The 72089-nt window shown below is 37.2% G+C and overlaps 2 protein-coding genes and 1 long non-coding RNA gene across 7 annotated transcripts; all 3 read right to left on the bottom strand.

The window, feature by feature from the left end:
• Positions 1–31663: 31663 nt before the first annotated feature.
• Positions 31664–43624, bottom strand: LOC104901283 (uncharacterized). 5 transcript variants are annotated; one of them, XR_008967261.1, is made up of 10 exons: positions 43347–43624; positions 43161–43252; positions 42953–43061; positions 33215–33302; positions 32990–33117; positions 32800–32881; positions 32590–32720; positions 32349–32506; positions 32141–32253; positions 31664–32029 (listed from the first exon to the last, which is right to left on the bottom strand). It is a non-coding gene; the product is annotated as an uncharacterized LOC104901283 (long non-coding RNA). The 5 variants fall into 5 exon arrangements; XR_008967260.1 differs by having other exon boundaries at positions 32141–32506; XR_008967262.1 differs by having other exon boundaries at positions 32141–32506; positions 43161–43244.
• A 2781-nt stretch (positions 43625–46405) lies between these two features.
• LOC104899247 (uncharacterized) lies at positions 46406–47438 on the bottom strand. The gene is made up of 4 exons (XM_057391513.1): positions 46988–47438; positions 46819–46911; positions 46606–46722; positions 46406–46528 (listed from the first exon to the last, which is right to left on the bottom strand). Exons 1-4 carry the CDS (start codon positions 47180–47182, stop codon positions 46406–46408), a joined length of 528 nt encoding a protein of 175 aa, XP_057247496.1. The 5' UTR covers positions 47183–47438.
• Positions 47439–53940: 6502 nt separating this feature from the next.
• LOC125492816 (uncharacterized) lies at positions 53941–55371 on the bottom strand. Its single transcript, XM_057391512.1, has one exon. It carries the CDS (start codon positions 55369–55371, stop codon positions 53941–53943), a length of 1431 nt encoding a protein of 476 aa, XP_057247495.1.
• Between the last annotated feature and the right edge of the window lie 16718 nt (positions 55372–72089).

Below are 72089 nucleotides of genomic sequence, written 5' to 3'. Positions count from 1 at the left end.
AAAGAAACTTTCCTAAAATACGAATGCATGAAGTAAATCTTAGAGGACTGGTTCAGATCTGTTCCCAGATTGTTCCAATCAACCAAGTTTTACTTGTAGTTGTGTATGACAAGTATCCGATGTTTTTTGTCATCCACAACTACCTCATCTCTCTAGTTTCAAACCTTTATAGTGCATTAAAACCTTTATACCACTTACATTGCATCTAAGACCTAAAAGCTACAACTTGATCTTAGTCTTCATGCAATTCTTCAAGACTTGGCTTCACTAGCTTCGTCTTTCTATCCATTGAACTCGTACTTTGGCACCTACACATGTAAACAGAAACATGCATGCAATATAATAGTTCAACGTCGTTTGTCATCATTCAAAACTCAAAATAGGGAACATAACACTTACTCCTAGCTCGGACATCATAATTGAGCAATTCCAAAGCCTAACATGTTTTCTTTACCTTTTCTATGGGGTTCGTGAGCTCAGAAGCTGAATTCCTTGCAGCCCAATTTTTCGCATCTGTGTCCATCTCATCTTTGCTTAAAATTGTAATTTGGGACTAACTACTAGCTCAGACCTCAAAATTGAGCGATTCAAACGCTTGAAATGTATTTTTTTTACCATTTCTAAGGGTTCGTGAGCTGAGAAGCTAAATTCGTTGAAGTCTGATTTTTCGCATCCTTTTCTTGCTCATCCTGGCCCAAAATTGAATTTGGGCCTAGCTCTTAGCTCAGACATCGGAATTGAGCGATTCCAAAGAGTGACATGTTTTTTTAACCATTTCTAAGGGGTTCGTGAGCTCAGAAGCTGAATTCGTTAAAGTCCGATTTTTCGCGTCTGTTTCATGCTCATCTTGGCCCAATATCGTAATTTGGCCCAATATCGTAATTTGGCCCTAACTCCTAGCTCGGACATCATAATTGAGCGAATCTAAAGCCTGATATGTTTTTTTAACAATTTCCAAGGGGTTCGTGAGCTCAGAAGCTGAATTCCTTGCAGTCAGATTTTTTGTGTCTGTTTACTACTCATCTGTGCCCAAAATCGTAATTTGGGCCTAACTCTTAGCTCGGATATTAGAATTGAAGGATTTCAAAAACTAACATGATTTTTTATCAATTCTAAGGCTTCGTAAGCTCATAATTTGAATTTGTTGATGTCCGATGTTTTGTGCCTGTTTCATGCTCATCTTAACCCAACATCGTAATTTTGACCTAACTTTTATTTCGGACATCAGAATTGAGCGATTCCAAAGCCTGACATGTTTTTTTACCATTTCTAAGGGGCTCGTGAGCTCAGAAGCTGAATTCCTTGCAGCCCAATTTTTCGCGTCTGTGTACTTCTCATCTTGGCTCAAAATTGTAATTTGCGAGTAACTCCTAGCTCGGACCTCAAAATTAAGCGATTCAAAAGCCTGAAATGTTTTTTTACCATATCTAAGGGGTTCGTGACCTGAGAAGCTAAATTCGTTGAAGTCCGATTTTTCGCGTCTGTTTCTTGCTCATCTTGGCCCAAAATCGTAATTTTGGCCTAACTCCTAGCTTGGATATTAGAATTGAGCAATTCAAAAGTCTGAATTGTTATTTTACCATTTCTAAGTGGTTCGTGAGCTCAGAAGCTGCATTCGTTGAAGTACGGTTTTCCGTGTCTGTTTCCTGCTCATCTTGGCCAAACATCGTAATTTGGGCCTAACTCCTTGCTCAAACATCATAATTGAGCGATTCTAAAGCCTGATATGTTTTTTTAACCATTTCAAAGGGGTTCGGGAGCCCAGAAGCTGAACTCCTTGCAGCCCAATTTTTCGCGTATGTGTCCTTCTCATCTTGATGCAAAATTGTAATATGGGACTTACTCCTAGCTCGGACATCAGAATTGAACGATTCCAAAGACTGACATGATTTTATATCAGTTTTAAGGGGTTAGTTAGCTCGGAAGTTGAATTCGTTGAAGTCCGATTTTTCGTGTCTGTTTCATGCTCATCTTGGCACAACATCGTAATTTCGACCTAACTCCTATCTCGGACATCATAATTGAGCGATTCAAAAGCCTGACATGTTTTTTTTTACCATTTCTCAGGGGTTCGGCTCAGAAGCTGAATTCCATGCAGCCCAATTTTTCTCGTCTGTGTCCATCTCATCTTGGCTTAAAATTGTAATTTGGGACTAACTACTAGCTCGGACCTCAAAATTGAGTAAAAGCTTGAAATGTTTTTTTTTTTACCATTTGTAAGGGTTCATGAGCTGAGAAGCTAAGTTCGTTGAAGTCCAATTTTTCGCGTCCTTTTCTTGCTCATCCTGGCCCAAACTCGTAATTTGGGCCTAACTCCTAGCTCAGACATCAGAATTGAGCGATTCCAAAGCCAAACATGTTTTTTTACCATTTCTATGGGGTTCGTGAGCTCAAAAGCTGAATTCGTTGAAGTCCGATTTTTCGTGTCTGTTTCCTGCTCATCTTGGCCCAACATCGTAATTTGGGCCTAACTCCTAGCTCGGACATCAGAATTGAGTGATTCAAAAGCCTGAATTAGTTTTTTTTACCAATTCTAAGGGGTTGGTGAGCTCAGAAGCTGAATTCGTTGACCGATTTTTCGTGTCTGTTTCTTGCTCATCTTGGCCCAACATCGTAATTTCAACCTAACTCCTATCTCGGACATCAGAATTGAGAGATTCCAAAGCCTGACATGTTTTTTTACCATTTCTAAGGGGTTCGTGAGCTCAAAAGTTGAATTCCTTGCAGCCCAATTTTTCGCGTCTGTGTCCTTCTCATCTTTGCGCAAAATTGTAATATGGGATTAACTCCTAGCTTGGACCTCAAAATTGAGCGATTCAAAAGCCTGAAATTTTTTTTTTTACCATTTCTAAGGGTTCGTGAGCTAAGAAACTAAATTCGTTGAAGTCCGATTTTTCGCGTCCGTTTCTGGCTCATCTTGGCCCAAAATCGTAATTTAGGCCTAACTCCTAGCTCAGACATTAGAATTGAGGTATTCAAAAGCCTGAATTGTTTTTTTTACCCATTTCTAAGTGGTTCGTGAGCTCAGAAGCTGCATTTGTTGAAGTATGGTTTTTCGTATCTGTTTCCTGCTCAGCTTTGCCCAACATCGTATTTTGGGCCTAACTCCTTGCTCGGACATCATAATTGAGCGATTCCAAAGCCTGGCATGTTCTATTTTACCATTTCTAAGGGGTTCGTGAGCTCAGAAGCTGCCTTCCTCGCAGTCAGATTTTTTGTGTCTGTTTACTACTCATCTATGCCAAAAATCATAATTTGGGCCTAACTCCTAGCTCAAACATCAGAATTGAGCGATTCAAAAGCCTGAATTGGTTTTTTACCAATTCTAAGGGGTTCGTGAGCTCGGAAGCTGAATTCGTTGAAGTCCGATTTTTCTTGTCTGTTTCATGCTCAGGCCCAACATCGTAATTTCGACCTAACTCCTATCTCGGACATCAGAAGTGAGCGATTCCAAAGCCTGAAATGTTTTTTTTACCATTTCTAAGGGGTTCGTGAGCTCAGAAGCTGAATTCCTTGCAGCCCAATTTTTCGCGTCTGTGCCCTTCTCATCTTCGCTCAAAATTGTAATTTAGGACTAACTCTCAACTCGAACCTCAAAATTGAAAAGCCTGAAAATGATTTTTTTTACCATTTCTAAGGGTTCGTGAGCTGAGAAGCTAAAATAATGAAGTCCAATTTTTCGTGTCCGTTTCTTGCTCATCTTGGCCGGAAATCGTAATTTGGGCTTAACTCCTAGCTCGGACATCAGAATTAAGCGATTCCAAAGCTTGAATTGTTTTTTTACCATTTCTAAAGGGTTCGTGAGCTCAGAAGCTGAATTCGTTGAAGTCTGATTTTGAGTGTCTGTTTCCTGCTCATCTTGGCGCAACATCGTAATTTAGGCGTAAATCCTATCTCGGACATCAGAGTTGAGGATTGCGAAACCTGACATGTTTTTTCCCATTTCTAAGGGGTTCGTGAGCTCAGAAGCTCAGACATTAGAATTGAGCGCTTCAAAAGCCTGAATTGTTTTTTTTACCATTTATAAGTGGTTCGCCGCTCGTGAGCTCAGAAGCTGAATTGTTTGCAGTTAGATTTTTTGTGTCTGTTTACTACTCATCTATGCCCAAAATCGTCATTTGGGCCTAACTCCTAGCTCGGACATCAGAATTGAGCGATTCAAATGCCTGAATAGGTTTTTTTTACCAATTCTAAGGATTTCGTGAGCTCATAAGTTGAATTTGCTGAAGTTCAATTTTTCGTGTGTTTCATGCTCGTCTTGGCCCAACATCGTAATTTCGACCTAACTCCTATCTCGAACATCAGAATTGAGCGATTCCAAAGCTTGACATGTTTTTTTTTACGGTTTTTTCACCATATACCCCTGACAAATTTTTTTTTGCACCATATACCCTTTCAACTTTCCAAATTCACCATATACCCCTCACGTTTGAAAAAATACATCCACTTACCCTTAATGAGTAACGGCGTTAACGTCCTTAAACCCTAACCCCCTCTAACCTAATTAACCCTAAACCCTAACCTAATCCTCCTTTAACAATCAACCCTAAACCCTAACAGTCACACTCCCCCACCCCACCCCCGCCCCCACCATGCCCCTTCCCCCACCACAGCCGCAGCCGCACCCCCGCAGCCCCCCCTCCCCGCCGACAGTTACACTCCCCGCAGCCCCCTCCCCGGCAGTCCCACCCTCCGCAGCCCCTCCCCCCTTCAGTCCGCAACCCCCCTCCCCCTCCCTTTACCCCCGCAACATTCCGTCGCACTAAACCCCTTCCCCGTCTCTTTAGTTTGCCGACATCGTAATTCTCCTTGTTGTGGGCTGACCTGCTGTGGGCTGCGAAAATCGGCGAGATAATCGACTGGGGTGGGGGGTGGTCTCGGGGGAAGGGGTTGCGTGGTCTCGGGGTTTGCGTGGGAGTGGGGAGGCTGGATTCGGGGGTGGTGGAGAGGCGGAGGGGGTTCAGCGAGGGAAGGGAGAGGGGTCAGCGGGGGAAGGGGAGGGGGTTCAGCAGGAGAAGGGGAGGGGTGGTGGTGAGGAGGGCGGTCAAGGGGGGAAGGGGAGGGGGGTCAGCTGGAGAAGGGGAGGGGTGGTGATGGTGGTGTGGGGTGATGTGGCAGTGGGGGTAAGGGGTGGGGTGATGTGGCAGTGGGGTAAGGGGTGGGGGTGATGTGGCAGTGGGTTAGAGCCCAAAGTTTATTAGATTAGGGTTAGGGTTAGGGTTTAATTTAGGTTAATTAAGTAGGATTTGAGGGGTTATTAATGACAATAACGGAAGTCTAACACCGTTAGTCAAAAGGGTAATTTGATGTATTTTTCAAAATGTGAGGGGTATATGATGAATTTGGAAAGTTGAAAGGGTATACGGTGCAAAAAAAAAAAAATAGTCAGGGGTACCGTTTTTTTTTTACCATTTCTAAGGGGTTCGTGAGCTCATAAGCTGAATTCCTTGCAGCCCAATTTTTCGCGTTTCTGTCCGTATCATCTTGGCTGAAAATTGTAATTTGGGACTAACTCGTGGCTCGGACCTTAACATGGAGCGATTCAAAAGCCTGTAATGATTATTTTACCATTTCTAAGGGTTTGTGAGCTGAGATGCTAAATTAGTTGAAGTCCGATTTTTCGCGTCCGTTTCTGGATCATCTTGGCCCAAAATCGTAATTTGGGCCTAACTCCTAGCTTAGACATCAGAATTGAGTTATTCAAAAGCCTGAATTGTTTTTTTACCCATTTCTAAGTGGTTCGTGAGCTCTGAAGCTGCATTTGTTGAAGTATGATTTTTCGTATCTGTTTCCTGCTCAGCTTGGCCCAACATCGTAATTTGGGCCTAACTCCTTGCTCGGAACATCATAATTGAGCGATTCCAAAGCCTGACCTGTTCTATTTTACCATTTCTAAGGGGTTCGTGAGCTCAGAAGCTGAATTCCTTGCAGTCAGATTTTTTGTGTCTGTTTACTACTCATCTATGCCAAAAATCGTAATTTGGGCCAAACTCCTAGCTCGAACATCATAATTGAGCGATTCAAAAGCCTGAATTGGTTTTTTTACCAATGTAATGGGTTCGTGAGCTCAGAAGCTCAATTCGTTGAAGTCCGATTTTTTGTGTCTGTTTCATGCTAATCTTGGCCCAACATCGTAATTTCGACCTAACTCCTATCTCGAACATCAGAAGTGAGCGATTCCAAAGCCTGACATGTTTTTTTTCCGTTTCTAAGGGGTTAGTGAGTTCAGAAGCTGAATTCCTTGCAGCCCAATTTTTCGCGTCTGTGCCCTTCTCATCTTCGCTCAAAATTGTAATTTAGGACTAACTCTCAGCTCGGACCTCAAAATTGAAAAGCCTGAAACGATTTTTTTTACCATTTCTAAGGGTTCGTGAGCTGAGAAGCTAAATTGGTTGAAGTCCGATTTTTCGTGTCCGTTTCTTGCTCATCTTGGTCAGAAATCGTAATTTGGGCTTAACTCCTAGCTCGGACATCATAATTAAGCGATTCCATAGCTTGAATTGTTTTTTTACCATTTCTAAGGGCTTCGTGAGCTCAGAAGCTGAATTCGCTGAAGTCCGATTTTTGGTGTCTGTTTCCTGCTCATCTTGGCGCAACATCGTAATTAAGGCCTAACTCCTATCTCGGACATCAGAGTTGAGGATTGCGAAACCTGCCATGTTTTTTCCCATTTCTAAGGGGTTCTTTAGCTCAGAAGCTATATTCCTTGCAGTCAGATTTTTTGTGACCGTTTACAGCTCATCTGTGCCCAAAATCGTAATTTGGGGCTAACTCCTTGCTCGGACATCCGAATTGAACGATTTAAAAAACTGACATGATTTTTTATTAATTCTAAGGGTTTCGTAAGCTCAGAAGTTGAATTCGTTGATGTCTGATTTTTCGTGTCTGTTTCATGCTCATCTTGACCTAACATCGTAATTTCGACCTAACTTTTTCCTCGGACATCATAATGGAGCGATTCCAAAACCTGGCATGTTTTTTTACCAATTCTAAGGGGGTCGTGAGCTCAGAAGTTGAATTCCTTGCAGCCCAATTTTTCGCGTCTGTGTCCTTCTCATCTTGGCTCAAAATTGTAATTTAGGAGTAACTCCTAACTCGGAGCTCAAAATTAAGCGATTCAAAAGCCTAGAATGTTTTTTTAAACCATATCTAAGGGGTTCGTGACCTGAGAAGGTAAATTCGTTGAAGTCCGATTTTTCGCGTCTATTTCTTGGTCATCTTGGCCCAAGATCGTAATTTTGGCCTAACTCCTAGCTCAGACATAAGAATTGAGCGCTTCAAAAGCATGAATTGTTTTTTTTACCATTTATAAGTGATTCGTGAGCTCAAAAGCTGAATTGCTTGCAGTCAGATTTTTTGTGTCTGTTTACTACTCATCTATGCCCAAAATCGTAATTTGGGCCTAACTCCTAGCTCGGACATTAGAATTGAGCGATTCAAAAGCCTGAATTGTTTTTTTTACCATTTATAAGTGGTTCGCCGCTCGTGAGCTCATAAGCTGAATTGTTTGCAGTTATATTTTTTGTGTCTGTTTACTACTCATCTATGCCCAAAATCGTAATTTGGGCCTAACTCCTAGCTCGGACATCAGAATTGAGCGATTCAAATGCCTGAATAGGTTTTTTTTACCAATTCTAAGGATTTCGTGAGCTCATAAGTTGAATTTGCTGAAGTTCAATTTTTCGTGTGTTTCATGCTCGTCTTGGCCCAACATCGTAATTTCGACCTAATCCTATCTCGAACATCAGAATTGAGCGATTCCAAAGCTTGACATGTTTTTTTTACGGTTTTTTCACCATATACCCTGACAAATTTTTTTTTGCACCATATACCCTTTCAACTTTCCAAATTCACCATATACCCCTCACGTTTGAAAAAATACATCCACTTACCCTTAATGAGTAACGGCGTTAACGTCCGTTAGTCATTAACCCCCTAATTCCCCCTTAACTCTAATTAACTACCTTAAACCCTAACCCCCTCTAACCTAATTAACCCTAAACCCTAACCTAATCCTCCTTTAACAATCAACCCTAAACCCTAACAGTCACACTCCCCCACCCCACCCCCGCCCCCACCATGCCCTTTCCCCCACCACAGCCGCAGCCGCACCCCGCAGCCCCCCTCCCCGCCGACAGTTACACTCCCGCAGCCCCCCTCCCGGCAGTCCTACCCTCGCAGCCCCTCCCCCTTCAGTCCGCAACCCCCCTCCCCCTCCCTTTCCCCGCAACATTCCGTCGCACTAAACCCTTCCCCGTCTCTTTAGTTTGCCGACATCGTAATTCTCCTTGTTGTGGGCTGACCTGCTGTGGGCTGCGAAAATCGGCGAGATAATCGACTGGGGTGGGGGGTGGTCTCGGGGAAGGGGTTGCGTGGTCTCGGGGTTTGCGTGGGAGTGGGGAGGCTGGATTCGGGGGTGGTGGAGAGGCGGAGGGGGTTCAGCGAGGGAAGGGGAGGGGGGGTCAGCAGGGGAAGGGGAGGGGGTTCAGCCGGAGAAGGGGAGGGGTGGTGATGGTGGTGTGGGGTGATGTGGCAGTGGGGGTAAGGGGTGGGGTGATGTGGCAGTGGGGTAAGGGGTGGGGGTGATGTGGCAGTGGGTTAGAGCCCAAAGTGTATTAGATTAGGGTTAGGGTTAGGGTTTAATTTAGGTTAATTAAGTAGGATTTGAGGGGATTAGGGGTTAATGACAAACGGAAGTCTAACACCGTTAGTCAAAAGGGTAATTTGATGTATTTTTCAAAATGTGAGGGGTATATGATGAATTTGGAAAGTTGAAAGGGTATACGGGCAAAAAAAAATAGTCAGGGGTACCGTTTTTTTTTTACATTTCTAAGGGGTTCGTGAGCTCATAACTGAATTCCTTGCAGCCCAATTTTCGCGTTTCTGTCCGTATCATCTTGGCTGAAAATTGTAATTTGGGACTAACTCCTGGCTCGGACCTTAACATGGAGGATTCAAAAGCCTGTATGATTATTTTACCATTTCTAAGGGTTTGTGAGCTGAGATGCTAAATTAGTTGAAGTCCGATTTTTCGCATCCGTTTCTGGATCATCTTGGCCCAAAATCGTAATTTGGGCCTAACTCCTAGCTTAGGCATCAGAATTGAGTTATTCAAAAGCCTGAAATGTTTTTTTACCCATTTCTAAGTGGTTCGTGAGCTCAGAAGCTGCATTTGTTGAAGTATGATTTTTCGTATCTGTTTCCTGCTCAGCTTGGCCCAACATCGTAATTTGGGCCTAACTCCTTGCTCGGACATCATAATTGACGATTCCAAAGCCTGACCTGTTCTATTTACCTTTCTAAGGGTTCGTGAGCTCAGAAGCTGAATTTCTTGCAGTCAGATTTTTTGTGTCTGTTTACTACATCTTGCCAAAAATCGTAATTTGGGCCAAACTCCTAGCTCGAACATCATAATTGAGCGATTCAAAAGCCTGAATTGGTTTTTTTACCAATTTAAGGGGTTCGTGAGCTCAGAAGCTCAATTCGTTGAAGTCCGATTTTTCGTGTCTGTTTCATGCTAATCTTGGCCCAACATCGTAATTTCGACCTAACTCCTATCTCGAACATCAGAAGTGAGCGATTCCAAAGCCTGACATGTTTTTTTTCCGTTTCTAAGGGGTTAGTGAGTTCAGAAGCTGAATTCCTTGCAACCCAATTTTTCGCGTCTGTGCCCTTCTCATCTTCGCTCAAAATTGTAATTTAGGACTAACTCTCAGCTCGGACCTCAAAATTGAAAAGCCTGAAACGATTTTTTTTACCATTTCTAAGGGTTCGTGAGCTGAGAAGCTAAATTGGTTGAAGTCCGATTTTTCGTGTCCGTTTCTTGCTCATCTTGGTCGGAAATCGTAATTTGGGCTTAACTCCTAGCTCGGACATCATAATTAAGCGATTCCATAGCTTGAATTTTTTTTTTACCATTTCTAAGGGCTTCGTGAGCTCAGAAGCTGAATTCTCTGAAGTCCGATTTTTGGTGTCTGTTTCCTGCTCATCTTGGCGCAACATCGTAATTAAGGCCTAACTCCTATCTCGGACATCAGAGTTGAGGATTGCGAAACCTGACATGTTTTTTCCATTTCTAAGGGTTCTTTAGCTCAGAAGCTAAATTCCTTGCAGTCAGATTTTTGTGACCGTTTACAGCTCATCTGTGCCCAAAATCGTAATTTGGGGCTAACTCCTTGCTCGGACATCAGAATTGAACGATTTAAAAAACTGACATGATTTTCTATTAATTCTAAGGATTTCGTAAGCTCAGAAGTTGAATTCGTTGATGTCTGATTTTTCGTGTCTGTTTCATGCTCATCTTGACCTAACATCGTAATTTCGACCTAACTTTTTCCTCGGACTCATAATTGAGCGATTCCAAAGCTTGGCATGTTTTTTACCAATTCTAATGGGGTCGTGAGCTCAGGAGCTGAATTCCTTGCAGCCCAATTTTTCGCGTCTGTGTCCTTCTCATCTTGGCTCAAAAATTGTAATTTAGGAGTAACTCCTAGCTCGGAGCTCAAAATTATGCGATTCAAAAGCCTAGAATGTTTTTTTAAACCATATCTAAGGGGTTCGTGACCTGAGAAGGTAAATTCGTTGAAGTCCGATTTTTCGCGTCTATTTCTTGGTCATCTTGGCCCAAAATCGTAATTTTGGCCTAACTCCTAGCTCAGACATAAGAATTGAGCGCTTCAAAAGCCTGAATTGTTTTTTTTACCATTTATAAGGGGTTCGTGAGCTCAGAAGCTGAATTGCTTGCAGTCAGATTTTTTGTGTCTGTTTACTACTCATCTATGCCCAAAATCGTAATTTGGGCCTAACTCCTAGCTCGGACATCAGAATTGAGCGATTCAAAAGCCTGAATTGGTTTTTTTTACCAATTCTAAGGATTTCGTGAGCTCAGAAGTTGAATTTGTTGAAGTTCAATTTTTCGTGTGTTTCATGCTCATCTTGGCCCAACATCGTAATTTCGACCTAACTCCTATCTCGAACATCAGAATTGAGCGATTCCAAAGCTTGACATGTTTTTTTTACGGTTTTTTCACCATATACCCCTGACAAATTTTTTTTTTGCACCATATGCCCTTTCAACTTTACAAATTCACCATATACCCCTCACGTTTGAAAAAATACATCCACTTACCCTTAATGAGTAACGGTGTTAATGTTCGTTAGTCATTAACCCCCTAATTCCCCCTTAACTCTAATTAACTACCTTAAACCCTAACCCCCTCTAACCTAATTAATCCTAAACCCTAACCTAATCCTCCTTTAACCCTAATCAACCCTAAACCCTAACAGTCACACTCCCTCACCCCACCCCCGCCCCCACCATGCCCCTTCTCCCCACCACAGCCGCAGCCCCACCCCCGCAGCCCCCCCTCCCCACCGACAGTCACACTCCCCGCAGCCCCCCTCCCGGCAGTCCCACCCTCCGCAGCCCTCCCCCCTCAGTTCGCAACCCCCTCCCCCTCCCTTTCCCCGCAACATTTCGTCGCACCAAACCCTTCCCCATCTCTTTAGTTTGCCGACATCGTAATTCTCCTTGTGTGGGCTACCTGCTGTGGGCTGCGAAAATCGGCGAGGAAATCGACTAGGGTGGGGGTGGTCTCGGGGGAAGGGGTTGCGTGATCTCCGGGGTTGCGTGATCTCCGGGGTTCACTGGAGAAGGGGAGGGGTGGTGCTGAGGAGGGCGGTAAAGGGGGAAGGGGAGGGGGTCAGCTGGAGAAGGGGAGGTGGTGGGGTGGTGTGGGGTGATGTGGCAGTGGGGGTAAGGGGTGGGGGTGATGTGGCAGTGGGATAAGGGGTGGGGGTGATGTGACAATGGGGGGGTAAGGGGTGGGGTGATGTGGCAGTGGGTTAGAGCCCAAAGTGTATTAGATTAGGGTTAGGGTTAGGGTTTAATTTAGGTTAATTAAGTAGGATTTGAGGGGATTAGGGGTTAACTCCTTGCTCGGACATCAGAATTGAACGATTTAAAAAACTGACATGATTTTCTATTAATTCTAAGGATTTCGTAAGCTCAGAAGTTGAATTCGTTGATGTCTGATTTTTCGTGTCTGTTTCATGCTCATCTTGACCTAACATCGTAATTTCGACCTAACTTTTTCCTCGGACATCATAATTGAGCGATTCCAAAGCTTGGCATGTTTTTTTACCAATTCTAATGGGGTCGTGAGCTCAGGAGCTGAATTCCTTGCAGCCCAATTTTTCGCGTCTGTGTCCTTCTCATCTTCGCTCAAAATTGTAATTTAGGAGTAACTCCTAGCTCGGAGCTCAAAATTATGCGATTCAAAAGCCTAGAATGTTTTTTTAAACCATATCTAAGGGGTTCGTGACCTGAGAAGGTAAATTCGTTGAAGTCCGATTTTTCGCGTCTGTTTCTTGGTCATCTTGGCCCAAAATCGTAATTTTGGCCTAACTCCTGGCTCAGACCTAAGAATTGAGCGCTTCAAAAGCCTGAATTATTTTTTTTACCATTTATAAGTGGTTCTTGAGCTCAAAAGCTGAATTGCTTGCAGTCAGATTTTTTGTGCCTGTTTACTACTCATCTATGCCCAAAATCGTAATTTGGCCTAACTCCGAGCTCGGACATCAGAATTGAGCGATTCAAATGCCTGAATAGGTGTTTTTTACCAATTCTAAGGATTTCGTGAGCTCAGAAGTTGAATTTGTTGAAGTTCAATTTTTCGTGTGTTTCATGCTCATCTTGGCCCAACATCGTAATTTCGAGCTAACTCCTATCTCGAACATCAGAATTAAGCGATTCCAAAGTTTGACATGTTTTTTTTTACCATTTCTAAGGGGTTCGTGAGCTCATAAGTTGAATTCCTTGCAGCCCAATTTTTCGCGCTTGTGTCCTTATCATCTTGGCTGACAATTTTAATTTGGGACTAACTCCTAGCTCGGACCTCAACATGGAGCGATTCAAAAGCCTGTAATGATTTTTTTACCATTTCTAAGGGTTTGTGAGCTGAGAAGCTAAATTAGTTGAAATCCAATTTTTCGTGTCCGTTTCTTGCTCATCTTGGCCCCAAATCGTAATTTGGGCTTAACTCCTAGCTCGGACATCAGAATTGAGCAATTCCAAAGCTTGAATTGTTTTTTTTTACCATTTCTAAGGGGTTCGTGAGCTTAGAAGCTGAATTCGTTGAAGTCCGACTTTTCGTGTCTGTTTCCTGCTCATCTAGGCCAACATCGTAATTTGGGCCTAACTCCTAGCTCGGACATCATAATTGAGCGATTCCAAAGCCTGCCATTTTTTTTTACCATTTCTAAGGGGCTCGTGAGCTCAGAAGCTGAAATCCTGGCAGCCCAATTTTTCGCGTTTGTGTCCTTCTCATCTTGGCTCAAAATTGTAATTTGGAATAACTCCTAGCTAGAACCTAAAAATTGAGCGATTCAAAAGCCTGAAATGTGTTTTTTTACCATTTCTAAGGGGTTCGTGAGCGGAGAAGCTAAATTCGTTGAAGTCGGATTTTTCGCGTCCGTTCCTTGCTTATCATGGCCTAAAATCGTAATTTGGGCCTAACTCCTAGCTTGGACATTAGAATTGAACGATTAAAAAGCTTGCATTGTTTTTTTCAGCATTTCTAAGGGGGTTCGTGATCTTAGAAGCTGAATTTGTTGAACTATGATTTTTCGTGTCTGTTTCATGCTCATATTGGCCCAGTAATTTCGACCTAACTCATATCTCGGACATCAGAATTGAGCGATTTCAAAGCCTGACATGTTTTTTTACCATTTCTAAGGGGTTCGTGAGCTCAGAAGCTGAATTCCTTGCAGCCCAATTTTTCGCGTCTGTGTCCTTTTCATCTTGGCTCTAAATTGTAATTTGGGAATAACTCCTAGCTCGGACATCGAAATTAAGCGATTCAAAAGCCTTGAAATGTTTTTTTTTACCATATCTAAGGGGTTCGTGAGCTAAGAAGCTAAATTCGTTGAAGTCCGATTTTTCGCGTCCGTTTCTTGCTTACTTCGCCCAAAATCGTAATTTGGGCCTAACTCCTAACTCGGACTTTAGAATTGAGCAATTCAAAAGCCTGAATTGTTTTTTTTATTATTTCTAAGTGGTTCGTGAGCTTAGAAGCTGCATTCGTTGAAGTACGATTTTTCGTGTCTGTTTCCTCCTCATTTAGGCCAAACATTGTAATTTGGGCCTAACTCCTAGCTCGGACATCAGAATTGAACGATTCCAAAGACTGACATGATTTTTTATCAATTCTAAGGGGTTCGTAAGCTCAACAATTGAATTCGTTGAAGTCCAATTTTCGTGTCTGTTTCATGCTCATCTTGGCCCAACATCGTAATTTCGACCTAATTCCTATCTCAGACATCAGAATTGAGCGATTCCAAAGCCTGACATGTTTTTTTACCATTTCTAAGGGGTTCGTGAGCTCATAAGCTAAATTCCTTGCAGTCAGATTTTTTGTGTCTGTTACTACTCATCTCTGCCCAAAATCGTAATTTGGGCCTAACTCCTAGCTCGGACATCAAAATTGGGCGATTAAAAAGCCTGAATTGGTTTTTAACAATTTCTAAGGGGTTCGTGAGCTCAGAAGCTGAATTCGTTTAAGTCCGATTTTTCGTGACTGTTTCATGCTCATCTTGGCCCAACATCGTAATTTCGACCTAACTCCTATCTCGGACATCAGAATTGACCGATTCCAAAGCATGACATGTTTTCTTACCATTTCTAAGGGGTTCGTGAGCCCAGAAGCTGAATTCCTTGCAGTCATATTTTTCGCGTCTGTGTCCTTCTCATCTTGGCTCAAAATCGTAATTTGGGCCTAACTCCGAGCTCGGACCTCAAAATTGAGCGATTCAAAAGCCTTAATTGTTTTTTTTTACCATTTCTAAGGGGTTCATGAGCTCAGAAGATGATTTCGTTGAAGTACGATTTTTCGTGTCTGTTTCCTGATCATCTTGGCCTAACATCGAATTTGGGCCTAACTCCTATCTCGGACATCAGAATTGAGCGATTCAAAAGCTTGAAGTGGGTTTTTACCATTTCTAAGGGATTCGTGAGCTCAAAAGTTGAATTCGTAAATGTTTCATGTGCAAAGAACCCACTTATTCTCGATCTAGAGGTTTTGCGAGGCCTCACTATTCCATGCTTGTGGTTGCATTAGTGCGCTAGCGATTTATCTGAGGATCGTGCAATATAGGTTGCTTTGAGGACGCAACAATTCCACTACATTGAGGAGTTATCTACCTTCATTTTTGAGGTGGATACCAAAGAATTCTTATGTGGGAAAGCGTTATGTGTTTCCATGATACAAACTTTCATGAGGTAATACATAATCACTATATGTTTAGTTAGTTTTCAATTTAACTTCCATAATAAGTAAGTTCACTAGTAATGAATATCATTGCTCAGGTTATTATACAATGAATTGATTGGATCAAGTGGCCCGATAATTTTTGGTTGGTTATGTCCAAACATATTACCAGATGAAAATTGCTTGAAAAACAAAGTCGAAGTGAAAGATTACATTGACAATAAGTTTCAAAGCCTCATCTCGTTTAGGAGTTCATCAGATCATCCTTGTCCCGTATTTTGAAAGATATGTTTGTTAAACCCGCTTTACTTCTATTTATTTGATAATTAAGTTCGAATTGTTCTATGATTAATACTATATTTCCTTGTCGTTGTAGCGCTCATTGGGACACTGGTTGCGATATGTTTGTCAACTAACCAAGTCTACCACTTCGATTATATTCTTTGCGTCGACAACCACCACGGTCCTTACTACTTAAATCATTGTTAAATAGGTAGCTTAACTGAAACTAAATATGTACGTACTTATTAATATTACATGATCTTATAATGATGTATTAATGTAGTGTGATGAAGAAAACTATTAAAATAAGACTTGCAATAGCAAAAGCTCCTGTTTGGATATCAGTCGAGGTAATATGAGTAATTTGCTAGTTCATATATATAGAAACATCATTTTTCGCTACATACTTATACACATCTAATACGAATGTATTTGGATGCATGTTTCAGTGAACTTTAAAGTGTCCACAACAAGATGATGGACTTGCATGTGGCTATTACGTGATGAGGTTCATATTCGATATCGTCAACCACTGCACTAACATTGATGATCTTCAAACAGTATGTAACTTATTAGTACATTATGTTAGTTTATATTAGATTGATTGGTAATGGTTAATTGCTTTAGAAACCAAAGTAGCACATATTTGCAACAGAGGTTATTTAAGGCCTATTTTGGCCTTTTCGTGTCGAATTATTAGATTTTGAGTCATTTAACCCCAAATTATTTTTAAACATGATAATATAAGGTATAGCATAACTAGTGTGTAGATTTTTAGGCTTGCATTTGTTGCTGATCGAATTTGGGAAACGTAAACATGATTTTAGGCCTATTTTGGCCGATTCGCATCTAATCTGTACTTATCGAGTCATTTAACACCAAATTCTTTTTGAACATGATAATATGAGGTATAATATAAATATTATGTATATTTTTAGGCTTGTATTAGTTGTTGGTCAAATTTTGGGACCGTAAATGTGATTGTAGGCATATTTTGGCTTTTTCGCGTCCAAGTATTAGATTTTGAGTCATTTAACTCCAATTTTTTTTTATGAATATGACTATATAAGGTATAATATAACTAGTGTGTAAATTTTAACCATCAATTTATTGTTGGTTGAATTTCGGGAAGGTATATATAATTTTTAGAACTATTAACTACGATAAATGATAATATGTTTTTATTCCTTGGTTGTTTTGCAAGATTCGTATAATAGAAGTTTGAAGCGCTTCACCATGGAGGAATTAAATGAAGTTCAGGATAAGTTGGTGACTTACCTTTGTGACGATTATTTATGAACATTTTGGGAAGATTTTGCGGTATTATTTTCCTAATATAGGTACACTTTATACACTATTTTAATATATTTTAAAGTTATTTGCAATTTGTTTTTTTATTGCATTTTGTTTTTTTTTTTTGGAAGGGAGGTGTTCGGCGAGGGGAAGGGGCTGCCACGGTGGGTGCTGGGCTGATCTAGGAGGTGGGCAATGGGTGGGGAAGTGGGTGTGTAGGGGTTCTGGGAGGTGGATAGAGGGGTGTGCGAGGTGGCAGAGGGTTGTGAAAGTTGGACAAGTGGTTTATGGTGGGCTGGTGGGTGAGGAGGTTGGCAGGTGGGTGGGCAGGGGTGGGGTGGTGGTTGTGGGGGTGTGGGGATGTGGGAGGGTGGGTGTGGGTTGGGGGTGCTGGGGGCGGCAGGGTGTGGGTATTGTTTTTTTTTAAAAAAATATTAAAAGCAAAACCGCAGCCCTTCTACATTTGAAGGGCTGCGGTTTATGAACAAACGCAACCCTTTTGATAATGAAGGGCTGCGGGTTTTTATTATTAAATCGCATCCCTTCTAAAAGGGAAGGGTTGTGATTTTTCTCCCCAAATCGCAACTCTTCACGTACTGAAGGGCTGCAGTTTGTTTATAAATCGCATCCCTGCTTTTTTTTTCTGAAGGGCTGCTATAACAAGGGTTGATGGCCAAAAACGCAGCCCTTAGGGCTGTTTTGACCGCAACCCTTGCATATTTTTCCATTAGTGATATAGAGGTAGGCAAAAGCTCCACTAATTCCTAGGATGGAGTGCTCTTGAGGACAAAGAGACAATTATAATCTCTATTCCTTGCAATCCTCTTAAAAAGATCAATCTGCTCCATCAGTCCCAACGAATGTCCTCCACAGTTTGGACATCCCCATAGGAATTCCCTTGATCATAGGCAGCATCGTCCTCGTCTTCTCAAGGAACGGGAGGGGGAATCTGTTGGCCTACAATGGTCCAATATATTATGCCATATCTAGAGTCTACTTTCGTTCCATCAGGGACTTTAAACTTCTTCTTGCCAACTCTTGCTAAAAAGCAACAAAAGGTTAAGGAAGATTAAGTAATATTAATTTCTCTTAAAAGTTATAAATAACTAAGGAAAGAAATCACTTACAGCCCAAAAAGAGTTGATCCTTTAAGTGTTCCAAAGCATCAACACATTGTTGATCATCCAGGAACACATGATCACACCATATTGGGAAACCTCGAACAGTTTTAGTGACCCATTTCCAAGGAGTAATGGACATAAGGGAAAGACTGAGAGTGTTGCTTTGAAGGGCTTTACCTTCCTCAAAACGACCCCTTGACATCCAAGGATCAGTGTGGTTCTAAAAATAAGGCATAACTAACATTTGGATCAATCCAAGTTGTGTGTCACAGGCTTCAAAGCCAAAGTACTCAGGTTCAGCTGCTATCAAATCCCTGAACCTAAGGACACTACTCCAAAATTTTCCACTCCCTAGGGAACTAGTGTGAATGTGTAACAGTCAGCTCTTCTGAGCTCCTAGCGAAATACATTTAACAACCATAAACTAGAATTAACTCTTAATTAAATTAACTTGCAGCGGAAAAACAACCTTAAATACACAAATAACTCGACTAATTTCCCAAATATTATATATAATGAAAATATCATAATTTATTCTTGAATCAACTATCTAAAATACAAACTTAATCCTTAATCCACAAGACATCTTTATCTTGCTCCACTTCCGATTCCGAGCTCTGAATATCAAACCTGCCAATTGAGGGAAGACATACAAAACAAATAAAATTCCAAAATGAGTGGAAAACTCGTAACCTTTACTTCAGCATGTTATAAACAATTTGTTTATCAAATCATTTCTTTTAATTTCAAAGCTGGCATAACTCATTCTCTTAAACAAATCAGTGGCAAATACAGGATTTGGACAAATGCTGCCTCTAAAGTTCGTTATGGGGCCCAGCAATACTACCCCCAAGGTTCGTTATGGAGCGTAGCCGACCATATCAGGTGAAAAGAGTAACTATCCTCCACCCATACCTTGCCCACTTTCTATTTTTAGTTCATAAACTAAGCCATCAAAACAGTTGCGTATTCATATTATCGAACAACGTTTCCACAATAAACACATTCATAACTATGGCCACAGTACGAACTTACATATCAAAAACAAAGATCCACACAGAAGGGCTTGAGCAAATTATTTTACTGAACATAAAAGTTACCCGAACGCATTCCATGTCCTTAATCTCCGAAAGATACTCCACTCCATGATCATCCTCCAACAATCATCTCCCAACGACAACAATAATCAATAACCAATATTAACTATTCAAAACTAGAAAATGAAACCACAACCGATTCCTAATTTAGACATCCTTTACGACAATAATCTTAATTCCTCAATTCTCAAACAACCATAAATTCAACAACTATTCTCAAACTAATAAAACTAGGACACAGAACCGTAACACATTCTCAAATTAAACCCAATAATAATCCTAGCAGATAGCAACCCACCCACAATAAGCCAGGAGAAATCCATTCATTATTTTTCTCCTTAAAGAAACTAATCAACTGTTGACCCTTGAGTTTTGAAGATGACCTAACCACAAAAGACATAGTATATTTTATTTATGTTGTTGCAAGGTAATTCATGCTCGAGCTAAGAGAATACTTGATTGAAGATTAAAGCGGAGAATTAATCAAGATCGAAGTAAAGATGTTCGAGAAATGAAGAATCAAGCATGGAATGAAGATTAGAATACATTAGGGTATTTATTAATTTTCTTGTTAAGGTTGAGTAATAGCTTTATTAAGTTCGTGGTGAATTCTCAAAGGAACTTGGTTCTGTTCCCATGAAAGGAACAGACCTGGCACTATAGGAACAAGGCTTAGGAACAAGACTTAATAATTAGGGAACAAGACTTTAAAACTAATTTAGGAACTTACTAAGTGACTAATATTGTGCGCCTAAGGTAATTGTGTGCCCAATATAGTTGTTAGAGTTTTTAGGGATATTTGACTAAGATCCATAATTTTAGGAAGTTAGTTTAAGTTTGTTAGGAAAAGATTTTAAATAGATTTTCTGATTTTAAAATAACTGATTTTCAAATCTTATCTTTTTAAAATATATATTTTATCTTTTATATTTTATTTAAAAGATTTAGTTTTCGAAAATATATTATTTCCGGTTTTTAAAATGTTTCGGATTTTTCGAAATACAAAACTTTTTTCCGGTTTTTATAAAAGATTTTGAAAAAGATATTTTCCTAAAAACTAGCTAAAGGATTTTTATTTATTTATTTCCTAAATTCTAGTTACACGCCAAATGATTTACTGCTACATGTTTATGGAGTTAGTGGATTTAGTGGCCTAAGTTAATTATCCTCCAAGTATTTAATTAAATTAAATAAGATTAATTATTCTCCAAGTTTGCAAAACCACTACTTTGTTACTGCTTCTATGAAGTGAAGAATGGATTAGTGGATGATGTACATGACTTGGAATAAATAATTTAATTTAATTAATTAATTAGAAATCATGGAGAACATGTGATAATGGTCTAAGTTAGTGGAAATCATGTCTTGTCTTAATGTCTATAAATAGGCGCCTAATTCATTGAGAAAATTGTGTCTGACTTAGTTAATTTGTCTTAAGTTATCTAAAGTGTCAGTGCCTTTCCTTAAGAGAATTCATACTTACATTAATCGAGTTTTATTACTCTTCCATTGTTTTACAAAGTGTATTTTTGAGAAAAAGGGTTTGAGTGAACTCTTGTAAGTGTGAGAAAGCTTTGAGTGAAGCAAGAGAAAGAGAAAGAGAAAGAGAAAGGAACTTCGAGTGAAGTTTGAGAGAAAACGTCAGTTTTTGGGAACTGTCGTTGGGAACTTGAGTTGAGTGACTTAAGTTGAGAATCGAGAGAAAAGTAATAGGTTGTAATCAGAGTTGTTTTGGCCTATTATAGTGGAAAGTTGTTTAAAATCCCTTGTGGTCGAGGTTGTTTCTTCCTACTAGGCCTAGGAAGTTTTTCCTCGTAAAATCTCTCGTGTTCCCATTGTTTGTTCCCAAGTTTACTTTTAATTCCGCAAAAAGTAGTGCTTATTCTCTCACTATAATTCACCCCCCCTCTTATAGTGCTCATATTATACAACAATCTCTAATATTCAGGAAACCCTGTTGAGTTCAAGATCTTGAAAAATATGAATACTAGAGAGAAACTGGAAGAAGGGTACTCTACGCAGAGGCCACCAATGTTCAATGGTAAGTTTTACACTTACTGGAAGAACAGAATGGAGATCTTTATCAAAGCCGACAATTACCAGGTATGGAGAGTCATAGAGGTAGGTGATTTTGAAGTCACTACCACTAATGACAAAAATGAGGTAATTCCTAAATCTATATCTGATTTTGATAAAGCTGATTTCGAAAAGATGGAAATTAATGCTCTTGCTATAAAATTGCTTCATTGTGGTCTTGGTCCTCATGAACACAATCGTGTCATGGGATGTAAAACCGCAAAACAAATTTGGGATCTTCTTGAAGTCACTCATGAAGGTACGAGTGAAGTTAAGAGATCAAAAATAGATCTTTTGATGAACCAATATGAACTTTTTCAAATGAAATCAAAAGAGTCTATCCAAGACATGTTTACACGCTTTACTAATATAATTAATGAGCTAACATCTCTTGGTAAAGTGATTACATCTGAGGAACAGGTACGAAAGGTCCTAAGGAGCCTTCCTAGGGATCGTTGGATGGCTAAGGTAACTGCCTTGCAGGAAACTAAGGACTTTACTAAGTTCAATTTGGAACAACTTGCTGGTTCCCTCATGACTCATGAGTTGCAATTGGACAATGAGAATGGAGATATGTCCAAGCAAAAGTCGATTGCCTTAAAAGCTGATGAAAGTGAAGGCTCAGAAACAGATGAAGAAGAATCTGCTCTCATGGTCCGAAAATTCAAAAGAATGTTTAGGAACATGAAGAAAGGTGATTACAAAGGTAAGAATAAGAAATATTCTAACAAACTTGTTTGTCATAAGTGTGGCAGTTCTGAGCACTTCATCAAGGATTGTCCCCAATGGGAACAAGAAAAAGGCAAAGGAAGGGAACAGAGCAGAGATAGGAACAAAGAATACAAAAACTCCTATACTCGATCTGACATGAAGAAAGCTATGGTTGCTGCATGGGGAGACTCTGACTCTGAGGAAGAAGATGATCCTCAACCAAATGAGGAGACTGCAAACTTCTGTCTTATGGCTCTTGACAATTCCGAATCTGATGAAGAGATTGAATCTCTTGAGGCAAGTCTAGACACCATCAAAACTCGTCTTAATTCTTTAAGTAAAGAAAAATTATTTGAGTTTATTGTTGACGCTGTAAATGATTGCAAAGATGAAACCATTAAACTAAAACAATGTCAAAATGCTTTAAGTGTAGCAAAGGAACATACCTCTTGGCTTAAAAGTTTCGTGTTGATATTGAGAAAAGATTTTTCGAATTGTTTGACAAAAATCTTAAATTAAAAGAGGATTTCGAAAATCTTAAAAATGAGAACTACTTGTTGAGCCTTGAGTTGTCACAACTAAAAGAGTTTGTTCCTGAAGTAAGTTCATTTGACATTAAGTCAGTTCCCTTGCAAAGTTTCAAATCTGAAATAAACGAATTGAAAAATCATGTTTCATTTTTGGAAATTGAAAATAAGGAACTTGTAGGGGAACTGCACCAAATGAGAAATGAAAAGAAAATGCTACCTATTCCAAACTGGATTAAGAACCCTCAAACAAAACGAACTGAAGGTCTTGGTTTTAATCACAAAAAGAAATTTGAAAAACCTAAAAAGAGAGTTGATTTACCAAGTGATAAAGTTTGTATGTTTTGTGGGAACACTGGTCATTTTAGGAACTCTTGTCCTAAAAGACTTGGTCGCATCAATGAGAACTTGGAAACAAGTAAAGTAATTTGGAAAAAGAAATCTATTGTTCCTGAAGGAAAGGAACCCAAGAAAGATTGGGTTCCTAACTCTAACAATTAGTTTTCTTGCAGGTTGGAGTGAGGGGGAACAACACATGGTACCTAGACAGTGGTTGTTCTAAGCATATGACTGGAGATAAATCAAGATTTCTCTCACTCTCAGCCTACAATGGTGGAAGTGTGACTTTTGGTGACAACAAGAAAGGTAACATAGTTGCCATGGGCAAAGTTGGTAAGTCATCGTCACATTCCATAGAAAATGTGTTTCTAGTTGATGGATTAAAGCATAACTTGTTAAGTATATCCCAATTCTGTGATAGAGGGAACTGTGTGAAGTTTAATAGTGAAAAATGTTTGATAGTCAACAATAGCACAAAGGATATCATTTTGGAAGGAACAAGGAAAGGGAACACATATGTTGTGGATCTCAACCTTGTTCCCAAAAACAAATTCACATGCCTTAGTGTTATTGATGATGATTCATTCTTATGGCACAAGCGTCTAGGTCATGCTAGCTTTTCCTTGCTTGACAAACTGCGTTCTAAAGAACTAGTTTTAGGTTTACCCTCTACTAAGTTTCATTTAGATCATGTGTGTGATGCATGCGCAAAAGGCAAGCATGTTAGGTCCTCTTTCAAGTCCAAAATGTGGTGAGTACCACAAGACCTTTAGAGTTACTACATATTGATTTATGTGGACCTATGAGGATACAAAGGGAGTGGAAAGAAATATGTGTTAGTAATTGTAGATGACTTCTCTAGATTTACTTGGGTTATTTTTCTTTCTAGCAAGGACGAGACTTATGATGAGTTCCTTGTCTTTGCAAAGAAAGTACAAAATTTGAGTGGTCATAAGTTACTTCACCTTAGATCCGACCATGGTAAAGAGTTTGAAAATTATAAGTTCGATGACTTTAGCAGAGACAATGGATTAGATCACAATTTCTCAGCCCCTAGAACACCTCAACAAAATGGTGTTGTTGAAAGGAAGAATAGAACACTAGAAGAGATGGCTAGGACTATGTTGATAGCTAGTGGACTTCCTAAAAACTTTTGGGCAGAAGCTGTGAATACTGCTTGTCACATTATAAATCGAGCCATGGTAAGACCTTTATTAAATAAAACGCCCTATGAGTGTATTTTGGTAAAAAGCCCAATATTACATATTTCAGAACATTTGGATGTAAATGTTTTGTTCATAATAATGGGAAACAAAATATTGGAAAATTTGATGCTAGAAGTGAAGAAGCTGTATTCTTAGGATATTCTTCTAGTAGCAAGGCTTATAGAGTGTATAATAAAAGGTCTATGTGTGTAGAAGAAAGTGTGCATGTTATTTTTGATGAAACAGATAAATTTGATGCAAGCACACAGGTTGAAGATGACTTCGAAATAGGATTGACAAAAGACCTAAGTCTTATTGATGAGACTTTGGAAGACGAAGTCATGGGAACAAAGCCAAGGGAACAACATCCTGTTCCTGTTCCCAATGAGGAAGAAGAGGAACTAAGTGATGATGCACTAGTGAATGAATCCACTATTGTTGAACCTGGTTCCCAAGTACAGGAAATGAAGATGATCAAGGAAACCAAGTTTCCATCCAGGATTTCCAACCAAAGCCTTGGAAAACTCATCGTTCCCATCCTGTGGAACTAATAATCAGTGACATAAATAAGGGAACTCAAACGAGATCTCAATTGAAAAACTTTTGTGCTTTTCATGCTTTTCTTTCTATGTTGGAACCTAGGAATCATGAAGAAGCTCTCACTGATGCTGATTGGATCGTAGCAATGCAGGATGAACTTCATCAATTTGAAAGAAACAAAGTTTGGCACCTTGAACCTAAGCCTAAACATAACAAGGTTATTGGTTTAAAGTGGGTGTTTCGAAACAAATTAGATGAGTTCGGAACTATCATAAGAAACAAGGCCAGGTTAGTTGTGAAAGGATACAATCAACAGGAAGGCATTGATTATGAAGAAACTTTTGCTCCAGTTGCAAGATTGGAAGCAATTAGAATCTTCATAGCTTTTGCTGCCTTCATGGGTTTCAAATTGTATCAAATGGATGTAAAATGTGCTTTTCTAAATGGTTATCTTAATGAGGAGGTATTTGTAGAACAACCTCCAGGTTTTGAAAATAAAGAATTTCCTAATCATGTCTTTAAGCTTGACAAAGCTCTTTATGGGTTAAAGCAAGCTCCAAGAGCATGGTATGAAAGACTTTCTAAGTTCCTTCTTGAAAATGAGTTTAAAAGAGGAAAATTGGATCGAACCTTGTTTTTAAAATCAAAAGGAAAACATTTATTAGTTGTTCAAATATATGTTGATGATATTATATTTGGTGCTACTAATGAATCTTTGTGCAAGGACTTTGCTAATCTCATGAGTAAAGAATTTGAAATGAGTATGATGGGTGAGCTCAACTTCTTCTTGGGGTTGCAAATCAAGCAAACAGAAGAAGGAATCTACATCCATCAACAAAAGTACATAAAGGAACTATTGAAAAAGTATGGTTTGGAAGCATCCAAAGTTAATCATACACCTATGGGAATCTCAACCAGATTGGATGAAGATTCTATAGGAACAAGTGTGGATCAAACCAAATATCGAGGTATGATTGGCTCATTACTATATCTAACTGCAAGTCGTCCTGATATTGCTTTCAGTGTAGGATTATGTGCAAGGTTTCAAGCCAATCCAAAGGAATCTCATCTCACAGCTGTGAAGAGAATCCTAAGATACCTCAAGGGAACAGATGATTTAAGCCTATTCTATTCGAGGAGTGATACCTTTGAATTGAAAGGATTTGCGGATGCTGACTATGCAGGAGATCTGGTCAATAGAAAGAGTACATCAGGTATGGTTCAGTTCCTTAGTCATAGTTTAGTTTCTTGGAGCACCAAGAAGCAAAACACAGTTGCTTTATCTACAGCAGAGGCTGAATATGTTGCAGCAGCAGCATGTTGTTCCCAAATGCTATGGATAAAACAACAACTACGTGACTATGGAATCTACTTTGAATGTGTTCCCATCTATTGTGATAATACTAGTGCTATTAGTATTTCTAAAGATCCCGTACACCATTCAAGAGTCAAACACATCCATATTAGGCATCACTTTCTGAAAGATAATGTTGAAAAGGGTCTTATTAAAATGGAATTCTGTGAGACTGAACGTCAAATTGCAGATATCTTGACAAAACCCTTAAATAGAGATAGGTTTGAGAAATTGAGACTTGAACTTGGCTTAATAAATTGAAATGATTGCTACATTATTCCCCTTTGTGTTAATTCTTTGGCATTATGTCTGATGTGCATTTTTGATGTTTTTATTTGCTTAAATACATCACAATTCTTATATGATTATTTCATATGTATAAGTAAAAATGTCTGAAAACTGCTCACCAATGTCCAATAATATTCCCCTTATTGTTCATAGGACAATTCTATGCCTTAAGTGATAACAAAGGATTAAAAGAATTAATGGAGTTCCAAAGTAGCAAAATTTCATTGTTCCCATTCACTGTTCCCAAACGCTGTTCCCAATTCCCAGCGTATTAGAGTTAGATTTTTTTCTTTTCAAAATTCGAAAAACCAAAAATATTTTGTTCAGATTTTATTTCCTAAAAAATCTGATTTTTCCTTATATCTCTCAAGTTAGTTGAAGATATTTTTTTTAGAGATTTTTTTCTTAAACACGTGTAAATACACGGTTTTATGTTATTCTTTCCTTAAATCAAAACAAATTTTTTTCCTTCCTTCTCATAAAACCAAAATTACTCCACAAAACATGACTACCAAAAACACTCATCACTCTCTCTCCTCCCACAAAGCCGAAAAACCCTCTCCTTCATCCTCTAAAATTGAATCACCAACACCCATGGATATTTCTCCAAATTCTTCATCAAGAATTCTAAGGAAAAGGAAGAAACAAGAAGAATCGGTTGAAATGGAGGTTGAAGAAGCTCATGCAACTAGTGAGGGGGAATCAGATGTTCCCGAGAGAGGAACAACTCGGGTTGTTCGAAAAAATTCCACGGCAACTAGGTATGTGCATGGACTTTTTATTGATGTTTCTTGGTGCAAAAGAGTAAACTTTCGTCAATTACTTAATATGATTAAGTTTCAAGGTTGGGAAAATCTTTTTGTGAAATGTTATGGAAATAGTTTGATTCCTAAATTGATGGACGAATTTTGTGAAAACTTTTCCATGGATGAAGAAGGAAATTGTTCCACCTTGGTGAAAGGAACTCAAATTGATTTTAATGCAAAATTTGGGTAAACTGCTTGGTGTTCCCGTGAGAGGAACAGATGTTTATTTCAAGAAACAACGTGGCTCATATCCATTTTCGGACATTTCCTTTGATCAATTGATTGTTAAGTATGGAGGTCAAAAGGGAAAAACATTTCTTGATCATAATCTTCTTTCCCCTTATCACAAAATTTTGTTTCACATCCTCAAGAAAGCTTTATTGCCTCGTCTTTCCAAACGTGCTCAAGTTAGCATGTTGGATTTAATTTACATTCATTGTCTAGCTTCTCACAAACACATAAACTTTCCTTCGTTAATGATTCAACATTTGAGTCATTGCATTGAAAATGGATTTGTTGTTGGCTATGGAGCCTTAGTAACCGAAATTCTACTTAAGTTTAAAGTGAAAATTTCGGGAACTCAGTCCATAAGTGTGTCCACGGGAAATATGTTGAATGTGCGTGCCTTGAATAACTTAAATGTTTGTGTTGTGAATGGAGAAGTTATTAAGGGCCGTGCTAATCTTGATGATGATGAGGATGATGATGATGTGGATGATGAAGTGGAAGAAGAAGAAGAAGAAAAAGAAGTTGAAGAGAAGAAAATCGAAAAAGAAAAGAAAAATCAAAAAGAAAAGAAAATTGAAAAAGAAAAAGAAGAAACTAAGAAGAAAGGGAAGAAGGTGGTTGATGAGGTGGTGAAACCGGTTTGAAGAGCACTAGAGCTAGTCAAAGGGTTCAAAATATGAAAGTGCTTAATTTTCCTATACTTGATGCCGAAGAAAGTTGTGAGGAAGATGAAGTAAAGGTGATTGATAGGGAAGATTATGAATCTAACCTACCTCCTTCTAGGGAACCGACTCCTGTTCCCATGGAAACCAATCCTCCTTTTCCTCCATCTCCACAAAAATCTGCCTCACCCTCTACCCTAGCACCACAAGATGATACTATCCCTCCCTCTACCTCAAAACCCTCCTGTTCTGTTCCTAAAGCTAAGGAAACAGTTGGTGTTCCCATTCTAGAGGAACAACCTGCTGTTCCCAAACCTAAGGAACAAACCGCAAACCCAAGCCTTCTCAAGCTCCCTCGTTCTTCAATCTACCATTGGTTCTAATATAATGCAGTTGGATTCTTTGTTTTCCTTGGTTATGGGTCATTCGGAAGCAATGATGGAGTTTGCTACGGAAGCTAAGGATTTAAATGGGTTGGTAAAAGGGGTTATGAGCAAAGTTGACAAAGCCTTGGATGGACAACAAGAGATAATGGCTCGGCTTGGTGAACTTTCTTCCTCCATTCAAGCTATGAACTCGAGATTGTTGAAGTTGGAAGACATTGTGCTCAAGGGAAATGATACATTGGCCGAAAATCATCAAGAAGTGATGGCAAAGCTTCATGATGTGGTGGAAGAAGTAGAACAACCTCCCTCTCCTAAATCATAAACTTTTCTCATTTAGCTTGTTTTATTTTGTGGGGAACATGAACTTTGTTTAATTTTGTCTTTTCTATCCTTCTCCTTTAATCATGCTACAATGGAACTTTTGGTTTGCTTAATTCTAAGTTTGATCTTTTTGCATGTGTGCGTCTAAATGAATGGCTAATATTCTTGGATTGCGGTTTTTGAGAGTTGAATGCTTTATTTGCTTATACTAACCAACTTATTTCTTACAAGTTTGGTGGTGTGATGTGTTTAGTGAATAATATTCATCTTTTGAAATCGTGGACTATGTTTTTGAAGATGCCAAAGGGGGAAAGATAAGGCAAATCAGAGTAAATTTTTTTTGTCATGAATTATGTTCTCATATTTCGACTTTACAAAATAAAATAACGAGTCTATAATACTTAATTTAACTTGGTTACATACTTTGTTAAAATTATTTTTATATGACTTATTGTATTTATTTTAGTATATGCCTTTTGTTGCCATCTTCAAAAAGGGGGAAATTGTTGACCCTTGAGTTTTGAAGATGACCTAACCACAAAAGACATAGTATATTTTATTTATGTTGTTGCAAGGTAATTCATGCTCGAGCTAAGAGAATACTTGATTGAAGATTAAAGCGGAGAATTAATCAAGATCGAAGTAAAGATGTTCGAGAAATGAAGAATCAAGCATGGAATGAAGATTAGAATACATTAGGGTATTTATTAATCTTCTTGTTAAGGTTGAGTAATAGCTTTATTAAGTTCGTGGTGAATTCTCAAAGGAACTTGGTTCTGTTCCCATGAAAGGAACAGACCTGGCACTATAGGAACAAGGCTTAGGAACAAGACTTAATAATTAGGGAACAAGACTTTAAAACTAATTTAGGAACTTCTAAGTGACTAATATTGTGCGCCTAAGTAATTGTGTGCCCAATATAGTTGTTAGAGTTTTTAGGGATAATTTGACTAAGATCCATAATTTTAGGAAGTTAGTTTAAGTTTGTTAGGAAAAGATTTTAAATAGATTTTCTGATTTTAAAATAACTGATTTTCAAATCTTATCTTTTTAAAATATATATTTTATCTTTTATATTTTATTTAAAAGATTTAGTTTTCGAAAATATATTATTTCCGGTTTTTAAAATGTTTCGGATTTTTTCGAAATAAAAACTGTTTTCCGGTTTTTATAAAAGATTTTGAAAAAGATATTTTTTCCTAAAAACTAGCTAAAGGATTTTTATTTATTTATTTCCTAAATTCTAGTTACACGCCTAAATGATTTACTGCTTCATGTTTATGGAGTTAGTGGATTTAGTGGCTAAGTTAATTATCCTCCAAGTATTTAATTAAATTAAATAAGATTAATTATTCTCCAAGTTTGCAAAACCACGTACTTTGTTACTGCTTCTATGAATGAAGAATGGATTAGTGGATGATGTACATGACTTGAATAATTAATTTAATTTAATTAATTAATTAGAAATCATGGAGAACATGTGATAATGGTCTAAGTTAGTGGAAATCATGTCTTGTCTTAATGGTCTATAAATAGGCGCCTAATTCATTTGAGAAAAATTGTGTCTGACTTAGTTAATTTGTCTTAAGTTATCTAAAGTGTCAGTGCCTTTCCTTAAGAGAATTCATACTTACATTAATCGAGTTTTTATTACTCTTCCATTGTTTTACAAAGTGTATTTTTGAGAAAAAGGGTTTGAGTGAACTCTTGTAAGTGTGAGAAAGCTTTGAGTGAAGCAAGAGAAAGAGAAAAGGAACTTCGAGTGAAGTTTGAGAGAAAACGTCAGTTGTTGGGAACTGTCGTTGGGAACTTGAGTTGAGTGACTTAAGTTGAGAATCGAGAGAAAAGTAATAGGTTGTAATCAGAGTTGTTTTGGCCTATTATAGTGGAAAGTTGTTTAAAATCCCTTGTGGTCGAGGTTGTTTCTTCCTACTAGGCCTAGGAAGTTTTTCCTCGTAAAATCTCTCGTGTTCCCATTGTTTGTTCCCAAGTTTACTTTTAATTCCGCAAAAAGTAGTGCTTATTCTCTCACTATAATTCACCCCCCCTCTTATAGTGCTCATATTATACAACATCAACTAATTCAACAACATCTCTTATTCAATGAACCAACACAACAATTAAAAAATAACATAACTTTTCTCACCTAAATTCATAATCAATTTACTACACAAATTGCTAACAAGTAATATGAAACAAAAAAAAATCGAAACAAGTTATACCTCATTAATCCAAAATTAGGTTTTGAATCAATAATAGAAGAAGAAGGAAATGCAACAACATAATAACACAAAGCAACGGCGAAACCCACCAACATCCAACAAGATAGATGCTAGCTCCACGTCACGACAACAAACCACCGCATCCACATCAGGACGAACGAAGTGAGCGAGAAATAAGATACAAGCAGGGGAGAAACATAGGAGTCAGGGGGAGTTCGACGAGGTTAAGTGCACAACGGCGATCACTGATGACAGCAGCGCATCGATGAGCAGCAGCAGGTCCGACAAACTAGGCACACCGTCGAGAACAAGGAGAGAGAAAAACAGGGGCCATAACAACAACACAGCAGCAACTACGACACAACAACAACAAAACCGAGCTTAGGAGGGAGAAATAGGGTGACCCAGACGGAGGAGCTTCGGTGGCTTCAGACCCGTGCAACAACAATAACGTCGGTGACGATTGTAAAGCTGCAAGGAGATTGGATGGGTTGGGGTTTCTCAGGGAAGTAGAGGACTTTGAAGAGAGCGGGGAAATAAGGGTTTGGGTTTCACGGGGTGGGATTGTCGGTTTAGGGTTTTGGGAGTGCCACCACATATAGATGGGTTTAGCCTTAAGGGAATTAATGGTTTGATGACCAAACCGGTATAAGGGAAAAATGATTTGGGTTTGGGGTTTCTCTTTTGGGCAAATACTCCGGAATAAATTACACTTAGAATCCATGATATACATTAATAATAATAATAACTACATAAGATTAATATAACAAATATCTTACAAATACGACAAATAAAATTCATACTCCACAACTCAAATAATATAAGAACTAGCCTTATATGCACGCTATGCGTGCGAATCCGTTTATTTAATTAAATTATTGCATACTTACATCTAACTCTATTTATATAATTAAAGATTAAAACTATGAAATTGTTAGATAATTAGTCGTTTATGTATATGCGACTGAAATCGTTATTTGAATCAAATTAGTTGTGTAATTACATATAATACTAATTCATAGAAAAATTATTTACAAAATTTACCGAGGAAAAAAATATTCACAATGTAACAATATAATAACAAAGATAGTAAATGAAATCTCTGGTGTTTCAACTATGGAAAATGCCTTCATAGAACTTGGTTAACCCCATGCACTCTTCATCCCATTCAACCTACAGCATATAGCTAACTGTATAAGAATGATCCGGATCCAATTCTTGCATTGGTGGAGGTAAGATCCAAGCGAAGGTTTTGTATCCAAGTTTTGAGAATAATATCTCCATGACTCGTTTGCGTCCATTTGGCTGTAGTAACGCAAACAAAATGTTAATTTATTGTCATGGGTGAGATATGGGCTTCTAAATCATGCAATGTATTCAAATGCAATGCGAGCTAGTTTGTAGTAGAGGGAGAACCTGTTGAAGTATTAATTTTATGTCCGTAGTTGGGCTTCCCAAAATGAGTTGTGCAAGATCATGAAGCATTGTTATTTTGAAAGTACCGCTTCTATCACATATTGTTAGTCCAACTAACAAACAGTTAATAGAATAAGATAAAAGTTTATCAGGTTAAATAAATAATGGTTGCTTGATGATCGTGATCATATGAGATCGAAAATTATACCTTGGAGTGGTTACAACATTTGTAATATCGCAAGACTCACATGTGGGATCTCCTTGGAAAATGTTAACCTTTTTGAGGCAACGATGACATGCTTCATATATGATATTGTCAACATGGTCAAGATGACACGCATTGGCAATAAATCGACAATAGTGTACCTGTAAGATAAGTGAAAGTTATTTATTCATTTATATGTTTATTTTTGTTTCAAAAAATAAGGAGTAAGGGTCTCATTACTTACTTTTCTCACTGCATGGAAGGTAGGTAATCGAATCCGAGGAGCATTTGAAATATCAATGGATGATTGTAAGGAGAAAGGACTTGAATCGAAAACATGCAACCCTTTTTTTCGCTAATTTATCAGATTCATACCTATAAATTTAGAAAATAAAATTATCAAATAAAAAATAGTAATTTAGGATACACATTAATATAATTATCTTGTGCATACCATGTTGATAAGGAAGTAGTTAAGTCATCTACTTTGTTAACATAAATCCTGGAGTAAAATCCTGTTGTAAGATATTTTCGGCCTATATTTCAGATTGAGATAAAAATATTATCACATATTAATATGACACTTAGAAATATGTAAATGAAGTGCAAAATGCTGATAATTCATATATAGTTCAATAGTGTACCACAAAAGCTCTTTACATGCAGACCACACGCAAAAAGAATTGGACAAAAATCAGCTTCGGTGTTAAGATTTCAATCTTCAAGTATGTGCACAAATTCATTCCAAATGGTTAACTTTATAATCGTCCAACTGCGAGTATGAAATTCGATAGTGTTAGGGACATTTTTTGGTAAATGAATATAGATATAGTATGCAAATTAAAATTATTTAATTAGAATAGACTTACGTTTTATCCATTATCGCCAAATCTCTTTTAAACGAATTTCCTCCAACTAATTCCATTGGTGAAACATATATAACTAAGCCCATTGCATCTTAACACAACCAAAACAGTATAATTAAAGTTAGCTTTCTTTCAACTAAGCATAATATATTAATTTAATCTAGATAGAGGGATAGTAAAAGTACCGAACACCATATTTGTACGATTGGCATGAACATGGAACCGATTGAAAGCAACTAAATTGTATAAGAATGTGGGAATTGCAACGTCATCATGCTCTTCGCGTATCACAACTGTTTTTAATGCTATTATCATTTGTTTCCAGTTTGGTACGATATTTTTATTCTCATCAACGTGTACTACTTGTACCCCACATAGTACATGAATAAATCCCTCATGAAACCTTCACTGGAAATTGCTTTCTAACCAACTCAAATGGCAATTTTATGTCTTCAGCACTCTTCAACGGAATTCTGGGAAGGAAAACTCTATTTCCCCTAGAATGCCTGTCAAAATCTCAGCATCTATAAAATGGTCCTTTAGTCCACGACAAAGCAATTGTGTTCCATTGCAATTCACATTCTTAGGATCGATGTTTCTCAAAAGCATTAAGGGTACCCCAAGTGTCAAAGTGAGAGCATGAGGAGGCAATCCCGAAGCTGAAATTAAATTCAGAAACTCTTGCTGATATAAATTTCTCCTATCTTCGGGAACATAATCAATCGAATAATATGTTTTTCCTTGTTCGAGAAATTTCTCAACAACCTTATCATGTATCTTGTCAGCATCTTCGTTGAGGGGTGTGATGATTGCCCTTTCAACCATGTAATTTTCCTCTCCCACATGTTGACGTAAATTTGGAAAAACCTGGTCAATCAACATTCAATCGAGACATCATCAATTGATGATATTACCATATGGTTTGGTAGTTTTATCATGTGATCTGACACGGTAGGTTCATCTCCGTTACCAATTGAGAGCAATCGAGTAACAAATGCACTATCAGCTATTGATCTCATGTTTTCTCTTAAATGCAAAATATTGACGTGTCTGCAAATAAGGGAATTGACAAATTACGCATCGATCATTTGAGCTCTTGTTCTGTTTCGAACCACTGGAAACACTTGTCTGAAATCACCACCAAACACAATAATTTTTCCTCCAAATGATAAGTCATTTTCCATTAAGTATTTCGATCAACGATTTTAAAATGATATATGTAAGTCATCGGAGCCTCATCCCCTACAATTATGGTATAGTGTTGTAGTAAAGTGGCAGTTTTAGAACGCTTGGTGAATGAGCAAAATGAGTTGCTATTAGGTTGCAGTGGGAGCTGAAAATTTGAGTGTGATGTTCTTCCCTGATGCAACAACGTCGCTGCAATTCCGGATGTTGTCGTGGGAACAACAATTTCACCTCTTCCTTTTACGGTTGATAAGAGTGCTCTGTATAAGAATGCTTTGCCAGTACCTCCTGGACCATCAAAGAAAAAAGCTCCACCAGTTTTTGAAATGACAACATCCATAATTGTGGTGTACGCATGTCACTGATCCCTATTAAGAGTGTCAACGCATGCTAAGTCCTCTTCTGGAACTCGCACAGAAAAGTACTCCGCCATGATTGTGGGGAGATCATCGATGTCCTCAGTACTTTCAGGTAAACTTGGCAACTCTGTAAAGCCAGAAATTCTTTTTCTTAACGGCCGTAATAAACGATCTAATTCTTGTAGAAGCTTGTGAGTGATAACACCATTGTTAGTTGTCATGCCTGAAGATGGATAATCCTCAACCATGTACGTGAAGAACTCGTCCCCAAGGGGCACGTAATCCAGTGGGTTGGCAGTATACCAAGATGGTTGCAAATAATCTTCGTAATGATGATGCCATTCTTACAAAAGACGCTTCCAAAAGACACTGGTGGATGCTTTCATCACTCTCAATTAGACCAACGGATCCCGCAGCAGCTCTAAATGTCGGTTGTATGACACCATTGAACGTTCTCATATGTTTAAATGATTGGGGACCTCGCACGTGGTTGAGCAATAATCTCATGTCAAATCTCTCTCCTTCAAGTGGAGAAGCTACATACAATCAACCAGTAACTCGTTGATTACTTCTCCTTATCTGCCACTCACACTTAGAGTTAAGCCACCTGTAATGCTCTGGAAATTCTCTAGAAAGATATCTTCTTGCACCCAGATTCGTTTCATTCACCTTAAAGAACTGAGTCAGCATCGTTCTGGAGTTTCTTAGGTCTTCTAATATGTTTGAAATTAGGCAGTTCTCTTGAAATCTCACTTAATGCATATTTGGCAAATGCACTTGCAAACGATCTACAGATGGACACATTCGAGTTAAAGGGAATTTGTAGATTTTCCAAAAAGTTTCGGGTGCACAAATCCATCTTGCATCCACGTATTGTGCAATCTCATCACCATTCTTAACTTCCATGGATACTTTATTTGGACCCTTATGTACATATTTAAAGAGTGAGATATTTGACACACTTAATGTTGCTTCATATCTCTAAATTGACGTGACTGCAATAGCCTGAACTTTTAAGCAAGTTTAAATAATTTGTTAGCTATATTAGGTCTTCATGAGGCTTTGGTCCTTTATGTAGTTAGAATTTTATGCAACATCATACTAGGACAAAAGTAGATAAGAACCATCATTCTTAGTGGTTAAGAAAGCTAAAAGTGGATAAGAACCATCATTCTTAGTGGTTAAGAAAGCTAAAAGTGGATAAGAATCATCATTCTTAGTGGTTAAGAAAGCTTGTGGATAAGCACTATCATTCTTAATGGTTAAGAAAGGTCAAAGAGGATAAGCACTATCATTATTAATGGTTAAGAAAGCTTTGAGAACCAATAGATAAGTTATAAAGTCCTTGAGAGCCTTAAACATTAATATTGTGAAAATCGTTTGGAGATTGTTTTATCGGGTAACGATGAACTTCCAGTTAAAGAGTCTTTCGGGGTAGAATCCGAGCTTAGATCCTAACCAAACTTGATATATGACATGCTTGGGATGTATTAAGGCTAAAATTTTCATTTATGCCCATGAATTACGTGGCTCAATATGGTAAATGGCCTACATAGTGAAAACTGGTCAGCTGAAATTACAACTTAGACCTATCCTCAAAGTAAGCTGCTCAGCAACTACTTAAGTGTCGATCTCTCACAACCCTTTGGATGCATGTAATCTAGAGATTTTCCTACCTGTGGTCAAATGATTGTTTCTTTCTATTTTGAAGTATGATTGTGAAGTGAAATATCTTTTGATAAGCATATTAGTATGTGAGTTAAGTTTAGTTAGTTCAGTTCTACAATCGAGAATTATGATTACGAATTGAGGATGTTAGTCGTGTGACGTGGCTAGTGTTGCTATTGAATTTATTGTTGATTATGAATTAGGGATTATGGAATTGGGATGTTAAAGGTTGATAATTTCTAAATTGGGAATTAGTTATGATTATGTTTTCTAGTTTATATTAGTCTAAGTTTGGTTATTCATTACTGTTGTCGTTGTGAGGTGATTGTTGGAGGATGATCCTAGAGTGAGTATTTTTCGAAGATTTTAAGGAATTGGATTGCAATTTATGTTCAGTAAAATCATTTACTTATGCCCATGTGTGTATGATCTCTCAGTTCTATTTTTGGTAAATAAGTTCGTATTATGATAGTTATGAGTGTGATGTTGTGAGTTGATTCTAGAAATGTTACTCGATGAATATGAATACGCAACTGTTTTACTGGCTTAGTTTATGAACTAAAAATAGAAAGTGGGCAAGGTATGGGTGGAGGATGGTTATTTTTTTTTGACCTGATACGGTCGGCTATGCTCCATAACGAACCTTGGTGTAGTATTGCTGGACTCCATAGCGAAGCTTGGAGGTAGCGTTTGTCCTTTGTCCAAATCATGTACTTGCCACTGATTGGTTTAAGAGAGTGAGCTATGCCAATTTTGTAATGACAAGGAAATGATTTGAGAAATTTGTTTATAACCGGATGAAGTAAAGTTACGAGTTTTCCACTCATTTTGGAATTTTGTTTGTTTTGTATTTCTTCTCTGAATTTACAGGTTTGGTATCAAGAGCATGAGAATGGAAGTGAAGCAAGATTATGATGTCGTCCTAGATTAAGGATTTAAGTTTGTATATAAAGGAGTTTATTTATAATAACTTACAATATAGATTATTCTTTTGGCATGGAATTTGAGATTGAATGACTATGTAATTGAAGTCTTATATAAAGGGTTTTGTTTTGTGGGCCCAATAACTCACAGGTCAAGGATCATTTTATAGGTTATGTTTCCGCTGCGAGTAAATATTTAATCGAGGTTTATTAAGCGTTGATTGTGATTAGTGAATCTTAAGTGTGTTTAGCTAACAGCTCGGGAATCGGGTTGTTACAGTGACAATCGTACATTAAGAGCAAAATTAGATTGTAGGGAACTACCCATCAGTTATCTACTTCTATTCGAGAATTTTGACGCAATGGTACAGGTGGACGATCTTGTCGGCGACGATATAAAGGATATGAGTCATTTCCCTGCATTGTTGCAATAGTAAATAACTTTGGGAATTCTTTCGTACAACTCCCTTGTTTCATGCATGGAGGATCCTTGTTGTGAACACCACATGGACTATGAATCATGTGTTTAAGAACATTTTTGTACAATTCCGGTTCTTGTTGTTCATCTGGAATTTCTGTTCTAACAATTATATCGTACTCATCCGGAGTGGTTAGCTTGTCAGTTTGTTCGAGGATCAACAATATATGAACATGCGGAAGACCCCTCTTTTGGAATTCAACTACATATACATAAGCAACCACCTTTCCAAGAATTCCCCTTTCTAGAACATATTTTTTTAACTCTTCAAATTTAGCATGAAACACCCTTGTTAGTAGATCTGGTCTATCATTTGGAACTTGTTAAGGCAGTCATTCTGATTGTACTTCCGACCAAGATGGATTGCATGTCATTGTTAGAAATATGTTCGGCTTGCCAAACTTCTGTACCAAGGCCATGGCATCTTGGTACCTCTGGTGCATATCTCGTGGGCTTCCTACGAATGAAGACGGTAGAATCGTCCTTCGACCAACCTTCTCTGTAGATGAAAATTAATGAAAAAAAATTAATGTTAATTGAAGGGATTTGTTTCATTAAGAAGACTATTGGTATAGGTAAATCAATATGAACTTGTGTTATGCTCTCCAGCATTTAGAAAATCCTCTAAGCCCTTGTACGAATCAGCACGCATCTTATCTTAATTGAGTGCAATCCATCTCAGCTTGGATGCTTGTATTTTGACACGGTTATCAACAACATATTGTTGGAGTAGACGACCACCTCTTAAGAGTAGAGAATCAAGATGTTGTTGCATCTAAGGAACATTATTTTGTTGCTGTTAGAATGATATAACTATAAAGTTGTACGAAAATAGGACATACACATAAGAATGGCTAAAAATAATTTTCACTTGAAACATATATGCGTAGAATTCTCGGCATGTCAGCTTCCTGCCTGTAGCAGTACAACTGTTTAAATCCCAACCATAAGATCCATAAGGAAATAATAGAGGATATTATAGTGGGTCGTAATAACCCGCGTATCTTTGATATACATCAGTTGTCCTTTGATAGACTCTACCACAATATCTCTCTCTTTTAGGTTAGCCATGTCATCCCCTCCAATGACGATGGCTACCATCTGGGATGCTGGCGGCATTGAGTATTAACGATTATTAGCAGGTTGCTCTTTGATAACAAACTTGTAATCGTGTATGTCCGTAAGTTGTGCAAGATGGCGAAGATTATGAACAAAAGGATTTCGGGCATTTAGAATATTATTAATTTTGTCAATGATATCGATCCATAATAATGAATTTTCAGCTGCACGATTTTCATTTTCATGATCAATGTCATAAATGTAGAGCTAAAGGAACCGAGGACGATCATTTGAGTTCAAAGTCAAAAGACCGCCTATGCGGTGATAAAATGACATTTGAGCGCGATATGTGTACACCCTTCGACTTGCATTGCCCAATTCATCATCTATTTCTACTCCCATTGAAGTGAACGCGAAGACATGGTTATAATTACGGATGTTTCGTTTGAAGTGAATCCATCATCAAATTGATCAGAGAATAGGTCAAGTAATTCAGTTGACAAAGGTAACTTAGGTAGATTGACCTTTCTATTTGAGCAGCAAAGTCCGGGAGATTCAGATCTGAACAGGCGTGCTTGACAATGTGCACACGTTGTCATTGTAGGCAAAGTGAATATAGGCACCCCTTGTGACTCGGTATAATTTCTTGCACAATTTCGATAACCATGTCTCCCCACTTTCCAAACCCTTAAATCATCAGAGAGGAGACTTGATATGCTGTTTGCATGGGATCTACTATTGTAACTAATTTAAAACAATGGATTAGAGAAACAACTGTCTCGTTCGGTCTCAACTAAGTGTGGAATGTTTATTGCATAGGTTGTGGGTTCCAATATATCTGCATTTGCTCTACTACTTTCTCCTACACAAAAGAATCGACTGGGCAAGTTGCGTCCATCTTTGAATTCCTCGTAACTTTTATTGGGCATTTGGATATGATTTTCAATGTTTGTGCGTGTGTCAAGTGAAAGGAGTTGACCAATGGGGTGTGCTGCATGATATATTTTGATAAGTACATTAGATGGTGTTTCATATATTACTAATTTTTAATCTATTTACTTTAGAGATCTTACAATTATGTATTTGTCGTCCATCTCCATTGACAGTATGATCGTAGTTAGTAATGTCTGTCATAGGTTTTTTAACTTGTGAAGAGTTGGAAGCATCATTATGATTTTGAATCACGCCATGTCCTTATCCAGAGGCTGTTTGAGGTCGAATTTCTTGAGAAGCAACGACATTTTCTCGGATTACAAGGGCGTAATTAGATTTCCTTTTTGCTTTCTCATGTCCTCTTTGATAAGGTGTAAGTGATTGCCTTTGACGTCTTTTCTTATCACTCCATTTCCTCCTTTGTTGTTCCAGCTTTTCTCTCTCATTTCATCCATTATGAAACTACAAATACTAATCTTAACTTTGTTATTATAAGAGTAGTGTGATAATATTTTATATGAATTTGTTTGTGTGTAAAATTTTATTCAAAAACTTATTTTCTTATTTTTATGTAATATGTATTGTCATATGTCAATAGAGATTCAAGATATCAACGCATACGAATTCCCCTCTAAGTATACAGTTTCTAAGTTATTTAACATTAATTAGTGAGTACCCTTTGAATGGTAGTTCATAGAGATTTGTTTTTTATTTATTTAGCGATATTGAAAATGATTAATATAAGTAAGCTTTTACTTTTTTATGTAGTTCGTTTTGAATGGTGGTTCATAGATTTATATATGACATGACAGTTAAATATAAATTCTTATATTTGCATGATGTATTATTACAGATACTTTTACAATAACAATGCTTATACATATATATAGCCGTGTATGATAAAGGGTTTTGTTATTGTGTCACAATATATACATCTCAATTTGGGTTTTGATTGATTGAGAAATTATTCAAGATAATTAAGCTCTATTATCTAAAAGACAAAGAGGGAGCTCAAGGTGTACATAAACTTAAGTAACAACTATTATAAGCAACAAATTTGTACATCTCAAATTAACAGGTAAATGTGTACATATTAAACTCTAAGATGAAGCTGGATTTGAGCATAATTATCGTAAACTAAAATATAAAATAATTTCTATTATATTGAAAAAAAGTTTCAATAATGCATCTCTCCCTTTAATTATATTAAACAATGGACTACATGGATAGAAAAGAGCAGAACATAGATGAACACATTACCAAAAAGAGAAAAAACAACCGTGTGTTACATAAAAAATGAACAAATAAAAAAACGAAATTGTGTACATTGAAAAGGATACGGAGGGTGTTTAGTTTAGACAGAACATAGATTGTCCAAGTTGTTTTAATAAAGAAGGATTTTGAATTAACATGTTTGTCTTATTTCATGTCATATTCGATAGAGTCTATAATTTAGATGATAATAGTAACTCAACTTTATATATGTTTAATTTGAGTTACTTTTTTTTCAATTACAAAAGCAATACCTTTATAATATAGCAACTTGTTACATTTTACTTCTCTCTATATTAGAACCAAATGTTGCGAGTGGTGAGATAAAAAATATAACCACCATAATTTCAATCTATTGTGTACTCAAATCTTTTTGGATCATAATATTCCCTAGTTTTGGTGATATCATATCATCATAAACATTACAATACTAAGCATTATAAAAAGAACATTACAATACTATCAATAAGATCATATTTGTTTGTTTTTTAATAAAAGAAAAGCCCATCCACAATGGAGTAGTCCCAGCTTTGTATAGTCGAGCGTTTTGGCTCAAGAGTCAAGACCATGTAGATCATAATATTCATCCCATCTCCCTCTCTCTAAACATTACAATTTTATACTACTCTACCCAATTCAGCACATCTCCCTCTCTATCTAAACCCCACATGTAATGCGGTCTACCACCGTACCACCACCGTCGATTATTCTTCTACATCCCATCTCCGCTCTTAACCCCGTCTACCACCACGCCCCTGTATCTCTTATTTCTCTAGCTATTTAAATGGAAAATTCAAGTCTTCCCATATTTCTAGCTTGAAGAACAAATGGGAGAAGAAGCATAGATTTCTGATTGCAATTGAGGAGGTGAGTTTGATGTATCTTCACCTAATTAATTGCATGCGAGAAAACCACGAAAATTACATGTATTATTGCAGATTTTAAGTGTTTCATTGGAATCAATATTCCCTGTAAAGATTTTTTTTAAATACAAAACACTGTAAATATTCCATGGAAAGATTTTTTTTTCGAATTATTGTTCCATGAAAAAATTGAATTTTCTTTTGATAAATTAAAGTTTCGTATTACAAATTTAGTGAGTGTTTATCTCGGACTATTTGGAGATGGAAAGATTGTTTTTTTTTGCAAATTATTATTCCATGAAAAGATTGAATCATTATTTTGTCGAATTATTTGGGAATGCTGGTATGTCATTTCATCTTATTCTGTGTGTGTAAACCTTGTCTCACACAGATAAATGATTAGGGAACTAAAAAAGGTTTCCTATAATATATAATGCTTATCCGCTTATGCAATTGTGGCACTAATTGTTAATATATTTCGGCTTTTATTTTATGTTTTCAGAATTGTTAAGAGTAAAAACAGAGGAGAACAGAACTATTTAGGGATGGAAAGATTGTTTCCACTATTTTTCTCGAATTATTTGGGGATGCACTGTATGTTGTGAAAAATGACTTTCGGTGCCTTTGAAAAATTATTTTATAGATTGTAAAAAATGTTTAAAATACTCTATAGTTAACCGAGATTGAGAATTTATAGTTTCATTTGGAATTGCTATAAGTACCCAAAAAAAATAATTGTGGCAAAAAGATTATTACAAAATCATTTTTTGTAATTATTATGTATATTTTTAATGTTTCTTGCAACATAGTTACCCACTCTCATTTTCACGGCAATCTCAAAAAAATTCACAATCTTACTGATATCTTGATTTTAGATATACTCAATTCTTTTTTGTTTTAGATATACTCAATTTCCTTTGGTTCACTACTAATTTCCCAAAAAAAAAAAACCATTTGCAATTGAATATTAGCAACTAAACAATTTGCAATTGCACACCTACCTTTTTAACTTGTTTCTTGATTCACCTTGCAAGTGCCTTTTTTTGTTGATATTTGCTTGATGAAACTTGGTAGATTGCACTGATTATGAACGATATTATTTCTCTCCTTCTGTTATTAATAAAATTAGCACAAAAAATGTTATCAAAATCATTATGGTTACAATATTAATCAGATGAACAATAAACCATAATTAGAAGTAAGAATTACCTTTTGTCAGTTCCGTTTTTTTTGCTGATATTTGCTTGATGAAATTTGGTAGATTGCACTATTGTGAATGATATTATTTCTCTCCTTTTTTTCTTAATAAAATTAGCACAAAAAAGGTTATCAAAATCAATATGGTAACAATATTAAACAGATGAACAATAAAACATAATTAGAAGTAAGAATTACCTTTTGTCACTTTCTTTTTTCCTTGTTACTTGGCTTGGTTTTTATTTGAGGTTTTTGGTTTTGTTGAATTTATATGTAGTGTGTTTTTAGTTTCCGATTATGGAGAAGATAAAATAAAGAATAGTCAATAACTCTGGAGCACACTTTTGGAAAGTTGGAGGTGGAAACTAATATCAGAGATGCAATTATTCATGAGAGTTTCTCCACTAAATTAGGAATTTATAATTTTTTTAAAAAAGTTTGGTTTTGATAATCTTTGGGATGTAATTGAAGTAAGTTGCAGGGTTTTTTGCTTGTTTGCTGAAATTCATCCTTAATTGCCAGTTTCTCTGGCTGAGGTGGCTCATTTTTAGGGGTTTTAAGTTTAAATTAGGGCTGAGGTGTTGGTTTTGTCAGATGAGTGAAGTGATGGTTCAGTTCTCTGCTAGTGTGTTGAATGCTATTCTTAATGTCCTTGTTTCTATTGTCATCATTATTTGGGGTTTCCGGGGTGATTTTTGTATCTTTCAGTTAGATTTCTTGGTGATGTTGGATTTTTATCCATCAATTTAGTTCTCGCATTTAATGTGATTGGAAAAGTCCCTACTCAGGTATGGATTCATAGCTCTTTTTTTTGGCTTTCCGGAGAAATTTGGGTCTATAAAAGCCAAGTCTTTGGTTTAGGTGGTACTCACTCTTTCTCCCTCTGTCAATTGTTCTTCGTCTTGTTGTTTCTTCTTTATCTAACTTCAAAAAAGTGTGGTAATAGCTTAACTTCTCTGTTGTGGTTTTGTGTGAGGATGAACTCGTTCAAAGAAGCTTTGCTTTCCGAAGGAAATGGCCAGTTTCAGAATGCTGCTGAAGGCGTTGTGGATCCTGACACTACTACATTAAAAGGCAAAGGCAACACACCAAAATCGTTGCAATAGGGATAAAAGTCGTTGCAATAGACCTACTGCAATGGCTTTATACCGTCGCATTTGTTGGCGTTGCAATAGGCCTACTGCAACGACTTTTAGCCCTATTGCAACGGATAAATGTGTCGTTGCCTTAGATCATATATCTATTGCAACGGCTTTGTTAGTGGCAGGTTATACAACATTGTTGGCTACTGCAACGCCTATTATTTAAGCTAGTGCGACGGCTTGAAGCTACTGCAACGGAATTTTTTTTTCCATTTTTTGGTGATATTGCAACGATTATTAATGTAACCTGTTGAAAACCTATAATATTACAGCTCTTGATATATATTGGTAACGATACAACAGATGCAAAAATACTCTTGAAATGCCAAAAATAATTATCATATATATCTGTATCATAATATCCAAAAATAATTGTCATATATATCTGTATCATAATATCCAAAACTAATTCAACTAAGAGTATACATGACAAATCCTAATTAACGATAATTAACGTACTCAATCAAACCCAACTAATAAATATTTGTTTTAGTACCACAAATTCCTTTTAAGTACACATATAGATCATTTTGCTTCTAAATATCGCTCCACTTGATCTATTTTGCTGCTTTCCCGAGTTTCACTAATTAACCAAAGGTTGTCCGGCTCGGTTAGATCCCAAATCTTCCGGAATTTCACCAAGTCTCTCCTGAAAAGCAAATATAAAGCAATGAGTAATAATTAGCCCATTGATTTCATTTGGTAAAGATTCTATATTGCTTTGCACCAAGAAAAATATTGGAAAAAAAAATATTAATGCTTATTATTCTGCAGACAACAGTAAATCACTTGAACATGATAAGTGGAAGCTGAATTACAAAATGAAAAAGATAGCACCCAACAAAAGCAGTGGTAAGAAAACCAATTCCCTTCCACGAAGTTTACTCTATGTACACTTGTCATATTTTGTGGCAATTAAGTTCATTTTCAAGTACCCCAATTACCCAACCGCATAGAAAATCAATAGACTTACTGTTTAGTATTATGATAGGCAGTCAAAGAAAGACCAAAATCGAGCATAATTCAGAGAGATAGGCAGTCAGAGAGAAATTCTAGACACTTTCTTAGGCAGAATTGCTAATACTCTAGCTCTAATTATGCTTTTAATCTATTATTTAACACTAACTTCAATACTGGGAACACAGTGCTACGAGTATACAGAATTTATTCCTTGCTATATTACATACACTTTCTATTTAACACTAACTTTCTTAGGCAGAATTATGATAGGCAGCTTTAGTATTATGATAGGCAGTCAGAGAGAAATTCTAGACACTTAATTAGGCAGAATTGCTAATACTCTAGCTCTAATTATGCTTTTAATCTATTTAACACTAACTTCAATACTGGGAACACAGTGGTACCAGTATACAGAATTTCTTCCTTGCTATATTACATACACTTTCTATTTGACACTAACTTTCTTAGGCAGAATTATGATAGGCAGGTTTAGTATTATTAAAGGCAGGTTTAGTATTATGATAGGCAGTGCTAACCAGGTGATAAACCTGTGCTTAGGAAGACTCCATATGTTCCACACCACAGCATCCCATGTAACATACACTAGTCTGCTCACACTTCGACTTTTCAGATACACTCTTAACAGAATAACTGCTCATATTACTAAGCTTAATTTTGTGAAGACAATGCCTATTTTACATTCATTTTTTCAGTAATGGAGAGCTTTCTCAAAGTCATGTAACCCATTACCTTTCTACTTGTCACATGGATTATATGCTTTTTATGTTGTAGAGAATGAAATCATGAAAAAGTCATGGTTGTAGCATATTCCACAGGTTTGTTCATAAATATATTCATAGAGAAATAAGACTTAAAAAGGGTACCTCACAATCTAACAATTGAGGGCCATTAGAAGCTTGCTCATTGGTGTCACTAGTTGGATGTGATCTCTAGATGCATCCTTTGGTTTTGTACCAATTGAAAAGTCAGGAATCACAAGCTCTACTCCTGGATTAGCGGCTTGAATTTGAGAAAGAATGACAGATGCCACGCTCGGTGCTAGCTTTTGCACCAATTGAGTCTCCATACTTTGTAAAAACTCCTATGGGAATATGAAACCCGAATTTGTATCCTTTTTTTTCAAATCAGTCTTTGTTACACCTCTTCCATAAAGGCGTACACGATTTTTGCGTACAGGATCTTGTATGACTTCAGAGTAATGATCCTTAGTGCACCATCTTCTCCATGTTCAACACTTTGTAAAGCATCCATCTTGGCCTATCCAATGAAGATTAAGTTATTACATATACTAAGTTAAGGCATAAAATATGCAAATAAATAGCATGTCAACTCACAATATTGGATATAGATTTTTCGTTGTTGGTGAGGTATGTCTTTGTAGGATTTCTTTTCCTCGATTCTTTGTAGACCTTTTCTTGTGAAGGCTCTTGCTTATCCGGATCCTCTTGTTGCTTTAGAGATAAAAATTAGTAGTTCAATATATAACTTTCTAAGAGTATGAAATGATGGAACAATAAGAACTATAAATCAAGATAATGTGTTGTTACCAACTTATGACGTAACATTGCGTATGACTTCGGACCCATAGTATGCATATCATCTAGTGATCCACGATTGCCTTTATTAATTTTTGCTTCTTTCTGTAATAGAAAAAAAAGTTAACATACAATTTCAACAGTAGACGAACAAAATCATATAGAGAATAAAACCATATACCTCGATTAGTGAACAATTCCAGTATTCCAAAAGATCTTTAAATTGAGAATCGGAAACTGTTTTTGGACGATTTTCCCACCTTTTCTCATCAGTTTCATGTGCATAGTAGTGCTTTTGCTTTACCCTACATTTATGACCACGCCAACTTGCATTTATAGATTCGAAAACCCATTTTTTCCCTTGATCGGGAACCATGTACTTTTCCTAACCCAACAATGAATGAGCTCAATTAGTAGTATATAAGGTATTCGGTCCAATGAATGAGCTCAATTAGTAGTGTATACATGTTTTCAGTTTGATGAATGAGCTTATATAGAAAAGAAACAATGAAAGGAACATACCAAAACATAATCCCATATTTTATCAAGTGTGGGCAAAAGTTTGAATTTTCTATAATTAAGAGGCGCAAGCTCGGAATCCCTAGCAACTGTACCCAAGAAGAGGCTAAATTCATCAACAACTTCTTTTGTTGGTCCAACTGGTTCCGATTGAGTTCAGTACAATAGCTTCACGCTCTTCTCTTGTACGCGAGTGGACTTTTGTTAACGTTGTTGGACCTCGTTGCTTTTTACTCTTACAAGCTATTTAAGGTTAAGGTATTAGTTTATATAATAAGATAGATATAAAAGAAAAAAGAAAATGTCATCTACAAAAGTGCGTAATATATACCTTCCTCTATTCTTTCATTTGGTTGAGATTCCACTTCTATTTCTTATTTATTGGTTGTTGCTCCAATTCATGTTCAACTTCATCATTTCTTATTATAGTGGAAGGAATCTGAATTTCCAAGTTTGCTTCATGTGTCATTCCATTGGTAATAGGAGATTCCGTGTCTGTGGTGTGTCGCATCTTTTCTAACTGCTTTTGCCGAAACAAGCGAAATGAAGATATAGACCCCGGAATACAATACTCCTTTTCTTGTGTCTTTCCCTTTGGTTGTTGCTTTTGAGGGCGTGCAATATCCTTTGTCATTTGCTGTTTTGCAGGTTTGCAGTCCCACAGATTTTCGCCTGTTTTGCTCGACATTTTCAGATTGTGTGTTATCCTTTGCTTGTTGGTTCCGTTGCCCATTTTTATGCACAAACTCCCTCATAGATAATGGTTGAGATAATGCTTCACTCCCTCTTTTTCCACCTGAAACCATACAAGAAACATATAATGGCACTAATCTGAGTAAATTATTAAACTTTCTGGCTGCTATAGCTGCTGCCTTTTTCAGAGAAGTAGACATATGTGATTTCCTCTCCCTTTTATAGTTGCACTCAAAACAAAACAAATGAGGTAGGATGCAATTAGCAAAGATGGGTTATTTCTAATTAATGAGGCTCCTCTAGAGTGACTGAGTGAGTTAAAATAGACAAGGAAATGATGCTTCACCAAGAGCAGCCTTTATTAATCCAACATCTCAATTATAGATTCCAATACTTCCCTGTAAGCATCAAGCTTACTTTGCTTTGATGGCAAATCAAGAAGAACACTTTCCAAGGAGGCATAATATTATATTGCAAGGCACATCTAACAATCCATAAGCGTGCAAAATAAAATGCTTAAAATACAGATACAGATTCTAACAACAACTCTACACACTTCAAAATCCGCATTGTACTCAATTTGATCAGGTGCTTTCTAAAAACTTTTTCATTGTCATTTTAACTTCAGAACTTCTTTGTGCAAATGATATAAATGAAGGGGAAGAGAGCTGCCCTTTGATGAGTCATCCAATGACTTGAATAGTTTAAATCATGAAACTTCTTTGGTGCAGAAAGTAGTGAATGTCATTGAAGCTGCAGCAGGAGCACCTGGTGTTGAAAATTTTGGTGCTGAATTGCTGTCAGCTGCTGTGTCTTCTCAGCTTCAGAAGACCATTCTTGATCAATATGCTCACATACAAGAAAATACTATACTATCTTCTGTCAGTACTTTGGTGGATATTTGGTGGTCGTTGAGGAAGAGAAGGGTATCTTTATATGGGCACGCTGCTCATGGTTTCATTCAGTTCCTGTCATACTCATCTTCTAGATTCGGTAGTTTTGCTTCCAATGACCGTGATTGCGGGTCCTTGAGTCAAAAATCTGGAAGCTCGACCCTCAGGTCGACTTTGTACATACTACACATCCTGCTCAATTATGGTTTAAAGTTAAAGGATATACTTGAACCCGCCCTTTCTTCAGTCCCATTGTTTCCATGGCAGGTATCACATTTTTCACTCATATCATACTGGTATTTTTACTTTTTATACAACTCTTTAACAATGACTGATCACGAGTCATTATGTTAAAGAGCATGGTAAAATCTACTATATGGGTAAATTCCATGTGCAGGATATATAGCTGCTTCGAGAAGCTAGTGGGGGATTGTTAAAGCCTCTGACTTCACATTTTCCCATTTGCTATATGAAATTAGACACTTCTATGTTTATTGTGCTTTGTTCTCCATTGTGCGTACGAGTTTTGTGTTTGGGATTAATCAGCTGTCATAGCTCTTATTACAGAAACATACTAAGGTTGAAAATCCACACCTGAAAAGGTTGCGTGAAAACCTCCAGAGTAAGATAGACTTCCTACAAAAGCTAGCTAATGTAAGAATTGTCTCTTAGTTTTTTTTATTACTAGACAGGCCCTAATTTGTTTAATACATCAAGGAGTTTAAAAAGTCCTCCAATAGATTCACATAATCCTAAAATACAGCAAACTGCAGCAGATTACAGAAAAATTTTCAACAGGTCTGATTTTTTGTTTTGTTTTCCTTATCATAATTATAAATTGATGTGCCTCTAGTTCTCCTCACCTACGACTTGTTACTGTACCTAACACCTTATGTGCTTCCTTCCATGCATCATGATTAATCAGCTGTCATAGCTCTTATATGGGGACATGAAACTCATGTCAACTTTAAATGTCTAGATATATCTGGCACTTAACACCTTATGTGCTTCCTTCCATGCATCATGATGCACCATGGAGAAGCCTAGAGGTCTAGGATCAAAAATGCTGGATGAGGTTAGATCCATAATATGGGACATGAAAGTTTTTTTTTTTTGGCGACATGGTTAACCATGCAGAAACGCATAATCACCTAAAGGGGGAAATATTAGAAGAAAAGCAAAAAGACGAACAAAAGGATTTCTATAATATGCACCAAATGTAAAATTGAACCAAAAAGTAAGCTTAAATATGGTCATTGTATTTTTTAATACCAAAGTGGCACACAGCACAAGAGTCTCAATTATACCCATCTGGCTATAGGAAGAACAGAAAACAACTAAAAGAGCATAATAAGCAATATTACACTAATCGGGTTCCAAATACTGCACATCTAAATCTATCGGAAGATATGGATCCAGTATTCATCATAATAAAGATGTGCTATTCTGCTACTCCTGCTATGTGACTAGTTTCTTCTCATACAGCCCTTCACATCATTCAGCACAAGGATTTACCTTGTGAGAGGAAGGGGACAATTTATGAGCAACATACAAGAAGTGATAATACATACAAGGGGACAATTTAAGGCACTGCACTACCACTCCCCCCTGCACTGCCTCCCTTCTTGTACCCCTCCCTCACTGCACACACTCCCTACACTCACTGCACACACACCCTCATTGCCTTGCACTCCCTATCCTGCACTCACCACACACACACTCCCCACACACTCACTGCCCACCCCCTCCCTGTCCTGCACTCACTACACACACACTCCCCACACACTCACTGCCCACCCCCTCCCTGTCCTGCACTCCCCACACTCACTGCACACACTCACTACCCAACCTCCTTGCCACTCCCCCACACACTCACTGCCCACCGCCTCCCTGCCCTGCCACTGCACACACTCACTGTCCACTGCACACACTCACTGCACAAACTGCACAAACTGCACCCTCCCTCAACTCCCCACTCCCCTCCCTGCCACTCCCCACACACTCACTGCCCCCCCTCCCTGCCCTGCCACTGCACACACTCACTGTCCACTGCACAACTCACTGCACAAACTGCACCCTCCCTCAACTCCCCACTCCCCTCCTTGAAAAATTTGGTTTGGGCATTGCCTTATTAACTCAATACTTGTATATGTTATCACGAGCAAGCATTTGACAAGTCATATTTTGAGAAACTGATTTCCAGAATCGCATCCATAAACAAGACAACACAAATATGCAGCAAAAAATGAACCAAAGAAAAACATATGGAGACCAAAGAAATAGATAGATGAATATATAAAGGTTATAATAAGCCAGCATAACCTAATAAGACCACTAGAGATAATATACACGTAGAAATTGAGCGGAACAAAATCACAAACCTCCATAGTATTTTGCCGCGCATCATTATTAATTTCGTTCTCCTCGTCATAACCCTCATAGTCTGATGTGAAGTACTCGTCATCAGATGAAAATATTTCATCATCTCTCCATCCACTGAGAATCTCCTGAGTTTTGTCGAGTAATGACTTGTTTGCCAAACCTCCAAACCCTTTTGCTTTCATTCTTTCTTCGTTAAACCTCACTCTCTCCAAACATTGCCTCTCATAAGGTGGAATCTGATGTTGTCCAACATTAAGCTTCTCTCTATTCCTTTTCATCTACAGGGGGGGGAATGAGACAATCAACGTTATTGTATATTTTTGGGGGAAAACAACAGGAACACCAAGCAGTGGGGAAACATTGTACTACATGCCATTGTCCAGCATCCAAGGACACAAAGCCATCATGTAATGATTTACAGAAGAAAGAAAATGCTAACACTATCTCTGTCAAAGACATGAAATCTGATGCACACGCAGTGACAAAGAAGAAAGCACACGCAAGTACAATCCATAAGGATGCCAAACAAACTACTTGTGCAGAGCTGAAGGAGGAAAAGCAGCATATAGCAAATTTTCAATCAAAGGATTCTAAGAAACCTGCTAGTGCAGAGATAAAGAAAGAAAAGAAGGAACACCATGCAAAAAGCAACACAACTACTGCATGCAACACATTGGTCAAGAAAGAACACAAGGATGAACCAACCAACCACTGCTTTTCAAGCATGGCAGATCACTGGAAGGAGAAGATCATTGATGGTTAATTACAAAAATAAAAAAAAACCGCAAAGATATATTTTATGAGACGATAAATCATGAATTAAACACATGCATTGTAATTCAATATAGACACGAATTCATATCGAATACCAGAGAAAAAGCCATATATAGTACCATCAGAAAGTTCTCTAGGAAGATTTTGAATAGCATAATGCCAACCCTCTTTAAGCGGATCCTCAATAAAAAAAACTTGATGTGCTTGAGATGCCAAGATGAATGGTTCTCCTTGTGAAATATTCTTATTCTTATTCACGACATCCATCCCAAAATCATCCTTTTCCGAATGAAACCACACACATCTGAACAAGATAACACTAAAGTGACTATGATAAGATATCTCAATAATATCTTCTAACGAGCCATAATAGTTCACAGCCCCCATAACAGGATTTTGATCTCTACTACTAGCAAAACTATGCGTTAGAGCTGTTAAGGTGACTCCACTATTTTGAGTTACGCCATTTTTCTCTCGTTTCATGGTGTGGAACCTATAGCCATTAACAGAGTAGCCACTGAACTTCTTAGCAACACAAGATGTCCTTTTGATAACCATTTGATATGATCCGTTATTTCTTCCCCTTCTTGAATATTGAGATCAACTTTCTCTCTAAACCACTCCATGAAATTCTTGCTATGAGTATGCGCGAAATCCCATTTTCTTTTCCTGTGGCTGCTTACAGACAACTTATGTTCACTGTGATTTTACTAAATATGTTAGTATCTATCACAATTAGCAAGATAAAAAAATTAGAAAAATAATTAGAAAAAATTCCGTGTTAAGTTATCTTACTCGATGTATCTCTCAACTTCCTCAGAATCACAATTGAATAAGACATGTTGATGGACTTGGGCCCGTGTAATGTGATCCATCATAAATCCATAATCCTTCTTCTTTCTATTCCTTCCCTTTCCTCTAATAGGTCGGCCAATATTGGGAAATAATGTATTTGAGATACTAGGATCAACAGCATTATTATCTGAAGGACTGTTTGATCGATTCAAGTATCTTCTACAGAATGCGAGACATTCTTTGGCCAAATATCTTTCAGCCATTGAGCCCTCCGGACGACCCTTGTTCCGAACATCAGATTTTAACTCTCGGAGGTACCTCTCTATTGCATACATACACCTAATTCCAACTGGACCACCAAGCTTAATTTCTTCCACCAAGTGAATTGGTAAATGAACCATGACATCAAAGAAGGTAGGTGGGAAAATTTCTTCTAACTGACAAAGGGTTTCAACAATCTCAGTTTGCAAATAGTTGAGATTTTGGGGGTCGATAGCTTTCTTCCATATGCCCTTAAAAAAGGCACACAACCTTAGCAAAGGTTTTGCAACATCTTTGCTCAAAGTTGTCTTGATTGCAACAGGAAGCAAGTAATGCATTAGAAAATGAGCATCATGACTCTTATATCCAGTGATCTTCCTTTCACCAACTTGCACACATCGAGAATATTTGAAGCATATCCAAGTGGTAACTTTGCATTTTTAATGACCTGGCAAAACAATCGCTTCTCTTCTAATGACATCGAAAAGCGTGATTTTGGAAATACTTCCTTACCATCTTCTAGTAATTGAGGATGAAGTTCAGGCATCCAATTTAGGGCTTTCAAATCTTGACGAACATTAGCATGATCTTTGCTCTTTCCAGGTAAATCTAACAGTGTGGCAATGATATTATCACATACATTTTTTTCAATATGCATTACATCAAGATTATGGAAGTGAACAATGCTTCCAATATGGAAGTTTAAAAAATATTGGTACCCTTTTCCATGGAACTTCCTTTTCTTGTTTCGTTATCTTTTGCAACTTTCCACATTTATTTCGAAAACCACAAAGTAACTCCTTAGTTTCGATTCCTGTTAAACGCACTGGTTGGTCTCTTTGCCCCGTAACTCCAATAAAATATCTCTTATTACGACGCCAGGGTGGGACAAATCTAAAAAAGTAGGGTGACCCATATAGCAATGTTTGTGGCTTTTGTTGAAAAACAATGATTCAGTTTCATAATGACAAGCAGGGCATGCAAGTTTCCCTTTTGTGCTCCAACCAGACAACATTGCATAAGCAGGAAAGTCACTAATGGTAGACATCAATGCTGCGTGCATATCAAACCTTTGATTGCTTAAAGAGTCATAAGTTTCCAATCCAACCTCCCACAATTCTTTCAAATCCTTAATTAGTGGTTGCAAATAAACATGAATATCATTTCCCGGGGATAAGGGACCGGGAATAAGCAATGCTAACATAAAAAATTCAGGCTTCGTAAGTAACCACGGAGGTAAGTTATAATTGATCAATATCACTGGCCACGTACTATGTACAATGCTCATATTGTGGAATGGGTTAAACCCGTCTGAAGCTAACCCAAGCCTCACACTACGAGCATCTTTGGCAAAGTCTGGATATCTCTTGTCAAATGTTTTCCATGCTTCACCATCCCTTGGATGCTGTAAAAGCTCATCTTCTGAATCATTCGTTTTATGCCATATCATGTACTTTGCAGTTTCCGGACACATAAATAACCTTTGCAACCTTTTCTTAATTGGAAAATACCTTAGAATTTTAGCAGGAATTTTATAATCCTTCCCATTAGTCTTTTCTTTATTAGTTACTTTCCACCTTGAAGTCTTGCAAACAGAACAACTTGTTGCATTTGCGTGCTCCTCCCAATACAACATGCAGTCATTAGGGCATGCATCAATCTTCTGACAATCTAGCCCTAAAACTCTTAAAACATTTTTTGCTTCATTAAAAGACTTGGGCAAATTTGCATCTGGTAGCGTGTCTCTAAATATTCCTAACAAAGCCGACATTGCTACATTGCTCAACTTATGGTCACACTTGTATATAAATAGATGAATAAGAAAGGACAGTTTGGAAAATTTCTTGCAACCTGGATATAATTCTTGTTGACCTTCTTCTATTAATCTATAAAACTTCTTTGCATCTTCATTCGGCCCTTCTCTCATTGTATCATGCAACAACCCCTCTATGTCATCATTCGTGTCTAATATCGCATCATGTTCTTCTGTCACATCCGGTTCTTTTTCAATATTTATATCTAAGTCTAACAACTTATCACTTCTGGGAACAAAACCATTAACAATGATATGATCCCTAACAACATTTCTATACTGCCAATAACGATAATGACAAACATTGCAAGGACAACAAATCTGGTTCCCTTGTGCTTTAATAGCAAAAGCCTTACTAATGTACTCCTCAACTCCTTCTTCATATTCATCGCTCCATCTTTGAAGCATCCACCACTTTTTATCTATGTTATCCATTTTGTTCCTTAACGGTATGTTGCAAAACAGATTATTGAGTCAGCATACAATTTTAAAAAATTATAAAAATCCTTATATTTCAAAACAAATTGTTAATATAAACTTTGAACATTCAATAAAAAAAAACTAGCTCCCAAAGCGTTTCACCCGCTAATATAGGAGTAGACATCTTTTAGAATTGCGACTAAATACATTTATCATATGCTATTACCCTCCTTTTTGCTGGCCAAGCACTTTAAGAAACTGAGATAACTCACAATAGATATCTTTGATTCCCTTTAAAGTGCAAGTAAACAAATGGTTAGTAACTTAGAGGACACTTCTACTTCTGTATCAATGCTCTTTTATCTCCTTGACTCAACGTTATCAACTTAGAGGACACTTCTACTAATATCGACTCAACGTTAGCTGCCATAAAGATGTGGTCCTTTATTTCCTTGTTTAAAGTCTTCATATTCCACTAATTAACATAGGACTGCTGATCACTAAGTTCAACAGTTTCTACAATAAATTGAAGAAGTTGATGCAATATTCCTTCCGCATTTATTCACCGAATAAAATCACAGATTTTTTTAATGTTTTATTAGGTAATTGAATTTTAAAATTTGTCCACTATAGAGCATCCAATATGGATTTGAATCACACAAACCTACACCACTTATTGGGTGATCAATTAAACATCATCATTCATCAAACATAATGCACACAATAGCTCAATATCAGTTTTGGCAAGCTTTAATAAGCAACAGGTAGTGCACTTAGTTCTTCAATTTTCACAAAGTTTCAACCTTTCAAATTATTAGAGTTATAAATCTTCTACATTTAGACTTAAATCAAAACTCGAATAAAAGGAAAAACCACACATCTAAGTGATTCCATGTACAGCTAAGTCGGTAAAACAAGGTAATTTAGAAGTTCAATTTTCCCAATTTTATTGTATTAACGAAATCCTATCAACACTTATAATTGATATTAGTTTAGTAAATTTTTTTCTATTGATATCAACTGCATAATACTTTTACACATGAATACTAACGAATTAATGAAATAAATAGTGCAGCGACAGAAAATAATTGAAGGAGAAGTGAAAGTAATATGATACAGACTACAAGCACATAATCTCGCTGCTATATATGCATAATTCGAGAACCCCATGACAATGGAAATTGAAGAACATACCTCTTGTAACTCCGAGTTTCGTCTCTTTGTTGGGGTTTCTTGAATGTCGTCACTTTACTTGAGTTTTCTTGAATAATTTCACCTAATTGCTTCGCTCAAGACTTGAATTTTGCATATATTCTTGAAATTTGGAAGAATTTTGGAAGAAATCTCGTAAATTCTTAACCTTCTTCTTGCAAGATGTGGGGGATTGGATTTCTGTTCGTTGTGTTTCTTCAGTTATGTGTTAAGGGTTTTTGTTCATGATTTCACGACGAAGTATAGCGGGTATAAGTTTTTTTTTTTTAAGTTTTTGAATTTTCGGCTAAAAATATAGAGGGAATAGAATTTGCGCCAATTAATTAATTAATTACGTTGCAGTCATATATAACACCTACTGCAATGACCCTATTTATAATTTCATCTAATGCAATGGCAATCACTAAACCGTTGCCATAGATATACCTAATGCAACGGTCAACGTAAAGTCGTTGCAATAGCTCAATTCATGAACCTAAATTGAAAAGGACTGTTGCAATAGATGATCCTACTGCAACGGTATAAAAAACAGTCGTCGCAATAGCTTATTTTAGTCATTGCTTTTGATTAAAAATGTAGTAGTGTGATGAGATGGGTGGTGCTCCATCTTCTAGTCCTGCTTCCCTGTCTGTAAGTGACCCTCCGGGTCCCCCAACTTTCCCTGAAGCTATTATATTAGATGAGTTATCTCAAGTTAAGCAAGACATTGATGATTTATCAAAAACTTATTTAGTTGGTAAAATGTTGGGTGCTGTTGTTGATTTGAGGACTGTTATGTTTAGAACAAAAGCTGATTGGCAGTTCTGTAAGGGTGATATTGAGTACCTAGATATGGGTAATAACTGGGTTATGATTAAGTTTGCTAATCCTGGTGATTTGTTTCTTGTTTGGTCTGAAAGACCTTGGCACGTTCAAGGTGAGTTGTTTGTCATTTATCCCTGGAAGCCACATTTTGATCCTTATGTGGAAGAAATTAAATATGTGGATTTGTGGGTAAGGATCCCTAGATTTCCTGCTGAATTGCTTAACTTTGATTCCATAGCTAACCTGTTAGCTGCTAATAATATTGGTGCTTTGATTAGATTGGATACTCGTTCAGTGTTAAAGCATAAGATAAGGTTTGCCCGAGCATGTGTTAGGGTAGATATTACTGAACCCCTGTTGGAATATGCTGAAGTTACTAGAGCTGGTGGTGTGAAATGTGGTTATGTTATATGGTATGAGGACTTTTCTGTAGGCTGTTCATTTTGTGGTTGTGATGATCACAGTATTGATGATTGTTTGATTCTGTCCCCTCCTCCCAAAGAAGTCAAAGTGATGTTAATGAAACATCCAAAAAAGCAATGGCTTGCAGAGTTTATTCAAGGTGCTACTAGGCTAGCTAAGCCTCTTACCACTGCTGAGCAAGCTTTAGTGGTTGAGGCTAGGCCTAGACACATTGTTAGACCTCTCTCTTCTACTGCTACTCCTCCCAAAAAGTTTGTTCCAAAGAAAAAGTTCCCTGGAAAGTCATTTACAGGTAAGAAAATGTTGTTGCTGGTGCTGGTATCTCTATTAGAGAACCTGTTGTTCAGTCCCATCCTACAGTTGCTGCCTTATCATTGCCTTCTCAGGCTGGGAAAGGTAAGGGGGTGATGATTGCCCACCCTGTGATAGAAGTGGATTCCTCTGATGATGACTGTGAGTCTGTGATGCCTTATGCTATCCCTCCTTTCTCTAGCTGTCTAGTCAGTAATGCTGGTAATCAGAATGAGAATGTTGCCATGGTGTCTTCTGCTGCTATGAGCCTCCTCCCTCCCTTAGTCCATGATGATTCTATTAAGTCCCCAGTTCCTTTGAGGGTAATTTACCCTACTGAGCTGTTAGATTGTGGTTTTATCTTTGATGCTGATGGTTTCATAGATGATGAGAATAATTTATATGCTGAGGAAGGTGTCCTATCTGGTATTATTGAGGACACTTATACCTGGAAGAAACTGTTCATGCTGGGGGCTATGTTTCGCAGCCAGATGGCTCTTTTCACTCTCTCCATTCTGCGACCTCAATCATTAAGCAGATTGAGGGGATGGGGGTTGAAGGGGCTAGCAACAAGGACTCCATGTCAGCTTCTAGTTCAGCAAAGAGAAGGAAGATGGATTCTGATGAAGAATCATCTACAGCAAACCTGAAGAGGGGAAGGACCTAGTCTGGTCTTCTCTTATCCACTGCCATGTTATGAATATTAGTTTTTGGAATGCTAGAGGATGTAAAAGACCTCTTCTTATGGAGGAAGTTAAAGTTTTTTGTAATCTTAATAATGTTCAAGTCATGATGCTTTGTGAAACCAAAACCTCTTCTCCCCCTACGGAGGCTTTTACTAGGTTTTGTGGGTTTCACCATCATGACTTCCTCCTTCTTTTGGAATGGCAGGTGGCATGTGGATTGTTTGGAAAAAGTTCCTAGTCATCCTTTTATATTTTCTGTTGATGCCAAGTATGACCGGTTTATGGTTTGTAATATAAATGTGTTGGCAATGAATATTTCCTTTAAGCTTATTTTTATTTATGCTCCTCCAAATAACAATCTCAAGTTACAATTTTGGGAAGAGTTAATTAGTACTATTCTTCGCATTTCAGGGCCTTATTTAGTATTAGGTGACTTCAATGAATTAAGTTTTAGTAGTGATAAAGTAGGAGGTGCAACTTTTTCATTCGCAAGGTTGAACTATATGAATAGACTTTTTTGGAAGTAGAATGTATTGAATTACCATTCTAGGTCAAGGTTTTACTTGGAAAAAAAAGAAGTGGGCCTGATAATATCCTAGAAAGATTAGATAAAGGAGTAGCCAATTATAGATTTCTTAAATTTATTCCCTAATGTGAAAGTTCAACATCATGTGTTTACATCCTCAGATCATTGTCAAGTATCTGTTAAAACCGATATTCTTCAAGGTAGGAAATCCCCCCCTTTAGATTTGATAAAGCTTGGACTACTCGTAAAGATTTTGAAGTGATTATTAAGAAGGCTTGGTCAACTAGATTTAATGGATCGTATATGTTTTGTTTCACGAAAAAGTGTAAGCTACTAAAAGAAAAAGCTAAGAATTGGGCTACCACCAGATTTGGTAATGTTCTCCGTCAATTAAAAGTGGTTGAAAGCAAACTAAAGTGTATTCAAGAAAACCTTCTGGCTAATCCCAGCTGCCCTTTTCTTGCTGCAAAGTTAGATAAGTTTCTTTTGAAACAGGTTAGGCTGTTAGAATTCCAAGAATTATATTGTAAGACTAAAGCAAAATCAAATCATCTAAAGCTTAGTGATTCCAATACTAAGTATTACCATGCCTGTGCGTCCATTAGAAGAAATCGAAATTTTATATCATCCATTGAGGATGATGCTGGCGTTGTCTTAGCAAATCCAAAGGACGTTGAAAATTATTTTACAAATTCTTTTGTTCAACGGTTTACGTCTAATCAAGAGTGTTTTTTTTGATGAAAACTTAGATTTCTCTCTATTAGAAAATATGATTTCAGAGGAGGATAATATGCATCTGTGTTCTGAGGTTAGTGCTGAGGAAATTAAGAACGCTGTTTTTGAGTTAGCTCCTGACAAAGCGCCAGGCCAAGATGGATTCCCACCTTATTTTTTCCAAAAATATTAGTCGTTAGTAGGTAATTCGGTCTGTCATGCAGTAAGAGCTTTTTTCTTTTCAGGAACTCTGTTAAAAGAAGTCAATCATACATTTATCACTTTAATTCCTAAAGTGGAATCTCCTTCTAACCCGAATCAGTTTCGGCCTTAGTCTTTGTTCTACTATCTATAAAGTTATTGCAAAGATAATGGCTTCTAGATTGAAGAATGTGCTCGGGAAAATTATTCACCCCTTGCAGGGTGCTTTTGTCCCTGAAAGACTCATTCAAGATAATGTGTTGATAGCGCACGAAGTCTTTCATTCTTTCAAAAAGAAATCAGGGAATCAAGGGTGGTTAGCTATTAAGCTAGATATGGAAAAAGCTTATGATCGTTTAGAGTGGAACTTTATCTTTGCAGTTTTTAAGAAATTAGGTTTTTGTGAGCGATGGGTTGGCTGGATGAAGGAATGTATCTCCTCAGTTTCATTCTCTGTTTTAGTTAATGGGATCCCTGGTGATGTGTTCTATCCTTCTAGGGGGATCCGGCAGGGAGATCCTCCTTCTCCTTATATCTTTATTTTGTGTGCTGAAATTCTTGCTAGGCAGCTTCATTCAGCCAGCAGAGAGGGGGCTAAGTTAGTTGCTGTATCTTTGGGTCACTCTCATGTTAAAATTCTGTTCCTAACATTTGCAGATGACACTATGATTTTTGCTAAAGCTTCTGTCGATAGTTGTACTGTAATCAGGGAAATTCTGGATAATTATTGTAGGATGTCTGGTCAATTAGTTAATTATAATAAGTCAGCATTTCAGTGTTCTCCTAACACTGATCCTATTCTTGCTACTTCCTTTGCCTCTATTCTGCGTATGGGTGAAGCTTGTTCTTTGGGTAAGTATTTGGGTTGCCCTATTATTGATAGTAAGGTTACTAATAACACCTTTGGGGATATTCAGGAAAAGGTTCAAGTTCAGCTCTCCAAGTGGAAAGCTAACTCCCTATCCCAAGCCGGCCGCACGGTCCTCATTCAATCTAATTTAGCAACCAAGGCTAATTATCAAATGCAATGCTTCTTATTGCCATCTCATATAGTGGAATCTCTAGACAAGAGCTACCGTAATTTTTTCTGGAATAAATCTTCAGAATCTAAATCCCCTAATCTTATAGGTTGGGATAGGATCTGTAAACCAAAGAAGAATGGGGGTCTTGGCTTGAGAAAGGCCAAAGTAATGAATATGGCCTTACAGTTTAAATTAATATGGAAAATCTTAGTTTGTCCTGACAACTTATGGGTTAATTTGGTGTCTAAAAAGTATATGAAAACTGATGGCTTGTTTGACTATAGGGTTAAAGCTAATGTTTCGTGGCAGTGGCGTAAACTCATGTCTTTAAGAAATAAGTTTAAGCCTGGTCTGCGGTGGGTTGTGGGTAGGGGGGATAAGATCTCTTTTTGGTTCGACAATTGGGTGTTTCAGTATCCCATTTGCTCAGTTTGTCCGGTCCTCAGGGGTTCTGAGTCCTTGGTTGTTGAGAGTTTTTTCACCCAGGATTGTCAATGGGATGCAGTGAGGCTTAGGGAGTTTGTCACGGAGGAGGTTTGTCTCGCCATCTGCAGCATCTTCATTCCTAAGCATACTTTGGAGGACAAGTGTGTGTGGGCTCTTTCGCCTGATGGGTGCTATTCCGTAAAATCGGGTGTCCAGTTACTTCAAGGTTCAGGGCCTGAGCTTCATGGTTCTTTGCCTAGTGTTCCTTTCTTTTGGATTTGGAGTCTCCAGGTTCCTCCTAAGATTAAGTTCTTCCTTTGGAAAATCTGTAATAATGGGCTTCCTACCAAAAAGAGGCTGGAGGTGAGTCATGTCTTCCTTCCGCTTGAGTGTGTTTTTTGTAATCACCATTCTGAACATCTTCTTCATCTTTTTGTGGAGTGTCCCTTTTGTATCGATGTTTTTGATATGTTAGGGACCAGGTTTGGTTGGCCTTCTCTTCCTGGTAATCCAGAGGGCCTTGCTTTCATTGATTGGTTTTGTGCTTTAATTAAGAGTAGGTTTTTGACTGAGTTAGCGAAGATTGCCACAACTTGGTGGTTTGTTTGGTATGCAAGGAATGGAATCTCCTTTAGAGATGAGGCTTTTCCGATTGTTAAAATTTGCTGGATGATCAAAAATTTTGTGGATCGGTGTGGGGATGACCCTCTAGTGGTGGATCCTTCGCACCCTGGTAATGGTTTGCTTCGTAGGCCCACTAAGCTTTCAAGGCTGAATGTTAGTTGGGTTGCTCCCCCGGTAGGGTTTTTTAAGCTCAATTTTGATGGGTCAAAGTTGAAGGATGGCTCAGCGACATTAGGTTTTGTTATTAGAAATGAAGAAGGCGTGATCAAGCTTTGTGGTGCTAGATCTTTAAGTGCTGACTCTTCTATTTTGGTGGCTGAAGCTTGGGCTCTCAGAGAAGGCATTATTGGTGCTCGTATGCTAGGGATTAATAAGCTGGTGGTTGAAGGGGACAATCTTAGTGTGATTCAATCTATTAAGCGTGTTTGGAAAATTCCTTGGTCTATTCATTCTCTTAATATGGATGCAGGGGAAGATTTGAAGAATTTTGCGGAGGTTAGTATCAACCATGGAGTTCGGGAAGGGAATGCTGCAGCAGATTGGATGGCTCATCGTGGTCATGTTTGTTCTAATTTAACTTATTGGTTTGAGTCTCCTGATCTCAATTTCTCTATAATCATCCGAAAGGATGCTTTAGGGTGGCCCATTTCCTGGGATCCTCCCTAGTGGTTGTTTTCTGTATAAAAAAAAAAAAAAAAACATAGCATTAATAGAACAAATATATTACAAATACGACAAATAAAATTCATACTCCACAACTCAAATAAATTAAAAATATTTGAAACATAATTATCTTAATAATTACAATTAGCTTTTAATTAGACGTTCTTAAAAACAGGACTACTACATAATGTCTAGAGATTGTAGCCAAGCAGGTGTTGCATAAAGGCGCCAAGGGTCAATAGAAATAACATGTTTACCTGGGAAGATATTCCAGATGCCAGGATTGTCTATAGAAAGCAAGAAATACGAGAAGAGTAAACTTTGATGCCAAACTGGCCTCATCTGGAGATATAAGATTGAAGCTGACTTCACCATAACAACTACAATCTTCAAGTTTTGAGAGAATTAAAGAGGATCAAAAGAAAGGTTCTTTTCCTGTGAACCCTTAGATGCTTCAAAAGCATGTTGACCCTTGAGTTTTGAAGATGACCTAACCACAAAAGACATAGTATATTTTATTTATGTTGTTGCAAGGTAATTCATGCTTGAGCTAAGAGAATACTTGATTGAAGATTAAAGCGGAGAATTAATCAAGATCGAAGTAAAGATGTTCGAGAGATGAAGAATCAAGCATAGAATGAAGATTAGAATACATTAGGGTATTTATTAATCTTCTTGTTAAGGTTGATTAAAAGCTTAATTAAGTTCGTGGTGAATTCTCAAAGGAACTTGGTTCTGTTCCCATGAAAGGAACAGACCTGGCACTATAGGAACAAGGTTAAGGAACAAGACTTAAAGATTAGGGAACAAGACTTAAAACTAATTTAGGAACTCCTAAGTGACTCTAATATTGTGCGCCTAAGTGAAATCTGTGCCTAATATAATTGTTAGAGTTTTTAGGGATATTTTGACTAAGATCCATTATGTTAGGAAGTTAGTTTAAGTTTGTTAGGAAAAGATTTTAAAAAAGATTTTCTGATTTTAAAATAATTTATTTTCAAATATTATCTTTTTAAATTTTATATTTTGTTTAAAAGATTTAGTTTTCGAAAATTTAATATTTCCGATTTTTAAATGTTTCGGATTTCTTAAAATATAAAACTGTTTTTCCGGTTTTATAAAAGATTTTGAAAAAGATATTTTTCCTAAAAACTAGCTAAAGTATTTTATTTATTTATTTCCTAAAACCTAGATTACACGCCTAAAGTCTACAACTACACGTTTTATGTAGTTAGTGGATTTAGTGGCTTAAGTTAATTATCCTCCAAGTATTTATTTAATTAAATAAGTTTAATTAATCTCCAAGTTTGTAAAAACCACGTAATGTGTTACTTCTTCTATGAAGTGAAGTAGTGGATTAGTGGATGTTTTACATGACATGGAATAATTAATTAATTTTAATTAATTAATTAAACATCATGGAGATCATAGGCGCCTAATTCATTTGAGCAAAATTGTGTCTGACTTAGTTAATTTGTCTTAAGTTATCTAAAGTGTCAGTTTGTTTTCCTTAAGAGAATTCATACTTACATTAATCGAGTTTATTACTCGTCCATTATTTTATAAAGTGTATTTTTGAGAAAAAGGGTTTGAGTGAACTCTTTATAAGTGTGAGAAAGCTTTGAGTGAAGCAAGAGAAAGAGAAAGGAACTTCGAGTGAAGTTTGAGAGAAAATGTCAGTTGTGGGAACTGTCGTTGGGAACTTGAGTTGAGTGACTTAAGTTGAGAATCGAGAGAAAAGTAATAGGTTGTAATCAGAGTTGTTTTGGCCTATTATAGTGGAAAGTTGTTTAAAATCCCTTGTGGTCGAGGTTGTTTCTTCCTACTAGGCCTAGGAAGTTTTTCCTCGTAAAATCTCTCGGGTTCCCATTGTTTGTTCCCAAGTTTACTTTTAATTCCGCAAAAAGTATAGCTTGTTCTCTCACTATAATTCACCCCCCCTCTTATAGTGCTCATATTATACAAGAAGCAGAAGGGGAGTTGATCACCATCAAAGTGGGAAGATATATGTCATTCCAACAAGTCAAATGCCACAAGGGTCCAAATCCCTTATCAGCAGAGAATATAGGGGACTCAGAGGCAGGAATTCCAAAATCTTTGAAGGATTCTCTACTCCTAAAGAGACATCTATAAAGTTATTCTAAGAAAATAGGAGCTAAAGCTACTCTGTCAGAAGTACAGAAGATGTTAACAGCTAGAGACAACCATAATGTTACAACTCCTCCAGCTTTGGACATCATTAATTTGGAGAGCGCAAAAGTGAGTAACAATACCTCCTCTTGGGGAGTTGCTTCTTCACTAGGATCCGTAATGGTGAAGAAATCAACAAACCTTTGAAAGCCACATTTGCTAGCACTAGCAGATGGACTAGCAATTTGGTGAAAGATTGATAGACACTGACTGTATAGCTGGTTATACTCCTTAACATTGTAGAACATGGGGAGGTCAATCCCAGTAATAAAGGTAATATTAACCAATGTTACAGTCATTGGTCCCCACCGGAACAAAAAACAATTGATGGCAAGATCCCAACAAGCTAGCAAGGCAGTGGATATAGCTCCATCAAAGTGAATAGTTTCATAAGAAGCTAGTCTTAAGAAAGGTAGTATATTGTTCTTGGTCCATTTGTCATGAAAGGGTTACACACGCAGAAACCATGCTCTTGCATCCACTCTTGAAATCCAACCATTAAAAGGTTTGTTGGATAAAGGCCAGTGCAAGTGGAAGGTAGACCTTGAAGTAAATGGAAGTGTTTTGGGTTCAGTATCTCCTAAACTGATATGATCGAAGAATGGATAGAACTGCTCCAAAATAAGTTGACGTTTCTTGCTTTGCATTTTAAAAGGAAAGCCAGGTCCAATGGCGGCAATTTTCTACTCCAAAAGGTGTATCAGGAGAATCAATGCACTTATTCACATAGTAGAATACTTGAGATTTATATGTCCCAATGTTCACCCTAATGGCGTTACATAATCAGCGAGTTCTTTCATTAGACATGGTGAATTTAATTTTGGAAATGTTTGTGAATTTGCAAAGAAAGGAATTAAATTGGACTGAAAGATTTTAAATTTTCCTAAAATCCTTGGAAAAGGATATTAATGGAGAAGACAACCAATATTAAGCACGTACGTAATGCGTGTCACATTTATTTTGGGTCATCTTTTAACTAGGCCATGTTAATATTAAGTTTTAACAAATGAAAACACAAATCTCTTAAAGTCATCATAAGAAACTCATTTTAATGGGTAGTGACTTGGAAGCCCATCATAAGAGGTGTACTATGTTAAAACCCATTTACAAAGGGGTGTAACTTTTGGGTATTTAGAAGTTTTCAGAAGACGGTAAAATCCCTTGTAAAAAGGATTAAGTGTAATAATCTTAACATGACACCCATCTCTTGAAAACACTCTCTAAAGAAAAAATTCAAACACCCATCTCTAAATCCAAATGGATGCTCCACAACCCTTAGCCGAGTCTTGTATCACAGGAGTTGATGAAATCAACCCCCATGAGGTTGATCAGCCTCAACCTTTCATCCATCCTCTTGAAATTCCAGAGAAGGTAGAGGAAGAAGAAGAGAAAGAAGATACCCCTCCCCGTTAGACAGTTCTGACGAAGATTATGAGGATGACGATGAGGATGAAGATCACGACGAAGATGAACCTCCTGCTCAAAGGAGGGGGGTTCAGGGATGAGGCTTCTTCTCAGAAGATAATGAATACAACTTCTCTTCTGGCGATGACTACGATCATCCTTATGGAGGCACCAATGGTAGCGACTCTGAGGCAGATTCAGACTCTTTTAAGCCTAGGTCCCCTAGAGATTAGGATTAAACCTATTAGAATTTGAAATTCTAAATAGGTTTAGAACTTTTTGAAAAAATTCAACTTTAGGTTGTAATTTTATTTTTGTTAATGAAATATAAATTTCTTTTTAACAAATTGTTCGAAATTTTTATTGCATTATTTATTTCTGTCCAATCAAAATTAGACAGTTTAATGTGTTAAAAAAATGAATCATCAAATCAAATAAGCATGTTAAAAAAATGGTTAACTTTTAAATAAAGTGTCTCGTGAGATACTAAAAACTATTAATCATTATTAAAGCAATAGACCTAAAATTACTTCCAAAAGGTAATGAATTAATGATGGACTATTCAACTTGCACACATCATTAAATGGTTAAACTCTAGAGAAATCATATGACATATCAAGAGTTAGTGAGCAAGACCAATTTACCCATGTTTACTCACTAAGGGCTGAAATTTGGGGAAGTTAAAAATGATTAAAATAACGTGTTATTACTATCGAAAATGATAACAAGTGACCCTTCATTTATCTCTAAAAATATGGATAACGACCAACATAATGTATTATAAATACAAATGTTACCGTGGAAATATTTCATTCGTAAAATCTTTCTTTCAAAATTAAAAAAATCCCAAAAGAATTCTTAAGATATGGCCAATCAACAAGTTGTTCATCCATAAATTTTCCCTGGAGAGTGCTGGAGGCACAAGTTTAATATGGATATCCTCCAAGAAGAATGGGAGGAATTCAAAGAAGAAGAAATAAGTAAGTGGCAGTCCAAGATCACAAAAATCTTTGGGAAGGATTCAAAAATCCAACCAAGAAATATGGAGGAAAGAGGCTTTAACGATGCACTAATGGGAAGCGATGTAGTCTTCCTAGCGCTAAATCTCTGGCCACAGATGGAAAAGGGAGTATTGTTAAAACTCCTCACAGTCTACAAGGCATGGGGAGAATGCGTTGCAAGACAATACCCCTCCTAAACTAGCCTTTAAATATCACATATCCATCATCTGCGAGAGTAGTTTAGGTATCTTCACCATGAAATAAAGGGTAGTCTAGGTGGATGAGAGTACAAGCTTCAAAAAGCTTATATAGTATAAGTGTACATGCCTTTTATGGCAAGAACCCTTGCTAGAGAGAGGTGTCCTTATGCCTCTAGATGAAGACCATCTAGATGATGATGACCCTGATGTGGATGAGCATGAAGAACCACATATCATCATCAATTTTGCCCACCTTCAAACTTGATAGATCAAGTAGTAGGGTAAAACATTTTAGTAGTCAGTAGTCATATTTGTAATGCATAGTCAATCTCCCTAAGAAACTATGTGTTTACTATTGAGAAGTAATCAAATGTCTTTTTTGTTTAAAGGGATATCTTACGGATTTTCACCAAATACCCCTGACAAAAAAATTTATTCACCAAATACCCCAACTTTTTCAAAATTCACCAGATACCCCTAACTTTTAAAAAAATTCACCAGATACCCCAAAAGTTGACAGACGTTAGTCACCGTTAGTATTTATTTACAAGTTTGCCCTAAGTCAACCTAATTAAGCCTAAGTCAACCTAATTAACCCTAAGTCAACCTAATTAACCCTAACCCACCACCCCACCTCTTCCCCCATCTCTTCCCCCACCACCCACCCACCACCCCTCCCCCACCCCACCTCTTCCCCCCCCCCACACCCAACTCCCCGTGCAACACCCCTCCCCCTTTCCGTCCCCACCCCCTGCAGCCCCCTCCCCTTCCCCTGCAACTACCGTAGAACCCCCCTCCCTTTCCCCCGCAAACGCCGCCCAAACCCCTCTGAAATGAAAAAAAAACGACTATAAGGGTTCCAAAGGTGCGGGAAGGGACGAGGAGGGGAGGGGGGGTTGCACGACGATAGAGAGGGAAGGGGAAGGTAGGGGCGGCACGACTGAAGGGAAAGGGGAGGTTAGGGGCGGCGCGACTGGCAGGGAAGGGGAGGGGAGGGGAGGGGGTGGCGCGCCTAGCGGGGAAGGGGAGGGGGCTGGGTGGTGGGGGCTTGTAGCTGGTGGGGCTGGGGTTATTGGGGGGGGGGGTTGATGGGTTAGGGGAGAGAGAGGGGGTTAGGTTAGTGGTTTTTAGGATTTTTAGGTTAATTAGAGTTTTTTAGGGTTTTTAGGGTTAATTAACATTAATGACTAATGAAGTTAACCGCCGTTAGTCATTAAGGGCATTATTTGTCATTTTTTTAAAAATTTGGGGTATCTGGTGATTTTTTTTAAAAGTTAGGGGTATCTGGTAAAATTTTAAAAAGGCTGGGGTATTTGGTGAATAAATTTTTTTTGTCAGGGGTATTTGGTGAAAAAACCAGATATCTTATTATTATAGAATATTGTTTCAGTTAAATGAAATAGTTTTATGATTATTGTTCCATTTTTACTTCCATACCGTACCAAATTACGTGTATTAATTGTTGTGCACAAATGAATGATAAATCAACGAAGCAAAGTTTAAGCCTAAAGGTCTAAATACAGTATTATTATTATAAGGTTTATCAACAAATTAGTAATTTTAAAATAAAAAGGCCTATAAAATTTTCGAAAAAACGATCAAAATACTCGATTACTCACTGATCTTGGAAGTTATTATAAAAATAACCGTTGAGAAAATGGACCGGTTATTTAAAGGAACTTGGCCATAGCAATTCATCATTTCATTTTCATTTCATAAAATCAAAATGAACAACGAGGCCTATGCAAACATAGCAGCCGAGTTTATTGATGATTGTTTCAATCACCGTTTTGCTTTCAACAATATAAATGATTACAAAGAGGCCTTCATCACAACTAAAAGAATGAAATGGGAAGAAAAAATGATGAGGGTGTTTGGTGATGAACCAACAATGGAGCCAAAAGACTTGGCACTGGCAGGTTCAAGCGCTACCAACGTCGTGCCAACATTGATCTTTCATACACCCATGTGTGTGGCCTAAGCTAGCAGAGAGATCATAAGATCAACTGCTAACAATATGAAAAAGATGGGGAAAAGAGATTATCACTACCTGTAATTTTCATAGGTTTCATAATATGAATTAGGCATATGCAAAATGCCTAGTTCTCTCTTGCACCCAATCCTCCCTCAAAGTGGTGAGGATGGAAGAAGGTCAAGATGAAGCTGTGGGAATTGTGGACCAAAGAGAACTTCTTATGGATGTACTTAGCATTAATTGGTAGGAGGTACGCTTGGGACAACAACTACCACATGCTTATCTTCAAAGCAAGACTCAACAACCCCCCTAAAGATGGCTACTACTTTGGAGTCACCAGAAGTGTTGTAGGGCGAGAATTAGAAATTGAAGAATATCATGCCATGGTAGAAATTGTATGTAGGGAACATTTTCAAATGCTATATCTAGATGTAAATCTTTTTAATTAATTAAAATGTAATCAATGATTTTATCTACATATTGATAAATCATAATATGAAATTATGAAATTACTTCGAATTGTAATTTTCTTAAATGCATTTGTAATTATTTAATTGTTTAAATAATTAGTTTTATATCATCAAAATGAAGTGAAAACAAACATGTGTCTATTTACGCTTGCATTCCTCAAAAAATTGTCCCCATATATATAAGTGAGTTCATATGAGAATGCATACTTAATTATATGAGAAATGAGAATGAATTTTACACGCTATAACTCTTATTAATAAGTGATGTAACGCTAATGAAAAAGTGATGTAACTCCAAAAACAAAAAATTTGACAAAAAAAATTCAAAAAAAAAAACAATTTTTTTTTAATTCAAATTTTTTTAGAGGGATATAACTCTAATGAATAAGTATTGTAAATCTAAACCAATCGTGTGGTTGAGATTCATTCTCATTTCTCATGTAATGAGCATTCTCATGTGATCTTGTCTCTCTCTCTCTCTCTCTCCATATATATATATATATATATATATATATATAATCTCTAAAAGATTTGAGACTTAAAATGGATTATACTCGTCTATTCATGTTTCATCAATCTGCCCCAAAATATATGCCATATCCATTAAACTACCCAAATCATCATAAGGCATTGAATGTCATATCTGGAGATAAAGGGTGAATTTATGAAGAACGAATCCACTAAATGGATTTCTTCTATTAAAAATGTTTTGGAGATAATCCTGTCATACAAGAAGATCCAAAACATATAAGGGGATCTGAAAACTTTCAAATAGGGTCCAATTTAGATCTCATTCAAAGGTGGATATTTCTCAAACTTGAAAAGGATGATCAGGTCTCTTCTGATTTGTAAATCATGGGGTAAAACCATGATATAAGAAATGTGGCAACCTAATATACCTTAGAGATATCTAAGAAAGCTTTTTGTCAAAGGAACCAAAAAAAGCGTAAAGGTTTATAGAATGGTGGATGGGTCATGTTCAAGAGACATAGTACAATGCAAATGTGCATGCCAAATATGGCATGATCTCATTGATCTATGATGTAGATTCTTATTAGTTATTACAAAGTTATCCTATAGGTTCACGTCCTAAACAAACTTTTTTTAATCGATTTCACAATGACTAGAAAGAAGGGTGAAGGATCATATGAAATATAGTTCTTCCCAACCAAGTTCAGCAATCCTTAAGAAATATATGTCGACCACCTTAGAACGATATAGTCACATTCAGAATATTGCTGAATGATATTGGCTATAACCATTGAAAGTTCATCTTTGCTAATAATTTGTGGGTTATGAGCACATCACTCCAGTAATCAAGGGGGCAATTTGTTACTACCATTTTTAGATGCTTAATAAACATTTATTATGGTACATTATATTACACCTCAAAAGGTTTAATATTTGTTTTAATATAAAGGCCCAATCACAATATATGTAAATCCCATGAAAGAAAGTCAATGAAAGTCAAGGTCAATCAAGATTTCCAGAAGACGAAAGTCAAGCAAGGATAAGGGAATGAGCAGCTAAAGGAAGGGTCATGAAATGAGCCACACATGCAAGAGGGATTCAATCCTTTCGATCATGGAAGCACACCTTACGCTACTTTGAATTCTGAATAAACTGCTTAATACATGAATTAAAAGCCATTCAAGGGTATAGGGAGCAGAACATGTGCAGTACAACGCAAGAAAACAGTTATGATTTGAATCAAAGATGATTGAAGTCATTTCTCTCCAAAGATACATGGAACTTACATAGCACATTGGTTTATAAATACAAGGAAGATCATCAAGCAAAAGACAACAAACACAACACACAACAACGTGCAAATTACTTTATTTAGTGTAGCCTAGTCTTAGCCTAGCCAACCCCCTTCTGGGGTTATAGTTTAGTTCATT

This window comes from Beta vulgaris, chromosome 8 (assembly GCF_026745355.1).
Source record: "Beta vulgaris subsp. vulgaris cultivar EL10 chromosome 8, EL10.2, whole genome shotgun sequence".
In the NCBI taxonomy this organism is placed as follows: domain Eukaryota; kingdom Viridiplantae; phylum Streptophyta; class Magnoliopsida; order Caryophyllales; family Amaranthaceae; genus Beta; species Beta vulgaris.
Note: the sequence above shows the minus strand (reverse complement) of the source record. Positions and strands in the feature narration are given on the sequence as shown.

Coding starts and splice junctions, on each gene's coding strand:
- LOC104899247 (XM_057391513.1), bottom strand. CDS start 47,182: ATGGTTCCCGATCAAGGGAAAAAATGGGTTTTCGAATCTATAAATGCA. Junction 46,912..46,987: donor GGAATTGTTCACTAATCGAG/GTATATGGTTTT, acceptor TTTCTATTACAG/AAAGAAGCAAAAATTAATAA. Junction 46,723..46,818: donor CAATGTTACGTCATAAGTTG/GTAACAACACAT, acceptor TTATCTCTAAAG/CAACAAGAGGATCCGGATAA.
- LOC125492816 (XM_057391512.1), bottom strand. CDS start 55,371: ATGGATAACATAGATAAAAAGTGGTGGATGCTTCAAAGATGGAGCGAT.